Raw genomic sequence first — 62,368 nt, forward strand, 5'->3', positions numbered from 1 at the left:
CATGAGTCAGACACTGAGGGTTTCCCTAATTTCCTCCCCACAGTGATGTGAACAAAGGACATCAGGAGCTGGCACACTTCCCACGTTCGTCTCCTGCTCTAAGGTATTCCTGTTCTGCAGGATGAACACACAGTTGTTGATATAATTAAGATGGAGGGAACCATGTATCTCTGCTCGCCTGTCTTATTTGACCTTGCAGAAGTTTAGTTGTGATTTAGACACTGAATCTGTCCCAGCTGAATTCAACAGCAGAACTCCCATAGATTTTAAAAATATCAGGCCTTTTCTAATTAGGATAGTAACCATATATTGCTAACACAACAGCTGATGGTACAGCCTTTTATAAATCCTTTTCAAAAATTCTCAAACATTTTTGAGAGTACTGCATAGCAAATGTACATACGTCACATGTAAACAGACAGCAAGGGACATTTCAGCATTTCAAGTGAAAAGCTAAGAGTTTCCCACAAATTATACAGGATTTGCTTAAAAGTTGAGGACCTAAACTGAGTTTCTCAGAGACCATGGTCTGTGTATTCAGCTGTTTGATATATGACCTGTGGCTAACCACTCTCTGTTCTCCAGGGAGAAACCTGGAAGAACTTCCATCGGGTGAAGTGTAAATGTCCTGGTTTTCCTCAAAGTCCTGCCTTCTCAATCGAGTCCATTAGCATTCTCCTGAATACTATCAACAGAAAACGAGACATGGCATTCAGTACAAAATTCAGACTTTAGGGTTTTTTTTCTGCCACTTGTGCTTAAAAGAAAATACTTCCAGATAATGGATGTTTCCTAATTTCTCATGCACATATGTCCAGAAATTTCTCTTGTTTTCCAATAACAGGAGAAGGAGCTATTATTACACCCTTTTTCACTTTCAAGAGCTGGAACAGGGTCCCGTTTATGTCACATTTCCATGGGATGATACCAGAAAGGTTAGGATGAACTAACTCATCCCTTATAGTGACCATTTCTTGTATGCCAATTTCTTGTATGCAAATTCTTGTATGGCATTCCTTTTATTTTTTTTCTGGTATTTCTTCTGTAAATTTTCCTTAATTATTAAATACTTTCTCCAGAGGCCTGAAATAACTTAATTAGGGTTATATCCTTTCTACTTACTGGTATTTTCTTCACTTTGCCCAGTGGGACAACCACTTGCAATTCTCTCTGATCCTTTTTGTCCTACCACAGAATAGCATGCTCTTCTGAAGGACTTAGACCTAGTCTCATCTGTGAAGCATCAGATAAACCCTATCTGAGACTAACCACTCATATGCAGGTTGATTATAAAGCACAGAGATTCTGTGGTGTAGAGCTGTTAGAGACCCAAAGTTATGGGATGCAGGCTAGTTTCTTGTCCATGGGCTTCTGGCAAAAGTCAGAAAGTTAAAACTCAAAGACAGACACATAGAAAAGACCTTCCTCTGAAGGAAGGAATGATGGATTTGCTGATGTTGCATACACAGTATTTTCTGGCTAACAGAAACTTCATAAAATTCAGAAGCATCTCTTGCAACACTGCAAGCTGGAGACTGACTGGGGAGGGATCAGCTCTGCAGAGCAGGACCTGGGGTGGAGAAGTTGATGAACATGAGTCAGCAGTGCGCCCTTGAGGCAATGAAAGCTAAGCACATGCCAGGCTACACTAGCAAGAAGGCAGCCAGCAGCTTGAGGGAAGTGGCTGTTCCCTTCCACCAGTACTTGTAAAACCACATTTGGAGTGCTTGGTCATATCCACTTTTGGGTTTCCAAGTAAAAGGCACTAACATGTCTAGACTAAGCCCAATGGAGGGCCACCAAGACTGTGGGGCATGACATTCTAGGAGGGGTTGAGGAAACCCAGGTTGCCCAGTGTGGAGAAGAAAAGGCTGGGGGTGGAAGGAGATCTGACTATGATCTTCAACTGCTTCCAGGGAAATTCTCAGCAAGTATAAGAAGAAAAAAAAATCAGGTAAGAGTGGTTAAACCCAGCCAGAGAGGCTGGGGAGTCTCCACCCTCAGATACTTTCAAAACTTGACTAGACAAAGCCATGAACAACCTCATCTGGCTTTTAAGTTAGCCCTGCCTGGAGCAGAGGGTTGGACTAGATGACCTCCAGGGGTCCTTTCCTATCTAAATTATTCTGTGATTCTATAAATAAGGTAGAGGTTGCAAGGAGAAGGACCTAAATCAGACTCAGGAGTGGCATGAGTCTTTCCTGTGTTGAAAGGAGAGAACAAGCCTGCAGGCTGTTGCTACCACTGACCTCTCCAGGGCTGAATGATTGAAAATCACTCCTGGATGCAGTAGAGCGTGTGTTCCTGGCACAGCAATTGCATTGAGCCATTTCCAAGTTTCTCTAAGCAGTGGCCTTATCTGGGTGGAGTGCTGTCAGTCAGGCATTTTTTCCTTCAATTTTGCCTCACCCCTTGCCATTGCGGTGCATTAAACCCAGTCTGTTAAAAGGACTCTCCAAATTTCCACACTTCAAAAAGAGGAGTGTGATTTTTGCAATAATTTTTTTTTAATTCATTTTTCATTTTTTGGGAATTAATTAGTACTTTAGATGACACAAATGTTGCACAAGTAAATGTATCGATTACACACAAATTCCTATTTCTAGCCTGAATTAGAACACAAGTCAGCAAGAAGAAACAAATGGACTTGGACTGCAAATATTCTCTTCTCTTTCTTTTGGCTAAAAATAATTCTACTTAAATAAAGAGCCATACATTTAATTACTCAGATGACTTCAGAAAGTAATAGGCTGGGGTGACAACATTTTTCATGTTGGGTAAACTGGTGGAATGTATACTCTAATAACTACTAAAAAAAAAAGTTCTGATAAATTTCTTAGAAAAGTTTTACTCCACTATTAGCCACTCACCAGACACACACAACCCCTTTTACCTGTGTTGAACCAAAATGTTTTACACTTTTAAAATGAAATGAAATGAAATGAAATGAAATGAAATAAAATAAAATAAAATAAAATAAAATAAAATAAAATAAAATAAAATAAAATAAAATAAAATAAAATAAAATAAAATAAAATGTTGAGTTTGATTTCAGACTAGTCAGTTGGAGACAAAAAACATTTTCATCTTATAATACCTGCCCAACACACTAATAAAGTTGTCTTTTCTTAACAAAAAGTATTGGAGTTCGGATTTTTGTGCTGTAAGGAAGAACACGTAAACCTTAAGCAACCTTGTACATATAAGTAGTTCTAGTAATGTGGCTTCTCTTGGGTTTAAGTAAGTTGTTCCCTGCTCATGTTTTACAGGTTTGAGGCCTATAAGAAGAGTAACAACCTATGGCAACAATAAACTTTTTAGGATCATGCAAGTTTCATGAACAGTCTGTCACTCCATTGTTTAAAGTTCTCAAATTTTCACATTTTGAAGAAGTTCCTCATTTTTATCTCTCCATGGCAGAAATGTCATTTTGTGTTAAATTCTCGCATTTCCTTATATTCAGAATTTGACATTGACATGCCACAGTTAGTCATTTTTGCTTGTATGAAAAAAAAAACCCAAGAGAAACATCTATACCATAAAATTATCAGCAGGCCTGAGAACAGGCTCATGATGGGAGATTCCATCATCCTGGTCCTCATTCAGCCTGAACTGCTGCCTTTTAGTCCAAGTGGAGCTCAAACTCTGAACACCCGTATTGTGCTTATGATAAGCCAGACTCAAGATATCTTTGGGGGACTGTAATACCAAACCTGATCTGTGCAGACTGTGGGAAAAGGAGGCTCAGATCACATCACAGTGCAAGTGTGATCTGCTTTTCCCCTTAGCACACCACTGAAACCAAGCCTACACCCAGTATGAACGTGGGCATGCATTGCATGGGTGGTTTTCTTATAGTCAAGCACCTACTCTCTGAAATACGTTAAGGTGAGCACTTTCACACAGAAAATTGTCGTCTACATTTTCAAGGACATCCAAGTCAGCATTTTCTCAGCCTACATTACATGTGGTAAGACATGGAAAGAAAAGACTGCTGATGTTAGCTCTTATGTCCCTAGCTCTTGCCTAAGTAGACTCCAGTGTCCAGCAAATCACGCAGATTTTAGTGCATGCTGCCACATCTCAGTCCTTTTGCAACATATGGCAAAACTCCCAGTGATTACAATAGCAGTAGGTTTTAACACAAAGTTGGCAAGCATGGAAAAAAAATAAAATAAAGCAAAAGTATTTTTAAGTCTTCATGTTAGAACAAAAAGCATCTTAGAGGCTCTATATCAAAAGTGAAAACTGAGGCTGGAACTCCAGCTCCATGAGTACTTCTTTTACACTAGTATACTGACCAGTTTCTTTAAATACAATAGAAACTCTGCCACTTTGAAGATAAGCCCTCACAGTTAGCTTAAAACAATAATTCTGTACTTTCTTTCCTGTTTCTAGATTTATTTTAAGTATTAGTATAAAATGTCAGAGTCTGATAGCAGCCAGATCAGTTTGTATAAAAATCGACTGCCTGTTTGTAGTATATTACTGGCTATATTTGACACAGGAAAGCATTTAATCATGAATGCTATCAGCACACCACACCCATCTTTGTAAGTGCCTTATAAGCTAGATTTATCACCATGAACTTGAAGTGGATAGAGACAAGTAATAATGAATAATGCAAACCCCTTCTGTGGAGGTAGGGTTAAAGGTGTATTATCCACAATACGACTGCCGGACTACAGTTCAGAAGCCGTGCTTATATCTATCAGCGGCACAGAGGCATCAGGACCAACTCTCTTTCACTTTGGATTGATGTCCAGAGGAGTATTTCCACTGGAGTCATCAGGCTCAGATAAACAGAGTTCAGATAAAAGAGGGAAGACTCTGTCTCAAATATATAATCACACATGTTCTGCCATTTTAGGTATTTTGTACCTCTCAGCTCATTGTATTTGTACAGCAGAACTGACGGCCCTTCAAAGACTTAAATAAAACCCACAAACCCCTTTGCCACAAGTTAAGTTTTATTTTATTTCACATGCCTAATTTTTCATCTTTATTCTACCTTTTGAGCTCTAATATACCACTTTTTTTGGATGTGCGCACTTCAGAAACATCCTGAAAAAAGTACACATTAGGTAGAGGACAGGACCTTCCTCCTTTTCTCTGTTGACTCCTCCTTTTTTCTGTGGACTGGTGTGGAAATCTGCTCCCTCCCAAGAGGCTGTCCCTGCAGCCAGCCCCTCCACCTTTCTGTGCCTACCACCGCGCAGAAGCTTTCCCAAGCTCGCGTACAGGGTCTGCAATGGAGAGGGAGCAGAGCCAGGGTGGCCAAACAACTCCAGCCGTTCCCTTGGCTGCCTTCTCCTGCCCTTCTTGTCTCCCCAGCTCCTGCCAGCAGCGCTCCCCGGAGAAGGGAAGGATTCAGGCAGCTGTAGAGGTTGCCTCTCCTCTGGGCTGCCACTGACCGCCTGCCTGTTTCTTCTTCTCTGCTGCCACCATGCTCTAAACCAGCCAGCCCATGGGGACAGAGGACAGAGCGGTGCAGCAGGAGACCCATGGGGATGGGACAGAGATGCCCCCCTCCCCTTGGCAGAGCGTGTCAAGAAACCAAAATCTTTGCAAGCAAAAAGTGAGCAAAAAATGCTACCAAAAATGACACCTTTTGCAAAAGCTAATTGGAGAGTAAGCTGTGACAGTCATTTTGGGATATGCTGTGGACTTTCATGTTTTCGGCACATGCTTACTGCTGAATACACACAGAAAGGAGCCCCGTTACCTGCTTATGGCATTTGTTCACAACAGCCCAGTTAGGAGCCACGTTTTAAAATCTGAGCCCTTGGGTATTGCCTTGATCGAAAGAGAGGAATTTTCTTTGGATTTTATTAGTATATTAAACCTAGCTCAAAGATGAACCTTTTTACTCTGTATATTCTCACAGCTTAAATGATACTTATTGGGATAGTACTAAACCCTCAAAGAATTTGCAAGTAAACACACCCTCAGGAGTGTTACACGTTTGTGAATCACTTCACCCTTCACAAATGCCTTTAACTCAAGCTAGAACAGGGAAGCTACTGAACAACATGCTGGAATATATTTCATCAGTTCAAGAGAAATGCTGAAATATACAGAGAAATACTCCTTAGGCGGAACATTTTTTTCTCTCCAGTAAGAAAACACACTGACATTTCCAAGGACCAGTTTTATACTTCATCTGAAAGATGCCTCCTTCAGCGGACGGTGAAGGACTTCTCCACAGTGACTCAGAGGGCAGCGTGCCACCTACCACGCTGAATCACCAGTGCTTCCCGGAGCGCCCACGAGTTCCCAGGTGGACCAACCTTGCCAGCTTGGGATGAGGTAATATGGCCGCAAACTAAATAAAGACAGAAACCACTGAATCAAATTCAAAGGGATATGGCAGAGTGATATATTTTGGATTTTAATAAATTAAGGACATTCTCATTTGGGGACATGATTCTTTCCCCACCATGCAGAACAGACACAAATCCATTCAATAACTTCTTTTTGGATGTTGCTAATCAATATTTTTTATTAAATTAGTTCTCCCTTAATACACTTATTCAACTGCATAATCTGTATACCTGGAAGAAATAATGGGTTTGGTAATCCTAATGATAAGTTTGAGCACTGAAAAACATCATGACACTAAGAAGTGTGTCCTATACCTCATCACTCTAGCCCTAAGTTTTTAGTCACAAATGTCATTAGTGACCATACAATTGATTAACATTTTAAAAATATACAGATACATTGTCAGCTGAATCTGGCAACCAATACTATGGACTGCCAATTCATTCATCAGAGGTAGTCACCCACAGTTACCAGATCTAAGTTCAAATCAAGGTACAGGAAGGGGAAAAAATCTATTAATGAGACACCATTGGTATTCAGGGCTTCATATTACATCAGGCATTAAATCAGAAAGAGAAAAATCAGAATAAGGCAGATGTACAGAGCAATAAAGATCATAAATCAGCTCACTCTAGGTAGATGAGGCTGACAAGTAGCTTCAGAAGGAGCAAGGCTAAAACTCTGATCAATCTCATGGCCAATACATTGAAAGCTCAAACAGTGACCAAATTAAAGGATTTTGAAAGTTTGGGGATTCTACAATAAGCCTCACCCTCCAGGTGATCTCTGTTTCCCCAAAGCACTGTTTAAGAAAATAATTCAGATATGATGCATTATACCTGGAGGTAAACAAAACAGCAAAACCCGCACAAAAGAGAAAATAAAGGCAGTACTTGTGAAGCGGGAAATCTTAGATTTGCTATTAAACTAAGGGCAAGTTAATGGCCACCAAATTAAATGGCAAAGGCCTATTTGTTTTATACAGGTAGCATTAGAAAGAAGTATTAATCAAACCTAACTCATGAAATTGCTGACCCAGCTCAGTCAGTGCTCACCCATGGATTCCTAAATCTGCCATCCCTGCTGTGAGATGCTTTTCAGGGTTTTGTGGCCAGATTTATCCTTGAGGGTACTGCTGTGACCTACAACTAATGACAAAGAAACAGAAAATAAATTATTATGTCTAATAGTCACTTCTAAAGCTATAGAGATTGATTAGCCCTCTTGATGTTTTTGTCTTTAAAGTGAGCCTGCATCATCTTTTTGTCTATCCTCTTTTGGTGTAGAAAGTGGATCACCAAAATGCCTCTGTTTTCATTATGGCTCAAATGTTGCCCCAGAGAAAATGAACATCAGCTGGAAAGAGGTTTTACAACATGAATACTTGGGAGATCAGGGGCCTGAAATGAAGGCCAGGGAAGTACCTTCCAAATCTATGTTTGTGTATTGCTGTTCTGACCTTCCATCACTTTGCCAGGCAATACCGCAAAGAGCAAAGGCTTCACCTCTGCCCTGAGTAATTAGTGTATATTTCAAGGGGTGAAAAAGTAGTGAAAGTGTCTAGCACCCTCAACAGGATCGCTCACTCCTGTTGCTCTGGCACACACACTTTTATCCAGCTAACCTTCTAAACCTCTCCCAGCAGCAGCAGTGCACTGACCTGCAGGAGAAGCCCATGACCACTCCCCTGATGGCACTCACCAACTCACAGCTGCAGGAAGAAAAATGCTGGGAGAAGCCCCTCTCCAATGTCACCTATCCAGGCTTTCTTCCCCTGGCAATCTGGAGGTGGTGGCTGTTGCTCCCCAGACCACCCACATCTATACCTCCTTCTCATGAAGACAGCCTGGGTCCCATGGAGCAGACATACCCATTGGCATCTCGACAAAGAGCCATCAAGAAGAGCATGTGGCTGGATGCCTACAGCTGCATGCTCCATCCAAGGTCCATCTGGGGTGGGGGCCAGCTGTTATGGGGTGAGAGTGCACTGCCCCTGTCAGCCAACTGCCCCAAAGCCCTGGTGATGGACCCGCTCACGCAGCCCTGTGCTCAGCACACCAGGGGCTAGCGGGGGCACTGCAAATGCCAACACTCTCTGCTTCTGTTTCTCTAGTGAGGACCTGCAGCTGGGCATCATGCTCGGGGCCATCCTCTTTCTGGGGCTGGATAAATATAGACGGAATGGGAGATGGTGTCCAACACCCACAAAGCAGTGATGTGCCTCACAGAAAGGTCAAGCATTGCGGTGGCAGGCTCAGTGCAGAAAGCCTACTCTGCATGTAGTTGTCTCTGTGGCTTCCTTAAATGCAATCTAGCATTTCTACCACAGGGCAAGCAGCAGAGAGGAAAAAACTCATGTACACATACACCCAACTATAAGAATTTTGAAGGTAGAAGTAGATCCTTATAAAGCTACTCAAAGAACACATCTTTTTGTCCAGCACCAGGATGCATAAATAAAAAATGCCATACGTATCCAGCACAGGGTACTTAATGGCTGCCAGAACGCAGAACTGGCCCCCCCAGCACCCTACAGGTGCATGGCCAAGAAATTTAGTATTCAACTGTCAGTGCGATGTTAGCAATGGCAGAGATGGCTGGGTTATGTTGTACCTTTTAGGAACGCTGACTCTGCCCCAGTTGCAGAAATCATAGAATCATAGGATCATTTAGGTCAGAAAAGTCCCTTAAGATCATCAAGTCCAACCATTAACCTAACACTACCAAGTCCACCACTAAATCCTTTCCATTTGATTTCTCAGCTTTCACTCCTGTATTATTATTATTTCAACTTAGTCACAGAGTCTTCCAGGGACAAGCAAACCCCAAATTTCTGATGCTAAAAAGCAAACAAACAAAAGAAACACAAGCAGAGAGGAAAAAAAAACAGGAGAAAAACTAGCTCTCCTTTGTGCACTACAGCACAGTCAAAGCAAAACACACCCCCACACTCCTCCCCACTCTGTAGTTCACTTTTAAGTCCTGCTGTGTCCAACAGCTGGAAGCTGTCTCACCATTGGACTGTGCACAGGGATGTGGCAGAGATTCCCTCTTACTCCCTTGGGTGGGATGTAAAGAATTCCTCTCCTCATAACCAACATTCCTGTTGCACTGAGTCACTTTATAACCGAGACAATAACTTACAAGTCTTGTTCAAACACTCGTAGTCACTGTGATTTTTTTTCCTGATGATATAAATTTGAAAATGTCCATTGGATATGAAGCTTCCTGGCCAAAACCCGTATTAAAAACAGAGTAGGCCATGCTCACCATGTGCAGATGAGACATACTTTAGTGTTCTTATCCCACCTTCCCAAGACAAAGTATTCAAGATTGAGGAAGGGGATTCAAATTCACAGCACAGCTATTCAAATAAATTTTACTCCTGGAAGATGTAGGAGGCGGTAATACGGTCACCTGCTTCCTCCTCCTAGTAGCAACCAGCACAAGCATAAAATTCTGTTGTGCTGTTGTATTGTTGCTTAGCATAAGCCTGCCCGGTGCTTTACCAGTAACTTTAGAAGAACATGTCACCTTGTCTGACATGTTTGTGCTGCAGTGGTGGGGTAGAAATAGAACAGTTCGGGGTTGATTTGGGTGGGTTTTAGGTGATTAGTTGGAAATACAAACATGAGTCAAAACTGAATACGGGTCACAAGCTGCACAAGCTATATTTCTACTCTGAAGACATTATTAGAGATAGTTGAAAGTAAATATCGCCGTTATCACTGTTGTCACTGTTGGGTGAGATTCTGGTGGAACCCGGTGCAGACAAGAAGAGGAGGGGAAGGAGGAGGCTCTGATCTTCAGTTCAGGTTCTGTGTATTAGCAACCCACAAAATTTGAGATGTTTGCATTTGTGGTTCTGGAGCAAACTGAAATGAAACAGAAGTCTTAACTGACAAATTAGTGTTTGGGGTTTGGACCAATTTCCCCCTGCCTTGCCAGGCTGAGGTTGTCGATATCAGTGATTATTGTCCATCTGGGTTATGAGACTGTATCTTATCAAGGAGAGCATCAGAGTTCTGCATGCGCCAGAGAAACACTGGGGTGCCAGACCTGTTTCATGGTGTGAAATAGTCACCCGTGACTGGGTTATGCTTTATTATACTCCAAAGATATCAGCAAACTTCTTGTACCTTTGCTCACACAAAGCTCCCTCTTTTCTATGCCTATTGCCCCAATAGATAACCATTTCTCTTCTCAAGATTAATTAAATGTATCAGCTTTTCATTATGTGGGTTTTAGATATTTTATTCAGGTTTTTATAGCTTGTTCCTTTTTTCTTGCCCCGTAATTTGATGGAGAAAATTTGGAATTACAGGATAGCAGATCCAACTAACTTGTACTCTGTGCAGAGTAGGGCTATCTTGCCATTCAAAAGTAGATCTATGGAAAATAACAGGATTAATTGCTCAACAAAGTAAATTTTTGCTTACAGTAGTTTACTGGTATTGTAGCCCATGAGTGAGAAGCACAGCTCCTCAACGGAGCCAAAATTCTGTTGATCATGCCAGACTGTTGGAATATTCCTTAAATTCCTGGCCTCGTGTCTAAGGGCTGCTTTGCGGTGGTTCAGACTTTCTGCTTTTACATACACAAAACCCAACAACTCCAGTCCCCCCACAAGGTCTTGGTTTCATCAGTGCACAAACTGCAGGAAAATGTAATGGTAAGAAAACATTATTTTTCATTCAGTCTATCCAATCGCCATCCGAGAGCCAAGAACCTCCAGAAATTGACTCTGCATTTAACCAGTTGTCCACACAGAAATTTGGATTCTGGATGACTGGAAATATATTGACACATTTCACACACAGATAAGAGCTCTATCTTCTGCAAGAAAACTATATGCACAGTATCCATGGCATAAGCTTTGGGAGGTATTTTACTATAAAAAAGATAGATTTATAAGTAAGTGCATACTTACAGATACTAGAACATGCTAAAAGGGTATTGGTGTATGGTATAGGCTAACTTTCACAGAGCAGGCACCATTTGTGTTCAGCGTCTTTCTAGGCAAATCACTGGCTTTTAGGCAAATAACACTTTTTTTTAAACAGAAGAAAAATGAAATCACTTACTGGAACTAACCCACTGATTCACTTTTGATCACTTTTACCACTCAGTCCAATGTCCAGGCAACAAATGACTCCTTTTCCTGAGCTGGCCAGGATTACGAGGTACCAGCCAAGGCCAGGTTCTGCAGAGCTGCGTGGGAACGGAACACAGGCAGTAGGTGAGGAGCTCGCTGGGGAGTTGGGCTGAACCCTGCCGAAGGAGGGGCTATTTATTTATCCAGCCTCTCGTTAAAACACAAAACTTTGGTTACAATGCACAGACACACACAAAAGACAAACTAATTATTTAAGTAACATTTACTTACCTAGTACAAAATTGTTTTTATATGTATCTTCCAAACACCCTAAATATCTCCTTACTGTAAAAGATACCACTACACATAGTTAAGGTAACCCTTTCTTTGTTCTTTTTTTTTTTCCCCCTTAGAAAAACAAAATCAAAAGCCAGAGTGCAATGTAAGGAGTAGTGGCATACAATATTATATAGTAAACCCATGTCCATTACAGAAAACTTTCATGTAGCTTTAAGTAGCACAGCAATTGCAGCTCTACAGCCCACCAAAGGCACAGGTGCCATGCCATGACTACTGATGGGTCTGGACCATCTGGTTCCACCAGTCACAATTTCAAGTGCCATTACACAAAATCTCTGTCTTGCCTCACTATATAATGAAAAAAAAAAAAAATAATATTTTCTGGTATTTTTGTTGTTGTTCTCCCTCCTTCCTAGTGAGTTTACCAGCAACATTACACCAAGCATGGATTTGATGTGGTAACTGAACCTCTATTAAGGGAGAATTTTGTATTGCTAATTTTTTTTTTTTATTCAGAATTAGTCAGCTAAGATATTGCAAATGATCCTATTTGCCCACTATAATTACACTACACCGATAGAAACTGTCCATTAACATGCAAATGAATAGAAAAGTGCCAACCTAATTCTTTCTTAAACACAGAGGTACTGCTTAGTAAGTTAGTCCAGTGACCACATTCCATAGGGAGAAGTGATTAATGGTGAATATCCCACTTAAATTTCCTGCAGTTTCTCTTTTCTGCCTCTGTACATTCACATTTGACTTTGATGCTCCACCTGACATCGTTGTGACTAAAGGTCATCTAGTGTTTCCCATCTACATATGAAGCCCTCTACATTAAAAAACCACGGTCTTTTAAATAAAGAAAGTATGTAAAGATCTTGTCTCTCACTTTTTATTTAACGTGTTTTGCTTTTCTTTCTATTGGAAAACACTTAATACATTCTTGCTGCAAACCTCTCGAGGGTACATCAGGGTTTTTTGCAGATTTAATGAGCTCATTTACCAGTAACTTGTGCCTGAGCCTGCAAGCAGAAGCAGGTCAGGCAAGGCTCCCAGTGCTTCACCCACAACACTGTCTTTCTAATGGAAATGTAGAGCAATACATCAGCAAGAGGGTTACATTTCTTTGATCAGGCTCTGATGCACTCATTTAGTGCCGACAGTAGACTTAATGCTGGGTGTTTCTCCAAATACTTGGCACCACTTCATCAGAATAGTGGTTTTGGTCCTGTCCCCTGAATGATCTCTTTTAACCAGATGAGGTGGTGGGTCTGTGGGAGTGAGCAGCTCCTATGCACACTCTCCTCTCTGCAGCCGAAAGAAGGAGAAATAAGGAATAGACATGATGTGCTTCCAGCCACAGGAATTGCTGCTTGCTATCATTACGGCCATTGCATGACTCAGTGCTGGCTCCAGGTCCCCCTACAGATAGTATCACAGGAGCAGCAGTGGACGTATCACTGGGTACGCATTGCGCCAGACTCCTCTGTTGATAATGAAGATCTGGCCACTACTTTCAACATGATAGAGAAAACCAGATAAATCCTGCTCTGAAATTAAAATCAAAATCTCGTGATCACCTGAACATTTCTTCAGCCGTCCCCGCCCCCTTCTCCTTTCTAAAGATGACTTTTTTCATGGGTCTCCTTTACATAAACATTTTACGGACAGCTTTACCTGCATTTTGTTTTATAACCCTGTCATGCTTGCTTCTCCCCCCTTTCTTGTGCATGTGCGTATGCTTTTGTTACTTGTATTGTATAAGGTGCCTTGGGATATTCGCATCCTGTGCATTGTGTGGCATTGTGTTGAATAGGAGGTACAGAAATTAAAAGCAGGTCTCCTCCTACCCACATATGCCTTTTCTTTGCAGGTTTTCCTGGAAGTTTTGTGCGGGGAGGGAAGGGAAGAGGTAAAATATGACTTGGCTGAGACTGCCGGATGCTGAATCAGCTGCGATTGCCTCACGTTTTCCTTTCTTTTAAAATAAGGGGTACAGTTTTCAAAAATGCCCATCTGACTTCTCTACAGGCCCTACCCAGCCCATCACTTCTCAGTAAGTCACATTTTGAAAAAGGTGCATATGCTTCTAAGTCACATGGGCAGCTTCGGAGAACATGGTTATAATGCTTTCCTCCTAGCTCTGGAGACTACCTGCTGTGGGATTGCAACAACCTAGTGCAGCTGTTGCAGGTTACCACAGTGCTTATGATCAGCCACAACTGGTTTTCCTCTCTCCAAAGTATTCTTTGCAAAAAAAAAAAAAAAAAAAAAAAAGGAGATAGCCACACTCATTAACTCAAAAAAGCTCCCCTACCACCACCAAAGCCCCCAAACACACAACCTCTTAAAGCATAATTTTGTTCAGCTGCACTGCTCTGGTTAAAGGAGCTGATGCCAAAAGCGCTGGCTCCTTGCCGCTCGCACCTACACACATTGGCACAGGTTGCTCTGACAAGGCTAGTCAGTGATAGCGTGATGATGCAAAAGTCAATGTACAGAGGAGCACTTCAGGAGCAGCAAACAAGAAGTGTGGCATCAAAATCCTACAAGCCCCAGAGACAGCACTTTTCAGAAGACTTACACATCCTGAGGCTGCAGACAGATGAAATCAGCCTTTGGTTAGGAGCTAATAGCAGAGCTCTGGAAGCATGTTATCTATTTTTAGCAGGGGTCAGTATTTTGCTTCCACGGCATCCCCGTATTTAAAATAAAAGAGGAGTTTGATGCCTTTTAGTTAAAGGACACACAGCTCTATAGCATCCAACCACATGGTGCTCATCCTTTCCAAGGCTGCTTCCCTGTTGTGCGCTAGCTCGTGCAGATAAAGGTTCATCCAGCCTCGCGCGCTCAGCTGAGCAAGCTGCTGGGACTGAATACTTGAAACCCCAGCAGAAGAGCAGAGGAAAATGGAGTGTTAATGAGGGCTGTGCCCTCCCAGGTGCACAAGAAAAAGAACCGGCATCCGACAAGCAAGGCCTTTGCATTCAAAGGTGACAAAAGTAATTGCCGAGTGATCTTTCTTCTTTCTCCTTTGCAGAAATGTGTATATACTCACCTGAAAAGGCTAGCTTTGGAGGTCCTGATAGCTGGTTTTATACGCTCCCCTAAAGGTTATTAATTCTTCCTACACTGTTCCCAGTTAGATGGAGTGCCTTATAATATAACTTCCTCATTAACATCAAGAGCTGTGATTATACGGTTGTGTTACCAAGGGCTTCAAAGACATGAAGCCTAAATATAATCTTGCAGTACCTTGTTACAATACAAAGCACATCCTCTAATACATTTTTTTGTTTGCATAAAATGCAGCACAATAATGGTTCACTTGACCTTTGCCCCCCTGTATAGTTCATTTTAACATTGTTTGAGGAGCACGGAGTTTGCATTTTGCAGGGCACAGGTGCTCTGCCCCACACTGGAGGCTGAGGCTCAACCCGGCAGCGCGGTGCACTGCTTCTCCCCCCCCAGCAGCTGGACTCAGGGGATTGCTTTTGTGGTCCACCAGGAATTTCCTGTGATAGAATATCAGAAACCTACTGGTGACTAGTAGGAGGTGACTTCACAGGGCAAAAGTTCTCTCCCTACAATAAACATTCTCAGCGCCGCTGCGGAGATTTCCTACACAGACCTGACAGCCGCCAGCTACTTGTCATCCCGACAGAGAATGGCTCAGGGAAGGGACCGTCGTCGTTTGTGAGCGCTTGTCACCTTAAAAGTGGAGCTGTGCCCCTGCTGCCATTTTATTAATGCCTCCTCAGAAAAGGAAGAATTCAAACTACCCATGCTAATTAAAAAACCCCAACCATTTTGACTGAAAAGACTTAAAAATACACGAATCCCCAGTCAAAGACATAGTATACTGGTATTGATAGGTACCACGATACACATGCAGTCTGTATATGCCATATATCCTGGTATCTATAGCTACCACGATACCCATAGAGTCAGAGGACTAATACAACAATTAGGACACCGTATTCTCTCTGTAAGGAGGTTTCTCTGGGAAAAACCACAGGGATGTTCAGCTGCCAGACCTCTTTCAAGAGACAGTCATTTGGAGGATCCAAGTAGTAAATCTGAGCCTGACACAATTCCCTTGGCTAAAACTACTAAGAGGACTGTCGGGGGCACTAGATTCGTTTGGCTGGCTGAAATAACGTGCAACTGGGCAGACTGCAGTGAAGTTTACAGACTGAAATAGCTTTGGGGAAACAATACATTAATTTCCTGTGGAAAATACATCTATTAAAATGGAGACAAGCCTTGGTTGAGTCCAACACAGTAAAACAGCATGCTGCAAAGCTTGGAAGAAAATACAGCTCATTGTTGGCTTGGAAGTAAAAAAAATGCTGAAAAATAATATTATCCTCAGCATCAGGGCTGTGCTGGGGTCTTCCTTGATAGAAGCAGTGAAAGAGAGCAAAGATTTCCAGAAGGTATTTTTAAGCTGTGTCACCAACTCTTCCATATACTCTGGCACTTAGGCACACAGCCTGCAGCCATGGCCTTCACCATGCACTTTCTCAACAGGTTTCCTGTCCACTGAACAAAATTTGACCCAAAGTAATGCTTATTTATTTTGCTTCTGAAATCTCATCATCAGCTAGCGGCTGTTTCCACAGGTGAGTCTTCATCAGGGCTGGACAGAACAGATCTGTCTCACATCTCGCCTTGCTCTGCAACTGATAGCACAGCATCGGGGAGGAGAAAGGAGGAAAAGCAAGCTGTAGGAATACTCAGCAACACTGGAGGTATTTCGTGCCGCGCTCCTTGTTTGCTGTTCCTGATGTGCTCCTGTATTCGTTGACATTTGCGCCACCGCAGAAATGACTAACTAGCCTGGTCAGAGCAGTCTGTGCCTGTCCGTGTAAGCGTGAGGACCAGGGAGTCAGCACTTCAGCTCCTTTGAGCATAGCAGTGGGGAGGGACAAAGCCCTGCTTTTAAGAGTTGTTTCTCCTTATAGTCTTCGATAAACTTTTCTTTTTCCCCTAGCCACGTACAACTTTTAAACCAGCGTGATTTCTATGAGAGTTCTGACCGTTCCCTCTCGGAGGGCTTAATTCAAAGAAATAACATCCGCCTTACCCCGCAGTCTGTTAACGATGCACCGGGAGATGAGACCACATTATCTGACTACAGTGTACTCACCAAACTTTTAGTGGCAAATAGATGTTCGTGCCGAGGGAAAACTAAATCCATCTGTCAAACACTTTTTTTTTTTTTTGCGATCGAGGCTGATAATTTTAGTCTCAGTGACTGAATTTCCAGTCAGTCACTATGTACTCAGGAGGAAGAAACCAGTTTGGTTAGCTTTTTTTCTGTTTCTCAGCAAGCAGAACACTGTATTCCATTTCTGTGGACCGTGACATCCCATGGCACATTAAAAGCCTTATTCAAACTGCAAGACAGCCATATTTTACACTCAGCAGGAGACTCTAGGAAGAAGTATGAGGCCAGGGTTATTCTGACTCTGGACAGCTTGTCAAACTGGGAGCTAGGAACAAAGCTTAGGACGTTCTCTCCTGGTTCATGTGATCCTGAAATAAATAAGCTGCAGAATGCCTCAGCAGGGATTTTCTTTATATTACAAGAGACTCTGTGTAAAGGAAGGTTCAAATTCAGAAGTAGCTAAACCTGCCCTTGTGCTTTTGTTCTGAGTCTCCATCCTTTGTGCACTATCACAAAACCTGTGGAAATGTCGAGGACAGCTCTGAAATAAACATGATTTTATTTTCCTGTCCGCACTTGAGCAGAGCAGTTGAACAGTAAGATCTCAGCTTAGTTCATGGACCATGTTCGCTGGCATCTGGGATCTCCTCTTCGAACCTGGGCCACATCTCACATGCTGATCCATAGTTTTACCTCAAATTATAAAAAAATAATCAGGTAGTAGGAGAGCTTGAGAAGTCCTTTATTAGTCTGCTTGGCTTTTTTTTTTTTGATTGATCTTTTCAAAGAGATCAGACAGAAACTGCAAGAATTGCTTCTACTTTCCAAAACAATAAATTGCATTTATTGAACTCTACTGCAAAAATCTCATAGATCACTCATCACATAAAGACAGAGTACATTATATTTCCTATGGCTATCCAGTTCTACCATGTTTGAGAGAGAGGGTTTATACTTCTCTGCATGCCAGGAGACCTTTCTCCTCCACAGATATTTAAGATAAATAGGAATGGAAAAGGCTCTGCATGGTGGACTCTCTCCTTGCTCTTTGACTTTAGCATGCAAGGCTGGATTTAAGCTGGGCAGAATCTAATCTTGTGAGTGTGCTGAATGTCATCAGTTTCTAGCTGATATTGCTCATGACTGTGTTGTGAAAATTAGAGCTGTCATCCATGAGAAATAAAATCATCCAACCTTAGCTGTGCACTTGAGTTTCACAATTAAGAGGCACAGAGGTCAAAGGGGCTTCTGGAGCAATTTAGTTCACCTTATTCCAGAATGCTCTAAGATGGCTTCTCGTCTCCTGAAGCTCATTGCAATTCACAGGGTGCAAGCACTCAACAAACCTTTCAGTAATTTTGCCTTTGCACATGACAGAAAGTTCACGGAGTCCATTCTTCATGCCATGCAGAGAGGAAACCTTTAGATATTGATTCCCTGCTTGTACTAGCAAAATTTAATCACAAAACTTCCATTGAATATCTAAGATAAACTTGGGGAAAAAGCTTTCATCCAGTGAATGTGGAGGAAAGGCCTCAGGTTGGAGCTGGGCTCCACTCCATGGGTACATCACAGGAGAAAATAAATCCATTGACTTTGGCAAATGACTGTTTCCATCAAAAAGGAGCAAAATAAATTATATGATCCTTTCGGTCACTACACCTACTATACTTGGCATGCGTATGGAGAAAGCCTGAAGACAAACAAAATGGCTCTTGCTTTTAAACATTTTTGAAGTTAGTAGACTCAATCTGGTTTTGTGGTGGGTGGAAGATCTCTTTTGTGAGAGGTCTCTAACATGGCACAGGAGATGTTACATTGTGTGGAAGACAACGGTGACTGTTGTTCGATCTTACATAGGTTGTTTTTCTCCTTTGCAGTCCTCTTATTTCCTTAGGGCTGTAACCAGAGGAGTTGAGGGCAAACCAGTTTTGAAGCCCTTTCTGTGCTTTCTGGAAGAAAACAGAAAACTTCCCAGAGTCAGTAGCATATTTCCCATCTAACAAGGTATCTGACAGTAGTGGACTTCAGGAAAGCAGTAGAGTTTATGGAGCCACTAGGTTGCCAAAGCCCAAAACACAAAATCTTGTCCTCAGCAGAGCTAAAAACAAGACAGTCCTTCTCCAATACACTTACGTTGCAGTACTATGCTCAAAATTTCCCAAGCTTGAGGAAGTCTGCAGATCCTACTTCGCTATACATTCACATCTTTCCTGAATGTGAGGTGAAGAAGAATTAGATGGTTCAGTAATGGTAAAAGCTGGATAATTTGCTTTATGTCTGAGCTTAACACTGCCTAGTGACAACCAGGAGGTAACACAGCTATAATCCAGAAATACACCGCTCTCATTTTTTGTGATACAGAGGATCCTGGCATTGGCCACTTTGTGCTTGGATCCACAGAATGGTATGTTGCTTGAATTTAGGGTGAAAAGGAGAATAGACACCCATTTCCCTTTCAGTGGGACGCTCACAGTGCCTCTTGCCCTGTTACAAACATGGACTGCACATCACAAAATTGGTTTCCCATAACACTTTGGTTATAGAAATGAACATGAAATTGCTGTTCATTTGGATTGCATCTGATTTCCCAAGGCTACTTGTTCCAGTATTTGACTGCTTGGTGCTGCTTTCCTACCTAAAGACTAAATCTTAGCATACCTTCAGTTCTTTCATTTGTAAGCAGGGCTCTAGAGGAATAAGTTTACTCGCACTAAGCAGTAACTTCATAAGCAGCTCAGTGGGGCTGTTTGTAGAGCGATGTAGCATAATGTAGTTCTAAACCCCTCAAAAACTGGTCCAAATACATCACGTTTAATGGATACTTTCCATCACTGTTTAAATCTATTAAGAGAAAGATAAAGTATCTTTACAAGAGACCTTTGCTTATTGTATTGTCCTAAAGGGTTCACCACCACTTCATTATTTCAGTGTAACAACGGGAGTATTCATCTTACCGTTTCTGACTTACAGATACCCTCGAAGATTGCAGTTCTTAACACCAGGAAATGTAAAGGTAATAGAGTAGCGGCTTTCCCATTTACTAACCATTATCTTTCAAAACTCGCCTTTCCTTCCCCCCCAAAGTTGTTGCCTCATTAATCTCCACGCCTGACTGAAAGCATAAAAAGCTTCCATGACCAATTAATTACAAAAAGAGATCTGGGGACACTTCCCATCGTTTTAAACAGCCACTCTCTGGTGTAGTGCAAAGCGTATTTTGAAGTATTCCTGTTTCTGAACACCCCCGAGACTTTTCCTCCCAAATCGGAGACTTTTAATCTCAGTACCTGACCCACAAACGGAGCGGACCGGCTCGCCCCGGCTCCCGGGAGCGGTGCTCCCCCCTCGCCGGGCCGGCGTGGCCGGGGTAAGATCTCCCCCCAGCGGCCACTACGCTGCTGTCCTGCTCCCAAATTTTCCCTCGTTAATTTTGGGGACACCACTCCTCCATCCCCTCCTTCAGCCTTAATTCTAATTTCTTGCAAGGCGGCGGCGGTGATGGGTGTAGGTCCCGCTGTAGAGCTCTGTGTGCATCTCCCTGCCGCCAGCGGCTGGCACTGCTGCACTCGCAAAGCTCCGCAAGTCGCCACTGCCATGGGCGAAACGATTCCACCTGTATGTAACGCAAATTCAGCTCTATAAATTGAATTTGTACACAGTGCTTTGTTCCAGCTTTCTACATGTCACTACTTATACTCTGCTATTTTTTTTTTTTTTAATCACTTGCCACTCCTGAACAAGAGAGAGGGATTTTGTTGAGCAGTGTCAGAACATCGACTGCCTTATTCACCGCTGGCACAAAACCCACACGGCTGAAAAACACGGCTGCAAGCTGGAGACTGCTGCTGCTCTCCTCCTTACCCCCGCTCAGCCCCTGGCCCTCGCAGGGCACCCGGCCACCCCACCTCCTTGGTGCTGGTGTTTTAGCAATAAGCATATTTTGGTGGTTAAATTTCCTTGGAAGATGCTGGAAAGTATCGACCAGCCTCTTTCTTGAGCAGCAAAATGCACGCCGGGTCTGCTGGCCCCACGCGTAGCTGAGTTACCTCCTTGTTTTCCCCTGAGTCACACGGGCAGGTGCATTCTCCCAGCTCCGGCCAGGGCAGAAAAGGAGCTGGTTCCTCTCTCAAAGAAAACTAGTAGCAAAGAAGGATGAGAGATTTTTTTTGGGGGGGCAGAATGAAAATTTGCATTTGCAAAATAAGTTTACACAAAACAGTCGTCTTTATGTTTGTCTCAGTGTCCGGTAAGTCACCACCAGGTCATGCATGGCATAAGGGTGAATGTTCTGCTCACAGAAAATTAGGAAATTATTTTGTTAATAAGAATCTTCTCCTGGGCTAACAGCAGCTCCCAATCTTTCTTATTGTCTGTATTGTTTGTGTTCTACAGCTATCTGTTTCTGACACTGATCAACAAAATCTGTTTCTCCTGTTTGGGAGTAGCAAAAAAAAGAAAAAGCATAATGTAAGTGAACACAAAACTGGACCAAAGCAATGTGTAAAAATTCCACTCACTGAACTGAATTTGTATTAAATACATTTTGAATAGTTTTGAAATTTTTAGACCTATTGGTGTGAAAGCAGAAGGTTCTAATTATCATTTTTCTAACCTTAAAGGGCTGTTAACTTTGTATAAATCACATCGCAATTGAAAGTGTTGCTCTTACTACTGTTAGAAGCAATATTAGGACTGCTGTGACTGAAAAATATTTTGGGAAAAAATGTTTCTATTTTACCACGACAACTTTTGACAGGATTTTTTGTGGATTCAATTTAGTCCTTTCCCTCTCTGGTCAGTACCTGTGTGTGCATCTTTCCAATAGCAGCAGGGTGGCAGACACGTGCCCTCACCCGTGGCTTATGAGCAGCACCGCTGCTGAAGCCTGGCTTCTCTGGCTGAAGTCTGAGAGCAACATTTACTGCTGTCTGAGAAGAAGAATTCACATTTAAGCCCGTCTGTCAGCAGGGACACATGAGCCTCCTCTCCCAATCCGGTTGCTTGTCTTCACGGGGCTTGTGGGACCTTTCTCTCTGTGACACTTCCACTCCTCCATCAAGCGGAGCTGAAGGAGTTCAAAAGGTTTCAAAAGGAATGGCGAGGGAGCCACTCGGATGCACGGACAGGCAAGCGCGTGCTGTTGCATGCTTCTTCCCTTAGGAAATCAGACTAAACCACAGGAAAACCTGACTGTAGCGTTCCCTGAACCTGATTTAGGGAATCAGCTCCTGACTGTATGAGGTGGTGATAAAAAGCCATCATACTCTAGGAATGTCAGCTGCCATTAGTGTTAGCGACCAAAATATATTTCCTTTCCTTTCTGGGGTGGGCCTGCAGCTGAGAGCTCTGCTCCCTGTTGAAGTGGCTATGTCGGCATCGCCAGCTCTTGCTCTGTCTGTGTCTCCCAAATTCTGTGACCGAGGGACTACCACTACCAGTCTTCCAGAAATACTGTAGACTATCATCATGCATCCAGGTCAAAGATTTACTTGAAAATTCTGTAGAGATTATGTACAGGGATGGTGTATTTTTGGCCTCAGGGCTGCAGTTTGACATAATCAGTGGGTTTTATGTGCACTAGCCTTTTACAAAAAAAAATAAAATAAAATAAATTAAAAAAAAATTATAGCCAGGGAGTAGCTTGCTGACTGGATTTTGATCATCAGTCAAGAGGTAACAAACTACGGTATTTTCATAGTAAATAAGGGACCTTGGTGCAGATTTGTTTTCATATTGGATGTGAAAAAAACAAAGATATGTAATCTAATTGATCCAAACAAGTTAGTACAGAGGAGTTAATCAAAACAGAACTGTGCCATGAGTCAGGGTGACCTGTGGGACGCACAGATATGTCTTTCATCTGGTCAGAGGCTTTAATATCCTAGGAGGGACAGCACAGAAGAGGTTGAAATGGGCAAAGAAATGAGAGAAAACATTTGAATCCCAGGAAAACTAAAGAGCCTTTAAAGTTTCTTCCATATCATAACTTTTTCCTTCATATGAGACCATTCTATTCTCCCTTTGACCTCTCTTTCTTTTAGTGTTTTCTGTTCATGTTAATAATTTGAACAAGTTGCTCAGAAGTTCAGTCATTCGTCAGTGAGTACAAAAGATACATCATTATTTAAATGGCAGTGTACTGTATAGCTTAACGCATGAGTCTATACTATACCATGTTCTCTTTATTTAGACCAGCTGATAAGCTTTCATAAAAAAATGGAATTAGGCATTTTAAAAAATTCCTGTTTCAAAAAGGCATCAATAACACCATAAACAGAAATGATCACAAACAGTTGACTTCTGATAAAGAATATCAGTGGATAGAGATATAAACTCAAAGGTCTCTCCCCTATAGTGTTTCAGTGTAGAATCATACATTTCCTTGTGGTTTCCTATCAAAACCAAAACCTCAATAAACAAATGACCTCTATCAGTGTAAAATCTTAGACTTAAAGTTTCATCAATTGCTATTTTTAGAACACAGTTGTGTAAAATTCAAGTGAATGTGCAGTGATGAGGCATCCTGAGTCATGAGAAGAGCTAAGATCAAACATGTACATTTAGCTTTAACTTTCATTTCTTTAACTTTGGCTGTGACTGAAATTAGGAAATGCCTTTGTACTCCATATTTGCAAGTGTATGATGAATCCAGTTACATTATGAATAAAACATAGGTAAAATCTAAGTGAATTGATAGAAAAGTTTGTAATGTAAAAAAGGAGATATATGTATAAGTGGCCCGAGTCCTTGGATAGTCAGGATTATCACTAAAGCTCTTGTGATTATGGACACAACAAAATGAGAAGAAAAGCCACAGAGCTGCATGCCGTACTTGTTGGTTCCTATGACACCGCGTGCAAAGTTCTGACAAAGGCACACGAGCCTGAAAGATCAGTCTCTTCTTTGGTACGAGGGCAGTTGGTGGGATGAGCAGGCAGAGTTAAGCCTGTGACTGTCCTGGCTGGGCTTGCCATTATTCAAAGAAAGGAAATATAATTCTTCCTGCATTACCAGGTGGCAGCTGATGGCGAGGGCCTTGCAGGTGAGCTCTGTCAGAGGAGACAAAACTCCTCCCAAACCCTGTGCTAGACCAGGGGGCAGCTCCCAACCCAGCTGCAAGGCAGCTCAACCCAGTGATGGGGCGGGGAGGGGGCACACAATCCGCTCCCCATCCAAGTCACAGCACTGGGAGAGGAGGATGCGGCAGAACCTGCCTGGGTCACGGGGTTCTCCGTGTGCCATCATCTCCAGGCTGGGACATTGCTGGAGGACCATAGCCACCACATGAAGGAGGTTTCAGGGGGAGTTTTGGGCACAGGGGACTGATCTGGGTGATTTCGCCTGGCTATGCCTGCACATGTTCCCATGTCTGCACTGCTGGAGCTCCACACCACGAGTTGTTTTGGAGCAGATGTATGGACCTAGCTCCAGGCTAGGGCACCTGCTACTTGGGTGCCGCTACCAGCATAAGTAGAGCAGCACAAGACTGACAGACCATGCAGGTTGCCCGAGGCTCCAAGTAGGTTTTCCAGAAGTGATGCCTACCTGTCCACAGAGACAGAGCCGTAATAGACGCCCTGCTTCATTCCCTGTGCACACAAGTTACTTTGATACTGGAGAGCTTTATTTTTCCCCACGACACTGCTTTGAACAAAGGCAGGAATCCCACGCTTGTGGTCTGAAATAATGAAAACAATTGGCTCAGTCTGACCGATTAACAAAACTCCCATTACATCAAAAAAAAAAAAAAAAAATCATTCTATATTGCATTCCTTATAAACTCAAAGATCTAATTCCAGACCTTCAGGGTCCCAAATACTTGGCTTTCAAAATGAAGAATTTGAAGTTTCTTTATTACTTATACTTGGTCAAAGTCACGTTTACCTGTTCTGTGACTCTTGTTCATAACTAATCATTAGCTTTTCAGTGTGAATGAAATTAAGTTTAGAAGTCAATTTTTGTGAATTTTTAAAATAATGATTCAAATTGACTGTTCAAATTAATTACCCTTTAACCTTGTTTGTGAGGTCCTTCTCAAGAGACACCAAGGATGGTGGCAAACACAAGTGAGAAACCACAGCTTTCCCTTCAGGCAAACATTAGTGGGCAACAGTTTATTCATAGAATCACAGAATCATAGACCCATAGAATGGTTTGGGTTGGAAGGGACCTCAAAGATCATCTAGTTCCAACCCCCCTGCCATGGGCAGAGACACCCTCCACTAGATCACGTTACCCAAAGCCCCATCCAACCTGGTCTTAAACACTTCCAGGGATGGGGCATCCACAACCTCTCTGGGCAACCTGTTCCAGGACCTCACTACTCTAACAGTAAAGAATTTCTTCCTAACATCTAATCTAAATCGACCCTCCTTCAGCTTAAACCCATTACCCCTTGTCCTGTCACTCCATGCCCTCGTAAACAGTCCCTCTCCAGCTTTCCTGTAGGCCCCCTCAGGTACTGGAAGGCTGCTATAAGGTCTCCCCAGAGCCTTCCCTTGTCCAGGCTGAGCAACCCCAACTCTCTCAGCCTGTCCTCACAGGAGAGGTGCTCCAGCCCTCTGATCAGCTTCGTGGCCCTCCTCTGGACTCTCTCCAACAGCTCCATGTCTCTCCTGTACTGGGGCCCCCAGAGCTGGACGCAGTACTCCAGGTGGGGTCGAGACACCAAATTGCACCATCAGTTTTTCAGACGGGGAAAAAGAACTGCATTGTACGTGCGTGTTTGGACAGTTTTGCTATTCTCACTCCCAGTGTCACGGCACCGTGAGGGGGCAGCAGGGCAGGGGCTGGCAGCCTGCCTGTCCCACCGCCCCAGCCAGGAGCGGGGCAGCCGGGGGCACCAGAGCAGCCCCAGCCCCGGGCACCTCCCTGGGGAGGGGAAGAGGACACTGGCCAGTAGGTCAGGCAGGGATGGTCAGGCTTGATGGTGCCTTTACAGCCCTGGAACAAACCTGTGAAAGCTGTGATGATGGAAAAAAATAGGCCACAATGATGTAGACTACTCTGCATTAAAAAAAAAAAAAGTTTTGCGTACACAATTTCAGAGCACCTGAATCCCAGACATACGGAAAGATGATGGCGATTGGGAGGCTCATATTGCTCAGAGACTGGAATGTGCTGCCTTTGACGGAGGTTTTTGCCTCAGGAATTTGTTAGGATGTGCCTCTGCAGAGAGAGCTATCAGAGACGGTTAGCAGATGAAAAATCAGTGGATTCCAAAATACAGAGCCTTTATTTTTTTCATGGGCTAATTAGAAACATGCTACAGATACAGAACCTGAGCCATACGTAAAGTTCTGACTCAGATATAAAAGATTATCTGAAGGAAAAAAAAGCCTGCCTTTTCCATTCGACAACACAGGGCTCGTGCGAGTTCCTAGTTATTTCATTCAGGAAGAATCAAAGTTTCCTTTCAGGCACAGAAAAACATAGAGCTCTGACTCTCTGTGTAGCCAAACACAGTGCTAGTAGCACAGAGTCATGTTGAACCAACCAAAATGTTTATTTTCAATATTTCAAGAAACATTTAAATGACAAAAGACATTTAAAAGACAAAAAATTCCTTCAGTCCAAAGGACTGCTCCAAGAAAGCTTTTTTAGGGCTTCAGTGTGGGGTATCATGTGAAACCATTAATGTGAGGAACCACTGAAAACCTCTGCAGTCTACTTTTGGAGTCAGTGATTATTCTTACAAGGAGGAAACTGCTTTGGTTCACGTGGCGGGGGTGGGGGGTGTTTCCCCAAATTTATACGGCTACTCCTTTTAGTAAAGGTCACACACAATTCTCAGCAGTATGTTACACTCTTCAAATGTTAATCTGGATAACCAAAGAAAAATCAGAGGCATTCTGGAAGAGTCTTTTAGCTAGGTTTTACTCTTCAATACACAGTTTTCCAAGGCATAGAACTCAAAGTATTTCCAGCAGGATCTGCCATGATGATGGAGCAGGTCATGCTTTCCAGGTGGCAGCGTCGTCATAAGATGCCAGCCCTGGTCAGCAGACATCAGTAGACAGAAAATTCTGCAACTCAGAGAATATCCCATTATGTCTGATTTTGAATTCTTTAAAACAGGATGAGCAGAGAATCCAAACAGCAAGGTCAGCCATGATTTTATTAAGGAAAACCCACAAGAGGACAGTACTCTGAACTTACCGCCGATTGCCATCGGCCATCTCACAGTTTGCTCGGAGCAGCTGCAACGCACAGCTCCCAGGGGGCTGCGTGCAAAACCTCCATGGCTCCAATACTAACCCTGAACAAGCTTTCAAGCTACCTTAACTCTTTGGAAGAGTACACTAGAAACACGGAAAAGAAAGGCCAAAAGCAATGATGAAAGAAATGAACTATTCGGTTTGAAGTTTAAACCTCCCAGACTCAGAATAAATAGGCACTGAACCAGATTTCAGGGAATTCCCATGGGAGTAAAGGCGTCTGGTCACTAGGTGTCAGCCTTGCCTGTACCACAAGGACACTGGACCTTCTCCCTGTCCTAGCGAGCAGATGCAACTCTCAGCACTCCAGTCTTGTAATCTGGGGAAAGGAGCAGAGGACACAGTTTGCGTGGGATGGTTATGTACCTGGTAATATAATATTTGTTACCCTTAGGTCTGGATGCTGGAAACAACAGCGTGGTTTTTTTCATGCCGAGGAGACGTGAGTGGAGGTCAACTGCAGAGACAGCAGCGGAGTTACACTCTCAAACAATGAATAAATCAGCAGGGTATAAGCAATGGATCAGTAACTGTTTTGCAAGCCTCACAATATTTACTGTTTATCCTAAAGCACCAGTTCCTGGAATAATGCCATCACATGAAAATGCTGGCTCCCACTTCTTAAATTTGCTTCTAGCCTCGCTGGATACAGGAACAATGCTTGGAAACAAGATCCCTGCAGGGCTGAAAACTCTAAGGACAACAAAGAAAACCTAAAATGTATTCTTTAAAATGATTTCTTGAATACTTACAGTTCATAACAGTACAGTCAGCAAAAACAAAGAGTAATTAAACATGCAGCAGAGTTTCAGCAGTGTTTGCAGAATACTCATACATTTCTGATCTTGGAATCTCTTCAGATGGAGACTATCATATCCCAATTCTCATGCTCCCAAGGCTGCACAGATTCTCTTTGCTTTCTCTAGGACCAACCACAGTACCACAGCAGCGAGTCACTGCCCATAGCAGTCTGCTGCCATTGCAGTTTCCTAATATGCTGCAAGTAAAGTCATCCAGCTCAGCTGAGAGCAACAGTTCAAACTGGGCAAACATGCACTTTTCACAAGATGCAGCAAAAATGACTTCACAGCTTCTTACCCTCTATCTTCTTCTTTGGTTCTCTTAATGGGCAGATAAGCTTTTCCACAATAAAGACAGACAAAATCATAGCATCCCAGTGCTTCAATTCCCTCAGATACAAACGAGTGCAGAAAAGCTGAACCAGGTAGAATTTTGCAACACGTTCACATCCTCATTAGGGTAATTCATTTCATGATCATTCCACAGTAAACACCTGTCTTTAATGATGAACCTGGAAGGGCTGGAGCCTTCCAACAACAACAACAAAACCCAGCCCGACCCAATTAACTCAGACATTTCACAAGTCCTAGAAGTCAGGGCAGCAGCAATGTCAAGTCAGCCAAGCCCAACAGAAAACCAGTAGAATAATATTTTGACTGGAACGGTCTCAAGCCTTCTGCATGGCCTGTACCCAGACAGCCTGCTGTGGTGATTACTGCGACTGCCTTGCCAAAAAAAAAAAAAAAAAAAAAAAAAAAATTTAAAAAAAGATCGCCTATGCACAAAAAACCCCAACACGTCTATGAGGTTTCAGGGACCCAAAAATCACTGAAAACAGGAGAAATGGCAAGTCAGACTCTGTAGAAAGATCAGTCCCAAATCTCTCTTTTATATGCACACCACAATTCATCACAGCAGTTGTAGGAGTGCCCTAAGAGACACACTGGCCTGCATGTTGTCTCATTGCTCTCTGAGAACATCTCTGTTTGTATCTCAGTCACTTTCTCTGACCATTACAAGCATGACTTGCTGAAGATGACACCTCAGAGGGACACTATCCTTCCCTCCCATTTTTTTCTCATTTGCAAGTTCAGGCGACTTTAATTTCCACGCTTTGCTTAGAGAGGAAATGCATACATTAGTGTTAGTGCAAACATCAGCAATGCATTGCACGAGGACCAAAGCAGGTAGGTAGCCAAATTTTGAACGGCAATACCAGTGCCAAGCTGTGAACTGGGAGCCATCCACCTTGAAAGAGTCAGAAGCTTCTAGGTGAGGATGCTGCCAATTTTATATCCTGGAAAAGCTGTGCTCTCCAATAGTTGTAAAATAACAGATCATCTAACGGCCAGCATTTCACCTCTTGTGGCACCAAGATGTGCTCTGACTTGTTTTTTATTAAATTAGCACGCTTGTTTTCAAAGACAAACACAACCTGGTACATCAGACTTCAGAAGTTCCCAATGCTGAGCCAGGCAATCCACACAGGTGACTCCTGATCCCCAAGGAGATCTTCCCACTGTTAACTTCAAGCATCTTGTGTCACTGAAAACAGAGTGGGATTCAGTTCCAGACACTTACATTTTAGATGTATACAGCTGCACTATATGTTAAAACTACCTAGAGTGCAATTTAGTTGCTCAGATGTCTGCTTCAGCCCAAACGCAGTGATCCTTCAGGCTCCACTATCAATCAGATTTCTACTGCGTATGAAATGAGCTTAAACAACTGTCTACATGTGAACAATTAATTTTGAAATTAAGGCAGTATCTCAATATGCTAAATTTATACGGAACTTGGATTCCAGCTTTTGAAACTCTGAACCATAGCTACATTCAACAAAGTAAAGAAAGCATCTCCCTTGTCAGATATTAAGAGTGAATTTATTTTCTTAATTTAAGGTAGTCCACACTGGGAGCAGGGCAAACTACACTAGCATCACCGAAAAAAAGAAAAACCACCAAACAACCCCCCCACAGAGAACTAGTTTATTTTAAATTTACACATCAACTTACTTTTCATAAATTGCTCTACGTACACAAACCTCTAGCTGTCATTACCTACCCAAGGAATAACAATAAAAATAGAAACATCAAGAAATGGCAGACTTTCAGGCTACCTTACCCTTATTTATAGATTAGAGAGCAGACAGGACAATCCTATCATGAAACCAGAACAAACCTTACAGAGGCTGGGTTTCCAAAAGTGCAAGGAGAGACCGATTTGGGCATTGATGCATGGAACGCAAAATTGCCTATCCATTAAGACTTGTACTAGTGTGTGTAATTCTGAGTTAAGTGCATGGACACACTTCTAGGAGTGTTCCTTGCCTCTGAGTAAACTCCAAATCTGTTGCTCAAAGGCCTCTCCAACTCGGCTCGCATGTGTCTTGGAATCTACAAGGTTAACAAGTAAACAACATCGCTGTTGACATTTTTAACAACAAAAGCAACACCAGTCCAGGAAACTCAAGCCACGAAAAACCCCCTCGTATAAACAGATGCAGGAATGATCAACACTTTTCCTGCTCCAGAGGCACATAAAACAACCAGATTTTCAAACCCAGAGTGGGCCAGACAGGATGACACTGTGAGAATGATTGAGCCCTGTAGTTCCCACCACTACAACAGGAGAAGGGAGAAGAGACCTCGGGAAGATGTAGATGCAACAGAGGCAATATTAACCAAAGGAGGTAGAACAGACCTGAGGATAGTTTGCTGCCACTCAGAAACCAATAATTCTTTAGACAATGCCATATATTTCTGCTACAAAAGACCAAGATGAACCACCTGAGCTAAGAGATGAAGGAGCTTAAAAAGTCTGCGATTTTCCTAATGGGTCAGAATTCTGTCACACCAGGACTTCTAACTACATCTTTTCACAGACTAAACCATAACACAATGAACTGAAGTATGGACTGAGAGTTATGTAAAACTATTCCCATCTGATCACCAGTCAAGGAATTTTAAGAAATAAATCTGCATAGGGAATATTAAACTGGCCATCTTGGACAGACACAGCACCTGTCTTATTTTAGTTATATGTAAATATAACTCATATTTAAAATGCAGAATTCAACAATTTCAAATTAGAGACAAATTTTTACGGAACTATTGAGTGTTCAACCGCACAGTTAGCTTTGCATTGGCATTTTAAATTTTAGCAATAAACCAAAACCCAGCAAAATAGCAATGGGAAGCTATCTTCATAATTGATCACTTTTATATGACTTCCTGGAGCACTAACATCAATTATGCTCCTATGTCAAAACAATGTTGGCACACTGCCAGTGAAGATTCAGCTCAGGGCCACTGATTTATTAATTTATTCCTTTTTGGAAATCAGTGAGTGGTACAGTCAAGTTTTGGTTGTTAAACACAAATACTATACTATGAAATATAATGAATTAAAAGCCAGCATGTCTTTGTTGTACATATAAGGGAAAACTTATTTATTTTAACTTAGTTAATTTTGACTCTGCAGTCAGCCACCTGCAAGGGTAGTATTCTGTGGCTGCTGTTAGTGTTCTAGCTCAAAAGAAACAGGTGATTTCTAATCATCAAGGTATGACATAACAAGGTATGTACTCCTTCAGAAGCCTTTATTTTGATTTCAGTCTCTCAGTTTTATCAAGGAACCATTCAAAAGTATTATGTTGTTGCTAAAAATCGACATGGCTTTCAGTATTTTATGGCACAAATAACGTTTCTTTTCCTCAGCTACTTGATAGTGCTTTTCCGGTTACAGCAGATTGGGTACTTCTTACTGTGTAATACATTGTTGCGTATGAAAAACCCCTATCAAAACAGGATACCCAGGGCAATCACTTATCTTAATGAACATGAAAACATGGTATATATTCCTAAGTAAAGACTGTGGCCTTAGATGCCAGTGCTGGCGTAAAAGTCTTGCACCAGTGAGCCTGACCCTCATATAAACAGTCTGTTGGGAGGCTGTTTATTACAGATTTATTAGAAACCTTGTCAATAACTTACTTTGATAATTCTGTATTCAGTTGCCAGGAGACTTGTGCTCCTGACGAGATAAAATGAACAGGAAATCCTCTATAGCCTTGTCACTTTTTTCACTAGTAAATAAAAATCAGAACAGTTATAAAACACTAGCTACTGTAAACAGAAAAGAGAAAAAAAGACAAACATTGCATATTTTAAATAAAGCAACATAGAGCCCTTTTTGCCATCTCCAATTATAAGATGATAAAAGATCACCTTTATAAAGTAGAATGACCGGATTTTGTGGAACGTGGCTGTTTTGGCTCCAAGGTATTTGTAGCGTTATAGTATCAGAGCCAGGATACAGCTGCCTTGTGACTAAGATGTCGTTCACTGAATAAGTGCTATCCAATCCCTCGACGTCACCAGACATCTGTTTCCTGTTTTCATTCTTTCTTTCACTGTTATCATTTTATCCAAGTTACCCTTTCACCTGAAAACCATTTAGAAACCTACAGAAACCAGCGCATGCACGCGTCTGTGTATCAAAGAAGTTGATTTAGGAAAAAAAAAATTTGCTGCGAGCAATTTCTTCATTTTAATACAAAGAGCAGGAGTGGAAACAAAGTTGCCTTCCCGCCTCTTCTCCTCCCAAAAATACACAATGATACATAAACACTTTTGTCTTCTGGTCTTCACTAATATGACTAACTTCCTTCTTTGCTTCCAGTTAAGTAGCTTTCCTGTTGAGTACCACCACCTCCACAAAATACAATTGTGAATTGATTCATAAAAACAGAAACATTATGGCACAAATAAGGGAAGGCAATAAATACTCTTCCCCCCCTCCTCCAACTCCTTCCCAAATGGAGGCAGTAGTATTGTAATAACAAAGAGAAGAAAAAAAAAAAAAAAGTATTGCTTGTCATTTAACGTTCCAAACCAACAATCATCAGGATGCAGAACAGGATACATCTAAAGTGAGAAAGTTATTTACTTCACATTCAAGTTAACACTAGCTATACTTTTTTTGGCACACGGCATTATTATTAATGTGCCAAAAAAGTGTTGTGCACCTTATAAAATATGAATGTTAACACCACCAAGACTAAATTCCTGCTATTCACAATGCAATTTTATATTGGTGGTGTTTTGCTTTTTCACCTATACTTAAAGCACAAGTCAGGAGAACGACCATTACTGATAGCATCAAACACATTAACAACAAACAATAGAAGCTGAAGCGTAAGTTGTCAAAAACTAGTGACTTTCCATTGTTAATCTCTGGATTTCAGATTATTTAATCAGCACGAGAATAGAAGACTAGTTTTATTCTGTTTTGTGATTACAGATGCTCATATTAATTGACAAGGCAGTTTGTTGAGTGAAGCAAAAATCTGGGCTGGTTGACAACCACCAACAAAAAAATTCATCCGCTTCTTGTTATTCCCTGGAAAAAAAAAAAAAAGAAAAAAAAAAGGTATTTTTAAGGGTTTTTTTCCTCCTCTTGGAGGCACACCAGCAAAATACAGGTGTTATACAGGAGAAACAGGAGATTCTGGCACTCAGAGGGCTTTCCCTAGGAGATGGGATGGTTTGGCAGCTAACAGGAAACTATAAGAGGATTTCCAAAGGCACATGAAAATTGGAAAGCAAGACGACTTCTTGTGTTGTGTTCTGGTCTTCCGGACTGTTTCCTGCATCCTAATATCCAAATTATCCCTATTTTAAAGCCAAATTCAGCTTCCATTAAAGTTCATGTAATTATGAAGCATCTCATTAACTTCTGAGGAGTCAGAGCAAGTTCTGACAGATTAACTTAGTCTCCTCTCTCATCTTTCAATTTACTGCTTGGTTCGTCATCCCAAATGCCCAATTCTAACCTTCCGTATGAAACGTAGAATACTCTTGCATAGTAATAATATAGTATTCTGGAGAGATTGATGAAACAAACATCTGTTGGAAAATATTTTTCAAGATTGTATCAAGCTGGTGTGATTATAATACTGTTTCCCGTTAAAATAATTTGTTTGTAACTTTTCACAACATCTAAATTCATTTGCCCACTGTCACATACACAATCTGTGATCAAGCTGAAAACTGAATCCTAATTGTGCACTTTGTCCATTACATACCCATCCTTCACAATCTACTGTCACTGTCTAATATTCATTGACTCTGGATTCTGCTATGCATTTTTATTAATGACATTACATTTGTGTCTGGACAAGTTTAAAATTCTGCTTGAATAATAAAAGCCACTGATTTAAGATAACTACCTCTTTTTTTCCTAAACTTAGATAGATAGAAAGTTCTTTTAAACTACACACTCTTTCTCAATTCCATCTGAAGGAGCAAGACAAAAACCAAGACCTCTCAAGCTCTAGTGCTATTGATGGCAGTGGCAAAATCCAAAACATTCCTATGGAATTGAAGAGATTAATGAATTCTACTGTACTTTGTTATTTCTGGTTGGTTTTAATTTTCCCCACCCAAAAATACATGGTCTACCTCTTGGAGGTAATCAAGATAAATTATAATGTTATGCAATATGATTGTAGAACTAATAGTAGTTTTGTACAGTCATGCTTCTGATTTTAAATTGGGGGGGGTGGAATATAAACTAATTATTAGGTCAAGTTACTCTTTGGAATCATCCTCTGAAATAAATGCAACATCAAAACATTTTGTCTGAAAAAATAACTGGCAAATCATTGCAAGGGAAAGTGCCCAAACACACACTTTATGTCAGACTGTACACTGTTTCCAAATGTTAAGACTTTTCATACACTGTATTATGACAATAAAAAAGTTGAGAGCTACACCAGAAGATTACATAAACAAAAATTTATGTTTTGTCTGGTATAACAGGAGTCTTAAAAAAAACAAACATCACTTCGCATCCATTATTTCATACCCAGATGTTTCCTGTACACCTGCAGTTGTCTCCAGTCCTGAATTCAAGAGCTGTAGTATTTTAACAGCCTCTCATCAGTTGGTTTTAGAATTTTCTTGTCTGCCATGTTTACGATCCATCCTGGAGCAAGACCAAAAAATATCTGTCTAGGATCCTTGCGTGTGCTTAACATTTTGAAGAGTTCATCCTTAGTTATGTCAGGTAAGACATAACCGTATTTCTTGGCAAGTTCAAGCCTGGCTTCTGCAACCTTAGATGGATCTGCCAGGTATCCACGATTCCTGGCATCTGTGTAGTAACGGACTAGATCTTCAGGTGGAAGCATTCGCTTTGGAATAGGCTGGCCACGCAGGAAAAATACTACTGGCTTACATAAAATTTCTGTGGGCAAACGTGAGAGAAAATTAGATACTATGCTTTACAACACATTTAAAGACATTAAATGACACCGTCTTATTTAGTATTTTGTGCTAAATAAATTATTAAACTCTTATTAAAAAGTATCAATCAAAAAACCCAAATCTTAAGAATTTTCTTATTCAGAATGAGATACTGGTTTATAAGTTTCACTAAACCAAACACACACCTCTGTTTTACCTGACATTTATAGCGACAATCGGGATGAATCATTACTTCTGACGCATTTAGAATGCCTACTCTGGAAACATACAATAACTAAACTAGATGCCACCATTTATGTAAAGGACTGTCTTCCAAGTTAGAAGCAATGAATTTACATGGCTATTTACACAGTGTACCAACAAACATCAAATGTAGTGTTTCAGTAAGTATTTTAAATAAAGAATCGATGGCACATGCACCTATTTAGTAATTTGTGAGACTATCCTCTCCTCCTCAAGTTTTACTGAGTTTGGTAATTTACATTCCAGATCCTTTTAACATTAATATTTTGATTATTTTCTGGATTGGAAAAAAAGAAGTTACTCCAGGGTAACTTATTTTGCACACTAAGAATGTCTATTCCTCTTGTTCTCAGTCTCATTCACACATGAAAGCTCCATTATTGTCAATAAAAACTGCATGAATGAATATTAGGCAGGATGCAGCCTCAAGCAAAGCAAAGCCTCATTCTTCAGTGAAAGTGTTCTGAAAACAATAGCCATTTTGACTGTAACGATTCTGAGCTTCTGTAACTTAGTTATTTCCTCACTTTAACTGGAAAAGTATTTTAAATTAAAAATATAAACATCCACAGTGGTTTTTACATCTATTTTTTCCTGAATTTTCTTAGGGTTATTAAACATATAAGAAAGAAGACAAAAATTCCAAGAAACAATCTTTGATTAGTTCCTCTATTTACAAAGCTACTTGGATTTCTTTAACTGGTCTACTGGTAAATGACTACTAACACTGGTAAAACTAAACAGGTGAATGGTTAAAAAGAGCAAAACTGAGGATGCATTACAGTTCAACATTTGTATAACAATGTGTTGTTGAAGCTTTCAGAATAGAAGTGGTGGATGATTTTCCACTTGTTTGAAACTTTGATTTGGATTACTTAATTTTTGCACATACAATTAAAAAAAAAAAAAAGTCAGAACTGAAAAGAAATTCTTACCCAAACTCCTTGGATCGTAGAATGACGTTGTTACCACACCTCCATTTTTTTCTATGGTTGCAATTGCTAATTCAGATGCCCTCTGCACTTCAATATTTACTTTTGCTGAAAAGATATCAGCACCCTACAATTTCAACACATATTAGAGTAACATTAAAATGAGTATTTTAGGACACGTTTATTCTTCTCTGCAAAGTTGTAAGAAACATTAAATCCCGCAAAATACTATGATTTGTCTATTCCCTGCACCAAGACAGGTAACCAAATTGCTTTCTCCCAGTCATCTGGCTTGAATGAAAGATTTGTCTGTCCAAAATATCCATACATTTCTTTCTGTACATTCCAGTCTTCTGTTGTAAAATACTTGTTCAACCTCTTGTTATGTGCTCCTTAACTATTATTTTCGTAGTCTCTCAGGTCTTAAAACATCATCCTGGGGTGGTTTTTTTTCTGCTAATACACAGTGCCCTCTAGTGGATTTATTACCACAAAAATCCCACAGCAAACTAATTTAGAAAAATAAAGATGTTTCCAAAACAGAGGAAGCACAATCTGACAGGCTGGTATGGAAAAACTGAAAACCCAAGGCTTTACACTGCCTGAAATAGTAAGTGTCTTGTAAGCATACCTCCTCCACCAGCTGAACACCATAATCCCTTTTGAGAGGTTGCACTGTTACACCTCTGGCATTAGTGAGCTGTGTTAAATCAATTGGTTGCGTGGGGTCAACTCTACCCAAATCAATCAGGTACTGCAGCCTCTGAAGACTGAGTGGGTGGTACTGACGTCTGCGGCTGGGGAGAGGAAAACAAAAAACCAAAACAAAACAAAAAGAGAAAAGAAAAAAGAAAAAAAGACAACCAAACAAAACAATGAGCAATTTACAAACTTGAAGCTTTAGTAGGAACTGGTCAACTGAGATACAGCACACTGTATTCCAGCTTCTACCTACTCTTTAACTACCAAGCATAAGTTTGAACCAGACCCATCCATAAGCCAAAATTTTAAGTTTAATTTAATGCAAATACAAGCCCTAGTTGCAGCCCATTATGCACTCAGGTTTGCTCACACACCCCACCTCCAATATGACATTAATTATTTTGCTGTTGCTGAGCTCAATTTACTCAATACCTCTCTACCTGCTGATTGGTTTAAGGAAGCAAAAAAAGACTGAAGAAATTGAAGTGTCAGCATTTCTTGATAAGCCAGCAGGATTCTAAATAACTACCATCTTCAAAGTGAATCCAGCTTTGTAGCTTGATACATTCAGAAAATTTGACAATAAATACAGTCAAAAGCAAATATACCCTGCCCTCCCATACAAATTTAGCCAAAGACTATCAGCCAAACCCTGTACATGCTCGTGCATAGCTTGCCTATATCCAACAAGAATTTTTAGTCCATTACCACTGCACCTGACATCTCACAAGTACTGAATGGAGTCTTCCTCAAAATACCACCAAGGGGGAGAAATATTGAGAAAGTATGCATTAATCCATATCCCCAAAGGAAACTGGACTGTTTTGTCAACAGCCATCAGTTTCAGCAGAATCCACTTCCGCATTTTATGAAGTTCTAACTTCACTACGCAAACCAATCCTTAGAGTAGCTTTCCCGATCCCAGTGTCTATGCCTACTGCATACCATTTACAAAGACGCTCAAAACTTTCTCATACAATCAGCTTAACCACTGCTATTGGAAATCCGTGAGCGGTAGCAGAAAAACTGAGCAGCTTATCTTTGTTATTGGCAAGCTGAGTAAGACAAGACAAGCAACAGAATTTGCACTGTCAGACAGTTCTTAACAGAACAAAAGTTCAAAAAGTAGAGGAACATCATGGCAGACAGAAAGAAGAGTGAGGTGAAGATAAACAGGCAGAGACATTGTTCAGGATGCTCCTATCTTGCCATGATAGCCTCTCTCAAATGCACTTACAAGGTTCACTAGAAAAACATTTACAATAGCCTGGCATTGAAATTTTGCCAAGAGCATTGAAAAGAAATTACAGAGCACTTTTTTTGTTTCCACATGCTGTCAGATGTGGTTAAAACCAGCAAGACCCTATTAATTTCTCATCAGTGCAGAAACTTGGATTTTTGCTGTTGGTTATTCATGAGCTTGTGACTGCCATTAACATAAGAAGCTCATGCCTGCATTCTCCAGTATTTCCTTTGTGGGACTGCAGATCTACACTGTGTCTTCAGCTATCAAAAGTGCTTCTCATTTACTTTTATAATAAGTTCAGCTAACAGGAGGAAATGACAGTACTTGGAAATATAGTTTGAATCACACTTCAAAGCTAGTAAGCTTTTGACAGAGAAAACCTTTGATAATCAGGACAGGTCTGTAGGTTATACTGCATGCATAAAGAATGGAAATATAAAAATGCACAGCTATTTGATGAAGTTATAACAGCAAATGAAACATAATATCAAACTATAGGTTTAACAATTCACAAGTAAATTCACATAAGTCCTTTCATTCTTGAATTGTCTGCTAGCTGTGGCACGTTTTTGTTACTACTGCCTTTAACAACTCCTGTATCTATACAATGCTTTCATGACCATACCTAAAAGCAACAAAAAGGTTAGCGACCAAGTTAACACACATGCCATTTAGAAAACAAAAACAGTTTTAAACAACAACAAAAAAACCCCAAACAAAAAAAATTTGTAATTGCCGATATAATGAAGGAAATGAATAAAACACTGGCAATACAGATCTCCAGCTAAGAACAGTGACTGATTAGAAGAATCATTTTAAACATTAAAAAGCTGAAAGAAGGACATGGCACAAAAAAAAGCACAATATGAAAAGGGGACAGAAGTGTCAAACAAGGCAGAATGTCCAAGGAGAACAATTATGAAAGATGACTTAATGGCTTCATCCAATAGATTTGATATTAAAGAGCTTGTTAAGATTCTAGGTGGCACAGATGGAGTGCACACAAAGACTGCAGTGTTGCAGGGCTGAAAAAGTAGAGTCATGAAGAGAAGCAGAATTGTTTGGCTAGCAGCAGATCACAGCTTCAAGTGAATGAAGCAAAGCAAGGCTCTGGATTACATTTCCATGCCTAACATCCTCACTCAGGTCAATGGGACTGTTTCCAGACAGTTTGATAGGTTATCTGCTGTGCAGACAGGCAAGGGGAGAAACAAGCATGTATGGAGGAGCTGTCTGAGAGGAGAAATGCACTCACCTGTAGGAGGAAGGGTAACCTGCTACATATGAGGGATTATGCAAAGAAAAGCACAAATAAGCAGAAAATAAATGAATTCATTAAAAGATAATCTCACAAGAAATGGGAGATTCTGCTGGTAAGGAAGTTAACAGTCTGAGAGGAATGTCTCATTTTCAGTTAGGCTGTTTTGGCATATTAGATTCTGGCTTCAAGAGAAAGATCAAGAAAAGCAGACAATGATTAAGTTCTGAGTAAATGTGAAGAAACTTACCTATGTCCCTCATTAAACCCGTATTTTGGTATGACCAAGTAAAATGGAGTCTGACCACCCTCAAAGCCTAATCGAGGGCGATTTCCTCTTTGTCTTTCTCCTTTGTGACCTCGACCACACTTCCTACCTCCATATCTTCCTCGGCCACGTCTTCTCTCCTTGAAAACAATCAATAACACATTTAGTCAACTGCTTTGGAAATAAGTATCTATAAAACATAAGATTTCAGAGATATAAACAACTGAGCAAAATGCTGATTCTTGAGGAAAAATTAAGAAATAGCTCTTTCCTAAGGGGAAAAATAGTCAGAAACACAGTACACGTGATTTTTTTTTAGAGCACAGCTTTAGGCAGGCACCACAAATAGTCTAGAAGTTTACATGAACACATATTGCAAAAAAGAGGAATACTAGTATTTAATCTTACCTCTTATACCCTGTACTCTCCAAATTAGAGAATGTTCCTGAATTAACTACTGATATTTCCTCCTATTTCATGAGAAAGTTGCTCAGTGCTCAGAAGTTTCTGAACACTGACAATGAAAAAAGAAATTAAAAATAAAAAATCAGTTCTACTTCAAGGGGCAGAAGAACAGACTATATATGCTATGTGCACATACAATTCTTTTCATGGACTCAGACTTTCTAGAGTCTGCAACTGTGGCAATTTCTACTGACTACAAATCAAAACAGAAGATTGTATTTTAAACCTTTATTATTTTTTTAAATTAAGACTGTGATACTAAGCTATTAAGTTTCCTGAGCACTTTAAAGTAGCATCGCAGCCACAAGTAGCAGTTCAGCAATCTTCTTGCGCTCACCTCCTATCTGTGCCATCAGAAGCATTTGCACAGCTAAATGGTGAGCAGGATCAAAGAGATAAGCAAAGGTAAAACTTTTTTTTTTTTAAATTTAAAATCCAGGTCGGTTGCACCATTCGGTACAATTCACAGGTATGCAAATATCTATAGGATTACAAAACAGGCAGTAAGCAAGGGTGGAAATGAGCAGCTGGGAGTGACTGATATTAAATGAAGTGGTGCCAGCTCTGAACTAACAAAGTTTTCTGTGTAAGGTGACTTCACCTCATTCATGTACTGAAGAAGTTGCAACACTAAGGCTCACTAATTCCCTTCACGCTTTGTCAGGGGTAAGATAGAGGCACAAGCTTCAGAATCTCACTGCCATGCTGCACAGGGTACAGTTCACTGTTCAGCTCCAAGAGGCACCATCACATCCGTGCATTGCTTTGATGGATCCATTTGATCTTACAAAGTTTTCCCCATTTAAGCTAACATTCACTGGAATGTGAACGCATGTGGAAGGAGCAACGTCATGTTGCTAACTAGTCTCATATCTGCACAACACAATTCACACATTTACTATTTTCCATTGTGTTCCTCAACATGAAAAAGTCAGGCTGGGAGACATGTAAGGCAACACATTCTGAACACTATTTGTACTGCTTTTAAGCTAACTTCAATTAAGTCACAGCATAGTCACTGTTGGATCAATAACAACATAAATACTTCATCACTAAAGAGACTACAGTAAGCCTCTTCACTTTCTCATTTTTGTATTCAACACTCAGCCAAACTTTAAGCACCTCTAATCCTACAAATCACTATATGCAGTTAGACTGCAGCACAGAATATTGAGTAAAACTCAATGAAAACTGCTCATTATATCATGGTACTTGATTATTAGCCTAACACCACAAAAACATAAAATTTGATGGTTTATGCTCTTTGTTGTGTCTGTGAGTTTTCCAAAGTACACTTAATGTGCACTGAAATATTAGTAGAAAAGTCAGTATGGACATACATCAGAAAAAAAAATGCATTAATATATTTGAAACATTATCTGACCTAAGATGCACTGCTTACCTGTATTAATACTAAACAGTATAGAGTTCAAGTGCTGTTTTACGCTAGCCTAGACTATCCCTGTCACCAAAGGAAGCTGACTTGTCCCCAGCCCACACGCTACGCTTCTTTACTCACAGCGCCTCTTGTGCTGACACAAGCAGTTGTGTGGCTTTATGTTGGACAGTTCAGGGAATTAAACTAGATGAAAAATAATTTTCGTCTAACTAGCTTTCAGCTGCTTTAGTTCCCGGCTCTGTTTCAGGGCACAACCTCTAGCAGCAGTACAAAATACGCAGCGGGTGTGAGCAGCTGGAGGCAGAGGGAGGGCACAGCTGGCCCACCCACCCTTTGTGGCAGATGCCTGTGCACACACCAGATTACATGATGACTTTAGTTAATAAAAGCACACCAACAATATCTGGTCACAAATGGAACATAATCAGTACATTGACCAGATTTTAGATTGTCAGAGGAGCCATTCAAGACTTTTTTTTTGGCCGTAACTTCTGTTGGTGAAGTCAAATGCTCTTAAATCTGGTCATCTGAGAACTTCATTAATCACAGAATAAGGCTGTCAGACACCAAAAGAAAAATACCAGAGAAACAGAGCTGAGGTCACTTCCACAAACTCCAACTGAAGGCAAACAGCAGTAACATGGTGAAAAAAATGCTCATTTCCTATATGGAGTTGCAAGTTACTTGCTAAAGACCCAGCGAGTATACAAAAATCTTTACTTTCAAGATTAAAAAAGTGTTTTCCTAAAGCCAACAGCTACCTTGAAAAACAGAGTCCTGAGACCAAACACTGGCAGGTAAACATCAGTTCCAGTAAACCTCAAGTTCAGACTATCTCACAACTTCTGGATGTTAAGCCTGAAAATACTGTTTTGGAGCCTGTTTGAAAAACCTTAAGAATCACCACTCCAGGCCTGTACAGGGCTGCTTCTTCCTGGCCAAGCTGGGTGTTAACAGCTCCAAGTGAACTAACTTGACGGGGGAACCCCAATAGATGCAGGGGGGAAGAATTTCCATTTTCTTGGCTTGTCACAGGTTTACAGGCTTACAACTATGCTGCACTCACCAGCCCTGTACGCATCTCTAGGGAGCCTTGAGCACTGACAGGGAAGTGCTGCTTGGTGCTCCCTGTCAGTTCTCTATTCCTATGACTTTAGCCCTTGAACCTCATCCCCCTGTTCACTGACATTCCTCCCAAACCGGCTGGGTTTCTTCCTGGCTTCTTTACTTCTCTATCACTTTACAAGGAGACAGGGAAGCTAACGTTTAGTTTTGTTTTTGAGAAAGCAATGGTTACAAGAAGTGATGGCTGGCATCACGTTTTGTTTTGTTGTTTTTTTTTTTTTTTTCTTTTTAAGCCTTTTAACCTTCCCTTTTCAAATGTATTATCCCATCTCATTAACATTTGGTATTCCGTATTTTTTTTACTGTTTCTGCCCAGCCCTCAAGGACGGCCCTGAGGTTTAGCTAGGAACGCTCATCAGCTCATCTGTGGGCATGGTCACACGAAGTACGCAAAGGGCAAGCCCAGGGCCAACACACACAACAGTACAACCCACTCTTTTGCCGTCCCACGCCTATTCCGGCCAGGCCGCTCTCCTGGGCCTGCCGCGATCTCCCCAAAAGTCTCTGACAGCCCTCGAGGCAACCGCCACCAGGGCCGGGCGTGCCCGCTGCCGAGGCCGAGTCCTGCCGCCGCAGGGAAAGCCTGTCCGCGACTCACCGGACAAGTTACAGGCACTCACCTGCTTTTTGGAGCCTGGGCTGGGCCTTAGGTTGGCTAGGGTGACCCTGGGCAGCGACCGCAGCAGCTCCAGGGCCTTGATCCCGCCATTCCCGCTCATGTCCGCTCGCCTACCAAGGGCAGCAGCGACGTTGGTCCGGGCGAGCTGCTTTACGGCAAAGCCGTAAAACGCGGTTCTCCCGCGCCTTCCCAACAGTGTCGCGCAGCCGCCGCCGGCGGGGCGGAGGAGGGGGGGGGGTTGGCGCTGCGGCCTCCGGCGCCGCTGTGGCACCGGCGTCGGGGCGGTGACGGCCGGCCGGTGACTCACGGGCCCCCGAAGCGCAGAGCCGGGAAAGGCGAGAGGAGCAGGCGAGGAGAGCGGTGCCGCCTACGGCTGAAGCGCCCTCGGGGCAGTGCTGAGCGGGCCCGGGGCAGGCCGTCTTCTTACGGGCGGTGCTGGGAGAACGGGGCAGCTGCGGGGAGTTAAACGTTAACACGGATCGTTCTTTTCATAGCGTCTTGGCTAAGAATGCCAGGGGATTAGGCGTAGGTCCCAAACTGCCTTTCGTTTTCCAGTATGTACTTTTCTATTATTCACACAGGTCTCAGCCAGGTATTTTAAAGCCTTTAAAAACCATCAGGCTCCATCTAAAAACGACCGAGTGACGGCACACGGAACATCGATCTACTGAAAGTGCGGCTCCCTGTGTCAATCCAAAAAGTTTAAAGGCGGGTACTTACTGGAAATGTGCATTATTATTAGAGACTTCCCTTGTACTGCTGCAGTACTTAATCACTTTTATTAAATCTGAAAAGTAGTTCTACTGGAAAAAAATCATACAGCAGTTTCAATCAGTATATCGGTCTGGCAGGCAGTTAGTTACCGTCTGGCGCAGGGGGTGCAGGCTTACCGGAGCGAAGAACTGAATTACGGAAGCTGCTGATGGGAAGTTACAGAGCAGAAAGGCCGGTTCCCATTGTGAGAGTCACCCGGTAGTTCTCAGTGTAATATCCTGCTTTCTGTCCCAAAACTTCTGTTTGACCAAAAGCTCCTTCCACGTTGAACGTCTGCTTCAGATTACACCTTGGAGAAAAGGTCCCCAGGTTCTGAGAGTAAATAAGGGTAAACATGGAAACCACGTTGCAGAAATTAGTGAGTTTCAGTATGAAATCTGTATAGCTTCTTACCCTCCTTCAAAAAAATTAGTAACAATTACAATGTAGCAATACACATGAAATGCTGCTATGGACAACCATCTTATCTCAGTCCACCTCAGCCACTAGGAAAAAATACATAGTTTAGAGCCTGCTTTGCTTTGTAAAGCTCTCACTAATTTAAGCAGAACCTTGAAATTAGGTAGAAAAATACCACTCGTTTGATAGATATCTCACTGTAAAGAGACAGCCAACTTGCAAGTCTTTGAAAGGTTCATAATTCAGATGTTTTCAGCAATTCCTTCAGGATTTCAGCAGCTCAGTTCCTTGAACACTTGTCTGTAGCCAGCAGACTGCCCCATGCCCGCACGGGCCATCCCGCTACTGTGCGACTCACCAATGCCCGATCCACCCAGAGCTTGCATTTATCCAGCAACCCTGAGCCATGCCAGCATCAACTGGGAATTCAGGTAGGGTCATTCCAGCTATACTGGTTTAAACATTAAAAGCTTAGTCTAATTATGAGCAGACAACCGATCTCCTCAGCTCATCAGCAGGCCACCTCACAGAAGTTACATTTATGTGGCAAACAGCACGGCAGACAGGGAAGACAGAATTTTGTTTGTGTCCTCAAAGGATGTGCTACAGCAGGAGTCAGGTTCAGCATACTTGATAAGCACCTGTCATAATGTGAAGCTCCTCACGTTTTAGGAATCTTTTATGCATAAACTATATTTTCTTAAGATTTGAATCGGGGACAGTACATGAGACAAGAACACACACTAAAGTAGAGATAAATCAAAACACAAAAAGCTACCCGTGAAAATAACCCAATTTTAACAATCACAGGGTTCCCCTGGCATAAATAGTATGTATCAAAGCAGCTTAACAATCATGGCAAAAGACGTTTAACCTTACGCAGTTGGCGCAAAGGCTTCTCCAATATATTTAACGCTGACAAAAATATTAATGTTGTTGAGCAAAAGCTTTGTGAAAAAACATCCCTGCCTAGTACGGAACATGCCAGTGGGAAGGATGTGAAAGAAGTATAGTGTGCATTCTGCTGCTGTTTGAGCTGCCAAAAAAGCATCCATGTTAGCCAGATACCGCCCAGCAAATACAATGAGTTGATTGACTTTCTGGGAGGAAGTATCTGACAAAGATGTATGGAACAGAAGACAAAGAACAAAGTATTTCATTTTGATAGAAATGTGTTTGCCATACTTATTCAGAGTTGGTCTAAGTATTCAGAATGGACTGGAATGATCCAGTAATTTCAACACGGAGTGCCTGAATAGCCCAATACATTTCAAGATGAATAAGAATCATTGACTCTTTGGCTGTAAACCAAGAGATTTAATTTGGTGATGAAGGCATCTGATCTGATGAGGACAAATTAGTTCTGTCTAACAATGCTGTGTGCTGGTTTTCCTGTTTCCCATGACTTAATATTTTATATTTACCCATATAAGGATACTGTAATTTCCCTTTTCCCCTAAGCCTTATAATACAGCATAAAAATGTTTTACAGGCAACACTCAAACCATAGCCATGTACAAATTATACTATAAAAATGCAGTATCATCTGGCAGACATATCTGGCTATTTGAAACGTAGTTTTAAAGGTGAAAGTCCAAACTCTTTGAAACCACTGGAAACCCAAAGACAGAAGCAACTTCGCAGAGCCTGACTTTTAACCAGTGTATGCAGACTTGTCACTTCTCAGCACACCAGGCTCCAGCCGGACATCCCCTGAGGGGATTCTCTAGCAGGCGTTAGCTGCCGCTGGTACCCCTAGAGGTCTGCAACACCCGCACGCCTGCCCGGCGTAGCTGCTCACACGCAGCAGGCCGGCCCGGGAAGGCACGTACAAGGCCGAAGGAGGTATCAAGGGTCGCTGCTCCGGCTCGGCGGAGGCTACGTTAATGTTCTACCTCAGAGGCGCCCGCTGACGGGGCAGGCCGCGGCCAGGCGGCCCACGACGCGCAGGCGGCCGCAGTTCCTCTCAGCCGCGTGGCCGCCTCCAGGCCCGCCCCCCCCCCTCGCGCCCTGGGGTCCACCTGTCCCGCCGCCCTGGCGGCAGCCAATCGGGTGCGGGGATGGCCACGGGGGGAGGCGGGCGGGGGAGGCTGCCCGGCAGCGGGGCGGCGGCGCGCCGGCGGGGGGCTGTGGGCGCCAGGCCCGCTCCCCCGCTCCCCCGCTCCCGGCTGCCGCAGCGCCCCCGCCTTCCGCGCGCCAGCCCCCGCCTTCCTGGCCCGGCGCCCGTCCCGCCTCCCCGCTCTTGGCCGGTGTCCCGCTGGCCGCCTCGCAGCCCGGTGTATGTGCGGCAACAACATGTCGGCGCCGCTGCCTGCCATCGTCCCGGCCGCCAGGAAGGCGACGGCTGCCGTGAGTGCGGGCGGGGGGCGAACCGCGGGGAGGTGCCGGCGGTCAGGGGTGCGCCCCGGCGGGGGGTGGCCCCCACCCCGCTTTGTTCGCCGCCGCGGCCTCAGTGCGGGGCGGGGGGCGGCTGCAGCGGCCCCGGGGCCTGGGGGCGACACCGCGATCAGGCCCGGCCCGGCTGAGGGCGGGCGCGACCCACGCTGCCGCCGGACGGGTGCCTGTCTGGTGCGAGTGGGTATCGCGGGGCGGCCCGGCCCAGGCGGGGTGACCGGTCTCTCCCGTTACTTTCCTGTCAGAGCCGGGCCGGGCTCCGCACCGGGATCCCGCTCCCTTCGCGGCTAGAGTCAGCGCCGGGCAGGGGAAGGTCATCGGTGTCAGCGGGGGCCGCGCCACCCTCCGCGGCTGGCGGGGGCCCCGCGGCGCCGTGTGCCGGTCGAGGGCGGGGTGCGCCCGCTGATGGCGGCGGGGAGGCCGGGGAGGGGAGGACTGGGGTGGGAAGTGAGTGGAGCAGAGTTTTCTTCTGAGAAAGTCGTACTGTGCCCTGAACTGTGTGTGATCTCGCGTGGGCGTCAGCAGTGCGTGAGTTAGGTGCGTTTATTGTTTAATGAACACCGCTGTGTGTTTTTTTTTTCCTCCTTTAGGTCATTTTTCTTCATGGATTGGGAGATACCGGGTGTGTATTCTGATCTACTATATACTTTATAGTTACTATAGTTTCAGATCTAAGACTGCATGTTTTAAAGACGTGAGCAGTTAAAAGTTACTCAAGCTTCTTATTTTGCCCTTAATTGAATGCAGTGGCTGACAACAGATGAAATGGGTGACAGCTATTTATTTCCCAGCATAAGTTCTCAAAAGCTTTTTCTTCTGTCTTTTCAATCACTTACCTAACTTGGTCTGAATGTAATATCTGTTTTGTTCTTGAGTCAAGCTTGATGAAAAAAGAAGTCTGTTGGTTTCTGATCTTTTGTTTTCCTGAGAGTGGGTTCCTGGTCATTCCTGTGCTTGTCTAAATTTAGAATTCTCTTTTTTTCCGGACTTGTGGATTGCTGGTTTGCTAGTAGGTGCAGTTAGGCCATGGTTTCTTCTTCAGTGTGTCACACATTAAAATCCAAGCTTACTTGATTTATCTAAGCAAACTCCTAGGTAGTCACCTAATGTCTACAGATTTCTCTATCTGAAATATGGTTCTCAGACTCCAAAAAACCCCCAAACAAGCTGTGAAATACCCTGTTTGCCTTGTTCCTGTTATTTTCATGTTTGAGTAGAAATGGAAAGTGTAGGGAATTTCTGGGAGGTTCTAGGTGTGGTATAATGTTTCCATTTGAAGCTTGTGTGTGCCGAGGTGTAAGCGTACATTCATTAAAGCTATTGAATTAACAAGTTAGGAGTGTGTTGAAACCTTTTTTTTTTGGTAGAAGATTTTAAAGGAATTGGCACTTAGATGCTGCAAATAAGTAGCATGAATGCTTTGTCTATTGTGCTCCCTTACGGGCAAAATTAGATAGTTTGTGGGTTTTTGTGGTTTGGGTTTTTTTTTTTTTTTTAAGAACTCTGTTTTTGTTACCGGGAACTTCAGTGTTGCCTCGAGGTTGAAGCTTGCAATGTTTATGTCTTAAACTTTTTTTCTGAAGAACTGAAAAAAAAAAAAAAGCTGTCAAAATTGAAACCTGTGTAACCTGGACACTTATTAAGTTAAAAAGAGTCAAGTCCGTGCACTTGGCAGTATTCTACAAGTAGAGATGTTTGCTCTCATTTGTGCTGACACACCACCTTGTTTGCATTATCCCTCTTCCTCTCTGCTGGTAGAATATGCAGCTGAGGCAGCAGTGCTTCCTGCATATTGGCACCAAATGTTCAGCAAGTGATTGCAGAATCTTTTGAGTCTTTGGAATTTGAATCCTTGCAAATCAGGTTGATGTTGGGTTTGGCAAGGGAAAAAAACCATAGAGATTTGCTCTTTAACATAAATTGTATTCCTTATACAAATGTGGTATTTCCATTTTGGTGACAAAGCTAATGTGTAGTCTCAAGCTTGCAAATGCACTGAGCGTACTGGAATGTATCCATTAACAAGTTCTAACACCTCTGTGATGTGATGGTGATTTAGTTCTATTTGTTTCTCTAGACCACTGCAGGTCAGGTTAGCTAAAACTGCCTTTGACATACTGCCATTTTTTTCCCCAAAAAAGCTATAGTAGTGACCCAAAAAAGAATTGTCCGAAGAGGACCAGCTGTATTTTTCTTACTCTGAGAAGTACCTAACAGAGGTTATGTTCTTTTTGTCTCTTAGCTCCTATATAAATGGCACTTAAAGATTGGTACATACTTGTCAAAATCTGAACAAAAGGTACAACATAGAGGATTGTTCTAAGGAGTCTGCATAAATGTGTATACAATGTTGCTTTCCATATTTGTGAAATTACAGATGGCTAAAAAAAATTCCCCAAATTCTTACCTAACTAGTTTTTCTCTGTTGCATTTCTCCTTTAGATTCTTACTTGGCCTTCTGTGATACTGTGCATATTATCCAAGTAGTATCACTCATAATTTGTTAATGATACATATATATATAAGTATTGATAAGAAGTAGGCTGAGATATCCAGCCAGTGTTTCAAATGCCTGTGCTGTCTGTGTGTTTGAAACATCTTTAGGTAGCATACATTAACTTTTCAGGATGGTTGTAAAATTAAAACTAAACCAAACATGCTTTTATGACTTGTCTGCTGTTGGTCTGATAAGTTCAGCTGTGTTACTGATGAAGTTGTTACAGGTGCTTTCTGCTTAGAATCAACTTTTCAGTATCTAGTTTAGTGGGTGAGTTAGGAATACTGAATAGTGAGAAAAATCAGAAAATACAGGTCCTATTGAGTGTTGTGGAAAGCAAAGTGCAGGCATAGGCAGTGGTTCTGCACAGGTTCAGATTTGGGTCTAGCTTGGTTCAGGTCTAGATGAGCCCTGGAGCGAGTCTTTCAGAGGGAGCTGTTTATTTAAATAATGCTTTCCAGTTTTTTGTTTTGTAGGAAGCTTGATAATTCACCTGCTGTGCAGATCTCGCATTGTTCTGTGCGTTCATACAGCACATGCTTCAGGTTAAAAAATTACCTGCAATCTGGAATGTTGTTCAGGACTGCCCAAATCTGAGACCATTCAAGCTGAACCAAAGTTAATAGGTCTGATTGATTAGATTGGCTCCATGTGGAGTTAGCTTGGATGTCAGTTCACTGCCCTCCCGCATCAAGAAATTTGGTTCAGAAAAAGCAAACTTGGCTGTGAAAGAAGCTGCCCTTCTTCAGGAGCATCAAAGCAGCCTCTGGGCTAGAGCTGCCTGGAAGCAGGGTGCCTGTTTTCACGTGCTGTGGTGCCCCAGTTAATAAACCCAGCCAGATACAGAGCAGGCTTTGCCTAGAGCCAAAGTGGCATTTCTGCAGCTGTGTCGCAACTGTGATAGTGAAATTAGATGAAGTGTCCCTGGCTGTATATATGCAACAAATATTTAGAGGCAGAACAAACCTTTTACTACTATATTCATAGCATACTGCAGTTGATGTAAATTTTTTCTAGAAATATGTTTATATCAATCTAATTCAGCATATTTCATACTTGCTCTATGCCGTTGGCACCAACATAGAAATAAGAGCTAAGCCAAAAACATAAATGCCATTTAATATGTTTTTTCTTAACAGGCATGGATGGTCAGAAGCACTTGCAGGTATCAAAAGCCCCCACGTAAAATACATTTGCCCACATGCGTAAGTTTGTAACTTTTCTTGTTTTATGTTTTTCTGTAGAGTTACTTATTAAGACACTTGCACAGGTGATGAAGTCAAATGAGATTTGGATGTCTGTGCATTTCATTTCTATATTAAAAAAAATCACTAAAATAATGTTGATGCTATTAAATATTTTGTTATTTTTAGGAAATGCTGAATAATTTACTTTATGGCAAAACTCCATTTTTATTCATATTTTGCTTTTGTTAATAATTCAGACTGAAAACATATTTGGAAAGTTTTAGGTGCAAAGTTAGATTGTTTTGACTTTGTCTTCACTGGATTGAGTTGTTGTTGCTTTTTTTTTTTTTAACAGTCATTTGTTAAATGCCAGTCTTAACAAGAAGTATTTTTTTGTATTTTATTGACCCTTAAATATAATTTGTATGAGGTACACGTATTTCTTAAACTCACGTACATGTATAATAGATGAAATTTCCCTGTCACTTACAGCAAGTTTCAAAGATTGATAGGATATTCATATTTTCAGCAAATAATGCAATTTGAGCTGTCTTTCTGCGATTTGAGAAGTGAAACACTTCTGAGCATGGTCAGGAGTCAGTAAATAAAGCATTATAATCTATCTAATATTTACTTAATGATAGAAAAACTAATTAAGTATAATCTTTAAAAATTCAGATTATCTTTTGCTGCAGCAGTCTTGGGAGATGTGGAGCATGGATGACAGGGAGATAAATAAGCAATATTTTGGTGTATTACTGGGCTGGGATATATTTATTTATTTTACCACGTGTCTGCGCTTTGCTGAGCCATTCAAAAAGAGCTTAGCGATATCTGCTGTTCTCTTTGCTTGCCCTTTGTCTTCTTTCAGTCTTTCCCTGCAGAACTTATGTTCCTCAGTTTCAGTAGATTAAAACTATAACCAGATTTGATCCATAGCCTGGTCCATTGAAGTTGTCTTGGTATGTCTGAAAAGGTGCTGTACAGCAGCACAAGGGTGGGAACGAGTCCTGCAGTGAAGGCAGGCACTGCTTATGCAGATTCTACCATAGAGAGAAGCACGCGTGGCCACACATATCCACCACTGGGTTGCGTTTGGCTGCTTCCTTAGGTTCGCTGATGCTGCTGTGTAACGTGCCTTCATCCACTGAGTGTGTGTATGGAACTGTGATAAATAACTGTTACGTAGAAATAACTAAATGGTATATACATATATATTAAAAAAATATGTATATGATATATATGCACTCACACACATGCACACACACGCATATATATATATAAAAGCGGCCCATTAATGTTTTGCTTGCTGTGCATAGAGAGTCGTAATTCAACACTGAATATTAAATGTGTTTGGGCTGGCAGGTTTGGAGAGATTGCTTGAAGAGACGCTACAAAGTAGCTAATGTTAATTACAGTTTAAAAGTAACACAGAATTGGGGATGTGTAATTTCGTGACATAACTGCATCTGCATTATTAAATTTCAATATATTTCTTATGTCAGTGGTGTTCATTCTCATTTCTAGGCCAGTTATGCCAGTTTCTTTGAACATGAACATGGCTATGCCGTCATGGTAAGTATTTGTACAATTGCAAGCGATTCTAATCAAAACGTACTTAGGAGTTTGAACTCATTGTTCTTAATTAAAAATCATGAATAACCTGATTGGCTGGTTTTAATCACATGTAAATATAAAAAGCTTTTTGCTTTAGTTGTGTTCTTATAAAAGGGCTCTCATGAGAATGCTCTAATTCTCCTTGTGTATCTGTGGTAATGGTTATTCCTCAGGACTAATCCGTATGTCTTAAAATACAAAACCCACTTTACTTTACAAGTATGAATTCACAGTCAGTAGTAGTAGAGACTTGGAGTGGAAATACTGTCACTACTAGTGAGTAATATTTGGTGGGTCAGTAGGGTATCTACAAACTGTTTTTTAGAATGTCCATTTTGAATAGAGAACAAGAAAAACATGGTAGATTTCAATGGTCTTAAGCCAGTCCTCTTCAGTTGTTGGGTTTTGGTTTTTTTCCTCAAGTAACTTGTGTTTGTTTTTCCTATATTTCTTCAAACAGTATTTTAATTTTGTACATACAACTGATAAATTGAAATTCCTGCTGATATTTTTGGAGCAAATATCAAAACTGAGCTGCTTAATCTGCAGTAAATTGCAGAAGATATCAAAACTCAGAAAAGCTTTGTTGACTAGATGTAGCCTTTTAGCCACATTCACAGATTGTCCCCTATTTATTGTAATCTTTGGGTGGTTGGTACTAAAAATAATATGTTAGCTAACATTATTATCTGGAAAATGTCTCAATTTTATTGTTTGTATTTTAAGGAAGTGGAATGGATGCTCTAATGAGTAATGCTCTTGTTGATATTTTTGTAAGGTTTGATATCATTGGACTTTCTCCAGATTCACAGGAAGATGAAGTTGGGATCAAGCAAGCAGCAGAGAATGGTATGCTTAGGAACACTTTTTATGTCTTAAAAGTACTTTCATGTATTCTTAAAAATGAATTATCAGTCTGAAACAGATTTTCCAAAACCAAAATTATTAGGGAAGGTAATACGTCTATATTGTATTATTGCTGATCAAAGTTTAGCTAAGTGCATAGTTTATTTTGTGGTTGTTTTGTGTGTGTGTGTGGTGTGGTGGTGGGTTTTTTTTGGTTTTTGTTTTTTTTAAAACTTCATGAATGTATTTGGTTTGTGTGGCAAGGTTTTGGTAGTGGGGTGGGGGGGTGGGGCTATAGGAGTGTAGTAGAGTGTAATAAGTATATGTAATTTACGAGTAATTCACCAGTACAAACATTTCAAACTCTCAAATATGAAATGTACATGGGAGCTAGTGTACCTTTTTTTAAGAGCTTCTGGATGGCACAGCAGGTTAGAGCTGTATGAGCATCCACTTGTACTGCTGGATAGTTAGAAGAGGATACCATCTTCCTGGCAATGGGGCTTTTGTGAGACTTACTTGCATGTTTTTTTCTTTGGAAATGGTACAATGGCACTGGAATTTCTGATCGTGCTCTAGATTTTCTAATACTTTTTAATGAATAGCAGACTAGATTTTCCTTTCACTAGATTTCTGTTGACATTGGGGAGAAGGTCTCTTTCCTCTTCTAGATGTTATATCGAATGGAGTGGGTTTTAACTACTGGCCTTTATTTATGTTGCAGTTAAAGCACTGATAGATCAAGAAGTAAAAAATGGAATTCCTTCTAATCGAATTATTCTGGGAGGCTTTTCTCAGGTAAGGTATGGTTGGAAAGAACTGTGTCTTTTTTAGGGAAGTAACCTAGCTTTCCTAATCCAGAACACTTGAAATCCAGACACTTGAATAGAAAAGGGCTGATGTTAGATGCTTCTAAAATTTAAGGTGTCGCTTTTCCTTTGCTTTAGCAAATTAAGTCTTTCTGGTTTATGCAAATAATTACTATTCACTGGAAAATCAACATGCATGTGGAAAAAATGTACTAAAATTAATAGTCTGTTTAAAGTTTTTATGCATGTAACTTATATAGCTTTGCTTGAAAATCTTGCTGGTATTTTTAATTTAACTCTTAATTTGGTAGATATTTGATAGTCTGGATTTATTTGCAAAATTCTTCCCTTCATACTTGTAAGAGATCTGTGTTGGTAGGTTAACAGATTAATTGGTCCATACACCAACTCCTCATTCTGCATGCAGTAAATGAAAATATTAAAGTAGTGGTAACACTGTCAGAGTGATAGTCCTTTATTTCATGTTTTGGGTTTTGATTTGGGGGTTTTTCTTCCCATCTGTTAGTTATGATAAACTTGCTGTTTTACTTCTGAATTGATCACATGGACTTGGAGGGGGTAAAAAAAGCAAAATAAATGTTGTACAGGAATACTGGTTTTAGTGTTGGCTCTAAGGAAGAACAGATTGAAATAGAGAAAGACCTTTAAGGAGAAAACAGAGATCTTGAAACGAGCATTAAAAGGAACGTTACCATTACCATTCTAATACTTATATCCCTTTATCTTAGGGAGGTGCTTTATCATTGTATACAGCTCTTACAACACAACAAAAATTAGCAGGTGTTGTAGCCCTCAGCTGTTGGCTTCCTCTACGGGCTTCTTTTCCTCAGGTATTTATGTTTCTTTCCTAAGCTAATTTGCATTTGGGGAATGAGTACATCTGCAGATGGTATCTTGTGCAGGAATTAGTGGCCATCGTTATTACCAAATATTGACAGTTGTTTGGTAACTTGGAAGTTTTTAAAATAGGGCCCTGGAGTTTTAGAGTTTGGCAAGTAGGGAAAATGAGAAAATATTCAGTAGCTATCTCTGCTGAAAATGACATTCCTATGAAACATAAAGGCTACAACAAATTTTTCCTTAAAGATGAATTTTCTATTTGCCATTTGTGCCATCTGCAAGGCACTTTCTTATTAGAAACTAGGTATTTAAACAAAGTATTGGGGTTTTACGTGGCCAGAAATCATGTTCTTCTGTTCTGAAATAAGTGCCAAAATTTTATTTGCAGGTTTTTGAACTTTGTGTGTTGTCAGGCACAGATATTACTTCATAAGGAACTTGCAGACTGTACATTTGTGGTTTTTCCCCCTCAGAATTCAACCTCTTTGTCATGCCACAGGGCATAGTGCCATGGGGTTATTTGATCTCGAAGATGTTAGCCGTACCTCCGCTCACTGTCTCTTTCTTGTCTTCACCCCTAACAGGGGCCTATCAATGGTGTCAACAAGGAGATTGCTGTTCTTCAGTGCCATGGGGACTGTGACCCATTGGTTCCTTTAATGTTTGGTTCTCTCACTGTTGAGAAGCTAAAGAGCATGATAAATCCAGCGAATGTCACCTTCAGGACTTACTCTGGCATGATGCATAGCTCATGTATTGAGGTAATTTTCTTAATATTCAATATCTCAGCTGGGTATGGTTAACTTTTTTCCCTCAAAACAAATATGTATTGGAAGGGGTTTTTTTTGGGTTGGTTTTTTTGGATTGTGTTTTTTTTTAATAACAAGTGCTTGATGCCACTAACTTATTTTAGTGAGTAACTGAATTGTCTGGCTGAAAAAGCATCCAGGGCAAAAGTTTGTATGACTAGCGGGAACTTCCTCATAAGACTGTATTTTTGGGACAAGGCTAGTTGGTCTATAAAATACTTCTTTTTTTCCCTACTCTTTTATTTGCTTACTAAAAAAAAATCCCTGAATTGGAAGGGAGATTCTCACAGCATAAATCCAACTTGGTATTTTGGAGAGAAAAACCTTGTTAGTTCTATGGATGGAGACATCAAAGGAATGGGGAGGGAAGCTTGACGCTACCGAAGAGGCGGCCTCAGAACTTACATTTATGGTTCTGGCTCAGCAGGCAGCTGAACTGATGTAATGGCTTGTTGCCGCCAGAAAGGGGTGGACTAGTTCCCTCTGCTCGTGACCTTGTGGCCCTCTCTTCCTTCTTGCACCAGCTCTGGAGCTGATCAGAAACTTCTGTGAACCATTTGAACTTGCTAAAATGGCAAAAACTGCTGGCTTTTTTTGCAGCAGTAGTGAGCCGAAGCATCAGTGCTTACACAAAATAAGTGGTAGGAGCAAGAAACAGAAGAGGAGGCAAGGAACAAGTCTGCCATTTGTCAGCAGCAGTAACTTTGTTAATTTGGATTGCTGCATCTTGTGGGAACCTCTTTGGGACATTTACACAGTTGTGTTCAGGCAGTAACAGCATTGACTTATCATACAAATATATTAGTAACGTGCTCTTCTTACAACTTTGACGTAATTCAAAAAGAAAAAGTATTTTTAACGTGGCCTGGTTTCCCAGTCTACTTTGCTGTATTGCTTTTCCTTAAGGAAGGAGGCATCATGAAGGTGAGACTGCATGGTTAGGAGGAGGAGCTGCTGGATTTTCACACTGCTGCTAACTTGCAAAAGTTTAAAGTATACACGAAGCTACAGCCTTAGTGACATTCAAACCCTGTGCATGCTCAGCCTGGTGCTGTTTAGATCACTTGATGATTGATATGTAGCTTGCCAGGTCAACTTCATAGAGAAAAAAGTAGTCTTTGCTCTTTTTCTTGTATTTTAGCCTCTTCTAAATGTATAGTGCCTTTAAAGAGTTATCAGCCTTGAGTTGTTGTGTGCGAAGTGGTATGGTTTTATCAAGTAACTAGTTACTCAGTATTTGTAGCCCAGCTGCTCAGTATGACTGAAATGCTGAAATATGATTTAGTCTAGCTGAGTATATATTAGTAGGGAACTTCAACTAATACAACTTTTTTTTTTTTTTTAATCTTTAAACAGGAGATGATGGATGTAAAACAGTTCATAGACAAACATCTACCTCCCATAGACTGAAATAGTATGTGAGAAGCCTTCTGTATAAATACACCAGCATCAACTGTGGTAGAGTGTTAATCTTTTCATATGCCTGATAGGAAACATTACTTCTATACCTGCAGTGTTACTACTGTGTTGCAAATTTGTACTTAGGATGAGGATTTAATAATACACATGTACCAGAAGTGATAATCTTTTTAGTATTAACCATCCACTGGTGGGACTATATGAATGAGGCAGCTAAGTAACAATGACAGAATGTAACCTAAGCATACTGTTTTAAGATGTCTGATTTTTTTTTTAATTGCAAAATTTTAAACTATTTGTACAAGTAATTAAAAACTAAATTTAAGTGAGCAACATAAGTGTGACCAGTTTAGTTATAATCAAGACATGATTTGTTCTTAATACTCATGGAAAACCTATTAAAACATTTCCTTGATGTAACGGATGTGGGCATATGTAACATGTAACATAATGAGCATATGATGGTAGAATAAATGTTACCAAGGACAAAGCTTTAAATATTAAATGTTTATTATTACTACAGATAAGGAGAGTTGTTCTAGAATGGCTAGAAGTCAGCGAAGGTATTTCTTATATTGAAACCACCTCCGTTTTTAACTATTTTCATATAGGTAGATACTGTAGAAATTCTAAAGGGACTCATTCCTTGTTAGACTGTCATTTGTCGCTTATTGTCTTTTTTTAATTACTGTAAACTCACATCAAATGCTGACTTGGAACAGAATCCTGAAGTGCATAGAATTAATTCAAGTTTCATTTAAAAATTCCTGGTTTTGTACTGAATATTAATCTTGTGCTTTAGTCTTTGTAGCTTTCATTTGTGTAGAAATGTTGATATATTTCACATGAGCAATTCCAGGATACCATTTTGATTTTTCTGTCTGCATTGGAGTAAGTAACTGAAAACAGTGCAGCTGTATAGTTTTGTGTGTTGTTGAAATGTCATCTGTAACACAGACATTGACTAATATGAATTCTTTTTTAATAGAAATCTAAGTGCAATTGGGATATAACTTAAACTTTAAGTGATTGCCATCTAATACTTTCTTTTATTGAATGCTGAGATGAGGTTTTTTTATGAAAAAGAACAAAGAATTTTATTTTCAAATGTTAGGCTTTCCCCAGATCAGTATAGCCTAGGAATATGAAGACCAACTATGGGTAAAAGATAAATCTACAAGATACAGGATGTCTCTTCTTCAGAAGCTTAAAATTCTAGAATGCACTGGGTTACAGAAATTGATGTACGCTCAAGAGCTTTTTGCAGTTAAGAGCCATAATTTACTTCTGGAAACAGCTGTTCTTCTGTAGAGTTCAGAGGCTGTCACTGCACTAGAAATGTTTTTTAAAAAGTACAGTTTTTACTACATAATATGTTGCATGACAATGTTCTATAATATGTTTGCAAGCAAAGAATATTCTTATTTTGGATGCATCTGTCATGTCAGCACTGTGCTTCATACCTGCTTTTAAGGTACTTTCTCCTCTCCCAGCTTAATCAAGTGGTCTTCTTACAGTGTATGTGGATTTACATCCAAGGCATCTACCAATACAAATGCATGAATGGGGAATTGCGCCTTTATATCCTTCCTTCAACACGGCTGCTGCCAGAAATCTGACTTGTCCACCTAGTCTGAATTCATAGTTTTCAGTGCTTTTTTTCCTATGTATTGCACTTCATTTTTAGGAAGCTGTTTTTCTTTTCTAATCCAGTTTCTCTGGGTTATTAAACATCTCTTAACATGTAAAATTGAAAAGGAGGTTTTTTCCTAAATGGTGTTGAAACACTTCTAGATATTCCATCTATGTGGTTGAGAGGGCATGTCTATTAACTTTGAAGTTTAATGAGTCTTTTCCCTCAGTCACTCTGTTCTATAGATCTGCCAATTTGTCTTTCAGTTAATTTAGTTCACAGAAGAAACCAAAATATTCCAGTTGTAGTTGTGCCAAAGTTCTGTTGAGAAAACAGTATGTCCTAGCTTGGAGTCATTCCCAAATTGCATTAGCTAATTTCGCAGTCCTGCTGAATTGCAAACTTGGTAAGCAAACTATATGTTATTTCTCCTAGTTTTTAGATTTGTCCTCGTTCCCCTGTTGTCTAAATAATTCCCTGAATATTGGCATGTTTCCAAAGTTCTGCGTAAGCTTCTAATTTTTCCTTTATTATTTTCTTGTTCTGTTTGTAAATTGTTTGATAATGCTGTTCAGCTGTCTTGTTCAAATTTTAATTGACTGTGTGCTCATTTCACATATTCTTTCTTCTGTTAGAATGAGTTTAAAAATATTTTTAGATGTTAAAATGACATCAGTCCTAGCTTGATTCTGTGTTAGCTTCATAACACTTTCTTCAGTTTGGTGAACTGTGTTCACAGCTTGTGGTCAGTTTCTAGTACTTAAGCATTTTAATCCAAGTGAGCTTCAACTGTCATTTCTGTGATGCTTTCACATGTTTTTCTAGAAATGCTTTATGTGTTAAATTCGTTCAAATGTTCAGCTATCATAACAAGACTTTCTTCATGCTGTTGTCTTTGCTGCTTGCTTTATCTACAAAGAACTGTGTTACCAAAGTAAATGTAAGTAAATATTATGACTTACTCTGAATTTCTGTATTCTAGGAAGAATTCTTCCCCTCAAGAAGTTTTGTGGGGTTTTGGGTTTTGTTTTGGTTTTTTTTAGGGGTATAGGAGTATGTTGTAGTTGGGGGTTGTTAAAGAGCCCAGGAGATAGAGGAAACTTCGAGGATATGTTTGAAGCCTATCCTGTCTCCTCCCACATTACAGTGTGTATCTCGAGCTCTTGTCTTTCATAACTTCCCAGCTAGTTGGAATGCTGTGTGTATGATCTTGGAGCTGAACTTCACTACCTGAAGGGGTTTGATGGTGGGATTATTGTCATAATTGCATGTATTTTTAGGCTGAATGATAGCTCAGTCTGGTGTGGGGATTTTCATAATATGTGATTAAAATGGAGAAATTGGACTGTCAGTGTTCTAAATGTGAATGTCCTATCCTCGTAAACTGCAATTTGAAACTGTCCAATAATGAAGTTTATTTTTTGTAATGTTAGGCTTTCCCCAAAAGAGAATGATGTCTGTCAAACCTATGAAAGTATTGATCTGAAAATACCTTGCTTGCAGATCAGTTTGCTTCAATGGGTATCTAACTCCCAAATGTGTTTTTAATTTCAAAATGGTACTTAAATTTGACGGCAATTTTGTGCAGTCAGAAGTCTGACTACTTGTTGGAATATGTTGCCCACTTTTTAACAAACACGTTGAATTACGTTCTATAAGCCAAATCTTCCAGCCATTCTTGAAGTAAACCTGCACTGGGGTCTGTACTACGGTGAAAGCTGTATGATTTGGTCTCTTCCTCCAATCTTGTATAATTACAACACAGTAGATTTGGGAAAAGTACTGTACACTGTAACTGGTATTAGAACTTTAATTAAAACATGTTCTCTCTAATAGAGTATACTGCACTTCATTGAAATCATTAGGATGCATCTTTTATGTAGAGGTGCTATTTGTGTTGATGGATGACTGAGAACAAGCTGTTTAAGATGTTAATGAAGCCATATGTACAAGGCCTGTGTATCTTAAATTTTATAAAGAAATACTGAACATTTACTCTTTGTGTTATGAAGTATAAGCCATTTATATTTAATATAAACATCTAAGATCTAATTTACTTAGTTTACTCATTTTATTTATGATAAATCTTGGCTTTGGAAATTATTGCTGTAGTCAGGAAAATATAAAATCTTTCAATTTTTATCATTGTGAAATAAATTTCAGTCAGCGTTTGGGCAAGTACTAGAGACTCTTTCTGTACTTGTCAAGCTTTCATGTGCTGTGAAACAGGCGTCTTAGAGGCTTCTTGCAAATGTGTTGCGTGGTAATGTATGCATGATGCTATAATACGAAAGAACGATGATTTGTAGTTACTGAAAAGACTACTTACTAATTTATGTTTTGCTACCTCGTTGAGCGAATGCTAAGTATGATTTGATTTTTTTTTGTAGTTTGGGTTAATTTTATTTTAACTTATTTTCTTGGAATTTGCAATAATTTTGAAGGATGGAGGAAATGAAAATATTTTCCAGTAGCTTTATTCTAGGACACTAAAGAACCAAAGTCTCACTGTATAGTGCTACATCTTTCTCTGGGGGTTCTGTGGTGTTGAGGAGCCTTTGAAGTAATATTAGGTTTGGCATACATAGCACTTAACGTATTTGTTAAAGCAGCAGTTTACAGGTCAGGGGTTACATGTGCTCTTTAGGTTAACTCTTAATATTTGAGGCTGCTCAGTGGTGTATGTAGTGTGGGGCATTAGAGAAAACTTGAGAGTGTCTGGGAGGAGATGCTGAGAGGGAATGGGGTGTGCATGTAATACAGGTGGTCTTTCCCCCTCAAGCAGGTTAAAGCAACTAAAAGGCCGTTTGTCTCCATAGACTGCAATGTTTAAAAGTCAGTGTGGACTACAGTTAGGAAGTTCATGAATGTATGAAAATGTACGATAGATGCAGTGCTGTATGTGAGTGTATTGTGGCAACGTAAGGGTATAAGAATAGCTAGTAACAATAAAGATGCAATACTATACAGAGTAATTTGTCAGCTTATATTTTATGAAAAACTTCTTGAGTAATGTTCAGTTTCTATTTACTTTCAGCCCTGGCATCCTGGAGTAGATAACTGTGAGGAGAAACGTTGCCTAGAATTAGCATAGTAAAAAAAAAATACAGTGTACTGTTGAATTAAACTTCATCAAATATAGTATGAGACCACTGGTGTGAGTGAAGAAGGTGACTCTCAAGAAGTTTTCAGAATGTCTGTTGGTTAACTTGGAAATGGGATTCTTTGAAGAATAATAGTTGTAAAACAGATTTTTTTTTTTTTTTATTGCCCCTCCCCCTTTTCATTGCTTCCCACTCTTATATTACCACTGTTTGCCTTTGGGATAACAGATTTTGTTAATTCTCTTTGAGTGAAACAAGTGCCTTTGATGTAGCTAATTAAAGCTAATTTAAACGAAGTACTTGGATAATTGAATGGCCATCCATTAAGTAAATCAGTAGATAATGGTTTTCTTCTAGTTCCAATTACTAGAAAAGAGCAACCCATTGCCTCCTTTTTCTTTGCAAAACTTGTAAAACTTCAAACCTCTAGCCGGTTTGCTGAGGTGTAGTGAACCTTGCTTCAGGCATCCAAGTGGGAGGTTTAGCTTCTCTGTGTGGAGAAGGTAGACTTCCCTCAGGAGTTGTTCAAGGTTCTTTTTTTTTTTTTTTTTTTTTTTTTGAAAAGGCTCCTTGTC

General features: G+C 40.9%; 2 protein-coding genes across 2 annotated transcripts; one reads left to right on the plus strand and one right to left on the minus strand.

The window, feature by feature from the left end:
• Positions 1-33,165: 33,165 nt before the first annotated feature.
• On the minus strand, positions 33,166-43,606 carry MRPL15 (mitochondrial ribosomal protein L15). The gene is made up of 6 exons (XM_075744090.1): positions 43,446-43,606; positions 39,819-39,976; positions 36,994-37,159; positions 36,366-36,489; positions 34,787-35,167; positions 33,166-33,319 (listed from the first exon to the last, which is right to left on the minus strand). The coding sequence occupies exons 1-5, from the start codon at positions 43,542-43,544 to the stop codon at positions 34,830-34,832; spliced, it is 885 nt and encodes a 294-aa protein (XP_075600205.1). The 5' UTR covers positions 43,545-43,606; the 3' UTR covers positions 33,166-33,319; positions 34,787-34,829.
• Positions 43,607-46,701: 3,095 nt separating this feature from the next.
• Positions 46,702-60,522, plus strand: LYPLA1 (lysophospholipase 1). Its single transcript, XM_075744089.1, has 9 exons — positions 46,702-46,966; positions 47,602-47,633; positions 50,648-50,713; positions 52,223-52,270; positions 53,091-53,161; positions 53,883-53,956; positions 54,717-54,818; positions 55,413-55,589; positions 56,994-60,522. The coding sequence occupies exons 1-9, from the start codon at positions 46,898-46,900 to the stop codon at positions 57,045-57,047; spliced, it is 693 nt and encodes a 230-aa protein (XP_075600204.1). The 5' UTR covers positions 46,702-46,897; the 3' UTR covers positions 57,048-60,522.
• Positions 60,523-62,368: the final 1,846 nt, after the last annotated feature.

The sequence above is a fragment of the Balearica regulorum genome, chromosome 2 (assembly GCF_011004875.1).
Source record: "Balearica regulorum gibbericeps isolate bBalReg1 chromosome 2, bBalReg1.pri, whole genome shotgun sequence".
Taxonomy (NCBI): Eukaryota; Metazoa; Chordata; class Aves; order Gruiformes; family Gruidae; genus Balearica; species Balearica regulorum.

Bases quoted from the DNA above. Each gene is read 5' to 3' on its own strand.
- LYPLA1 (XM_075744089.1), top strand. From the start codon at position 46,898: ATGTGCGGCAACAACATGTCGGCGCCGCTGCCTGCCATCGTCCCGGCC. The intron at 53,162-53,882 runs GTATGCTTAGGA...TTTATGTTGCAG, and splicing joins CAAGCAAGCAGCAGAGAATG to TTAAAGCACTGATAGATCAA. The intron at 55,590-56,993 runs GTAATTTTCTTA...ATCTTTAAACAG, and splicing joins TGCATAGCTCATGTATTGAG to GAGATGATGGATGTAAAACA.
- MRPL15 (XM_075744090.1), bottom strand. From the start codon at position 43,544: ATGAGCGGGAATGGCGGGATCAAGGCCCTGGAGCTGCTGCGGTCGCTG. The intron at 37,160-39,818 runs GTAAGTTTCTTC...TCCTCTCCCCAG, and splicing joins GGGTTTAATGAGGGACATAG to CCGCAGACGTCAGTACCACC. The intron at 35,168-36,365 runs GTAAGAATTTCT...GTTTGCCCACAG, and splicing joins CTACGATCCAAGGAGTTTGG to AAATTTTATGTAAGCCAGTA.